Source organism: Rutilus rutilus (assembly GCF_951802725.1).
Source record: "Rutilus rutilus genome assembly, chromosome: 6".
NCBI classification, from domain to species: Eukaryota; Metazoa; Chordata; class Actinopteri; order Cypriniformes; family Leuciscidae; genus Rutilus; species Rutilus rutilus.
Genome location: NC_140214.1, coordinates 7,995,567 through 8,067,655, shown reverse-complemented (window position 1 = coordinate 8,067,655; position 72,089 = coordinate 7,995,567). Strand labels below are relative to the sequence as shown.

The following is a 72,089-nucleotide window of genomic DNA, read 5'->3' as shown; positions in this document are numbered from 1 at the left end:
GTTTGTTAGTCTCTACAGTAGCAAAAAGAGTGCATGTGTTGTTTATGTTTCTGTTTATAATATTTGAGAAGAAAGTCTGTCTAGCTTTCTAGTCTGTCTAGTCTTTATAGATGTTATAATGGACTACAGGTTTTGTCTTCTGCCACATGTGCTCAGCTTTTCAGCATTGTCTTTTCATATTTTGCACAGCTGTAGAGTTTCTCCAAGGTGCTTTTTGTCTACCACTCGTCTTCCTGACTTTCACAGGAGCAATATCATCTATTACACACTGTATTTTTGAGTTAAAGGACTCAAGGAGAGAATCAACAGAGTCCGCAGATATGCTTGGTGTTAAAGATATGGCCTTCATAACACTGGTGTTCTCATTTAAGCATCTCTTCTTGACAGACACAGATCTACCTTCAATAGTAGGAGAGATCAATATGTCAAAGAAAATATAGAAATGATCAGACAGTGCTACATCCTTAATAACAATCGATGAAATGTTTAGACCCTTAATGACAAGTAAATCTAGAGTGTGTCCACGATTGTGTGTGGGTCAGTGTACATGTTGAGTCAGATCAAAAGTTTTTAAAACAGTTATGATTTATTTTGCCATACTGGTTTCTGCATTATCTATGTGAATATTAAAATCCCCAGCAATAGCAAAACAGTCAAACTCTGAGGTAATTGTTGATAACAGCTCTGTAAAGTCCTCAGAAAAGGCTGGAGAGTTTTTTGGAGGCCTGTAAATAATGATAAGTAAAATGCGTGGAGCACCTTTTAACACAATACCCAGATATTCGAAAGATGGGTAATTCCCAAATGATACTTGCTTACATTGATAGACATCTTTAAATAGCACAGCTACATTTCCTACCCTACTTTGCTCTGAAGACACTCATAAAAGTAAAGGAGGGTGATTTAAAGGCATCAGAAGGTTCCGAGTGATTAATGATAAGATGTGTATCCCGTTATTTCTCGTCCAACTTGGTGTCTGGCCACACTAGCTGTCCAATTCAAGCTTTGAGTGCTGAATGTAAATTATTTTTTGCATGTGTGTAATAGCAAAGACTGATTTGGCTCTGTTGTGAAAGGATTTGAGTTTGTGAGACATTGTGAAGCTGCTAAGGAGGACTAGTCAGTTAATCGGTGTCGTGGAACGAGAGGGAGGGAGGTAGGGAGGGAGAGAGAGAGAGAGAGAGAGAGAGAGAGAGAGAGAGAGCACGATTTTGAAGCACGCTCATGTTAATGGAAGAAAGATTTCTCTTCCAATACAGACTTTTCAACACAGAGCTACTCCACATTCATCATTTATAGGAGCACTCATGCTGACTGCAGTTATGGATCTATTCCAGCTATCTGAAAGCTTACATTTCTCTTCTCTCTTCATCCTTTACAGATTGTTTACAGAGTGAACACTACCTATCTGTCTGTCTGTCTATCTATCTATCTATCTATCTATCTATCTATCTATCTATCTATCTATCTATCTATCTATCTATCTATCTATCTATCTATCTATCTATCTATCTATCTATCTATCTATCTATCTATCTATCTATCTATCTATCTATCTATCTATCTATCTATCTGTCTGTCTGTCTGTCTGTCTGTCTGTCTGTCTGTCTGTCTGTCTGTCTGTCTTTTCTGTATAGCCTCAAAGTGATTATATGATTTTGCCTGTTAAATGCTCCTAGAGCAGCAAAAGTCATCCTATTTTCAGTTTTACTCTCCACAGCAAGTCCCATGCAAAGCATGCTAGGAAATCTGAATCTTTTTGACCACTTATATTAAGAATGTAAGATGTGCTTTAAACTGCACAGACACTCTCTCTGCGCTGTTGTTATTTTGTTTTGTTCTCTCTCTTTCCTTTAGAGCTGACCCCTCATTACAGACTCATCTCTCAGGTGGAGCAGTCTAACTCATCTGCGTCTCATGGGCCCATTTCTGTCCGTCTAGCTATCTGACTCAACCGGCTTGCTATAATCAATAGCTTCTCCCATCATTTCTCATGAGATACAACCACTAGAGCAATGACCTTCCTCGCTCTCATTCTTTCTTTTGCCGGCCTCTCCTCCCTCATTAAATTCTAAGCTGTGAGGTCGACCCTAACGATTCCAGCATGAGAGGAAAGGATAAAAGTGAGAGACAAAATAGATGAGAACTATTTCTGGCCTGGATATCAAGGAATGACCCAAAGGCTTTAGTATGATTCCAGTCTGATGGAAAACGGGCCCTCTGTAGTCACTGCGGTCCCCTAATATGAAGACCATTGGACCAAAGAATTCATCACCCAACACAACGACGTATAGTTGAAGGACTCTCAGATGCCTCTTTGAATTTAAGAAAACAAAATGCAGGTAGACATGCTCATTTGATGGAGTATTCACTGAGGGGCAGTTGTAGCAAGTTTGAGATATGAACCCACCTACATCTAAACCAGACCGTGGAGAAATACCGCAGCTTAAGCTGCATCAGTTCAGAAGCTGATAGCAAGAATTTAGGCTTGATTTCCTGCTTTCATTCACAAACACTATCAACATTAGACACACTATGAGTGGGACCGAAAACTCAAAAATGCTGCCCTATCCATGAGGATTGAAAGCACCGGGGAACATCTGAAGCCAATGTTTCCTTAAAGGGTTAGTTCACCCAAAAATGAAAATGATGTCATTAATGATTCACCCTCATGTCGTTCCAAGCCGGTAAGACCTCCGTTCATCTTCGGAACACAGTTTAAGATATTTTAGATTTAGTCCGAGAGCTTTCTGTCCCTCCATTGGAAATGTATGTACGGTATACTGTCCATGTCCAGAAAAGGTAATACAGACATCATCAAAGTAGTCCAAGTGACTACAGTGGCTCAATCTTAAGTTTATCAAGCGACGAGAATACTTTTTGTGTGCAAAAACAAACAAAAATAACGACTTATTCCACTATTCATTTCCTTCTCTCTGGGCCTCGAGTTAGTTCACGTAGTATAACTGCGTAGCGCTTCTGGGTTGTACGTCACACGCATCACACACATGACCAGCGTCGGCCAATAGTGAGCCTACGTGTGACGTACAACGCAGATGCGCTACGCAGTTATACTAGTGAAAAGTATAACTGCGACATTATGGGTGTGCATTTCAATGACAGATCGAAAGAAAAAAGTGAAGAATGATGAGGTATTTCAAATAATTTTTCTTCAAATTATGATTCTGTTTCTATTGAGAAGGAAGCATTGTCAACATTGATGGCAACACAGTTTGCAGCTCATTTGCAAAAACATTTTTTTTTTATGGTTTCCAGTTTTTTTTTACTTGTTTTCCTGAAAAAATATCAAGAGAGAAAGAAAAAATGAAAAAGAAAAAACTCTGCTAAAGCAATATGACAAAATACACATATTAAAGGTACATTCACTGATGATTCTTGTTTTTAACAAAATATTAAGATTTTTAATAGGTAAATTAGATGATAAATGCCATTAAGAGTACATAATGTAATGGATTTCTGAGAAATCTGAGAAGGGAGAACTCATTGGGCACCACCTGTTTTATTAAATGTTGTCCTCTGCAGTGCCCTTTTCCTTTTAGCAAGGCTGGCAAAGTCCTGCCACTTCTTCCTGACCTCCTTCCCTGATCTTCTAATGCCACTAGTTGCAGTCAGTTTTCTAGCAAAATCCCAGATTTTCAGTTTTTGTTTATTTGTATGACTTCCCTTAAACCTGCTGAAAATAATGTTTGTATAGCTCTAAAATGACATTAATCTCCTCTTGTAAAAAAAAGAAGTATTTCTTTGATTTTTTTGGTTCAGCCATTTTGCTGGTGTAGGTTTGCTGGTAAACACTTGTAGGTTTGTGCTTTTGTAGATTACTGGACTCGTAGAAAATGCACATCAGTTGAAAACAATTAGGTTAAACATTTCAAAATACAAGCGTGTGCTACAATTACGAGCCATTCTACAAGGGGACATTTCAGCACTTGACAAATGGACTCTTAAGTAGCACGTAGAACGCGTTCTTGCGCGTTCATGTTAAGTGCATTCTTGGGAAACGCGCGTGGAATTGCGGCGAGCGTTCGTAACCTTGCACGTAGAGAGCGCTCTTAAGAGCTAAGATACATCGTTATCGAGAAACTCAGCCCTGGACTAGACAGTGACACTGTAGTAGCTTTTTGTTTCGGACACACCCTATAAAAACACAATCACCCTCATCACTGAGAAGCATCTGAAATGCTGAGCCTGCTGTTTTCATCATTAAATCATGCCTCCATTTGCTGCTGTTTTAGAGATTTAATATTTAATAGTGTATGTGTGTAACATGGGGTGTAAGGTTATCCTAATTAGGCTGTAACCTTCAGCTGGTGAAATCTGTTGAGTCAGCACATTGCATAGGAAGCGTTTAATTGGTCAGTAAAAGTTATGTTGCTCTCTCATCTTCTGACTCTCACACAGTGTACTAAGGTCTGACCTGATGGGAAAATGCTCACTCAGTATAAATACACACGCGCACTAATCAGCGGCTTAAAGAGGCAGAGGAAAGAGAATCATAATGCAACAACAGAAAGAGAGCGAGTCTGACATTTCTGGGCTATCTGTGCTTTAATTAAATGTTTGAGACTTTCTAAACACTTTAATTTTCACTTAACTGCATTTCTAATCATGAATCACTGCTTCACATTTAAACTGAACACATTAGATGCTGCCCGAAGAGAAAACCTAAAGGACAGACCAGATAGAGATGTATAGTTTATTCAGTTCAGCACTGTGGCTGAACATGTTTGGTTAACAGTGGGTGACGTACAAAAAAGCAGCATTTAAGCTAGTCAGAGAGTACTGCTGTAAAGTGTAGGTAGATGTGTCACACACTGAACAAAAGCTGTGTGCAGGATGCAATGGCTAGATAATTCCTACAGTACATGTTTAAAACATGGACAAGTTTACCTAGTCTTCAAATTTCGAAAATATTGCTCAGTGTGTAAACGAGGACCTATCATGTTTATTTTTTATTTTTATTTTACTTTCTTTAGTGTGTACTGTTGCTGTTCGAGCATGAAAAAGGTTGCAAATTTACAAAGCACAAAGTCACTCCAATGGGAGTTACCTCTATATCAGTAAGCACTTTTTCTGAACTCCCTGTAACACCCAACGCTATCTCACGACCAATTGGTACGAATTCATACGAGTGAGTAAAACGGGGATAATTCATACAAATTCGTATGACCTCACTCATACAAATAATACAGTCACCTCGTAAAATTTGTTTTGTTACATTTACGTAACATGCTTGAAGCGGTTGACCAATCACAACACAGGACCACCACACCAGGACCAATCAGAGAACATTGCGCTTTTTGGAAGGAGGGGCTTCAGACTGGAACTAAACAGGGCTGTGTTTCTCAAAAGTTGATCATAAAACAATTGCCACTAATGGTCTCTACGATCAGCTTAGGCTTACAATGCTTTTGGGAAACACAGCCCAGAGCGTTACTTACAGACTGGGAAGATAGGTGCAGCAACAATTAAAATATGTGCAAAAAAAATTGTGTGTTTCTGAAAATTTAAGCATGAAAACCTATTCTAGTAGGCCTCAACAACATAATCTAGACTTTGTAAAAGGGCATAATATGGCCTCTTTAAGGAATTTCCAAAATCGAATCCATATTCGTTCAGACATGCATTAAGACACCAAATACACTTTAAGTGGATCTTATGTATATTTGTCAATATTTATGATGAATATTAAACATTTTTGTATTTAATGGTGTCACACATACAGTATTGAGTGATATGCAAAGTAAAACACATTTTGCGAGAAAATATAAGCAGGTTTCACTCAAATATGAATCTCATATGCATCAAAATCATGTTTTGCCCCATGTCTCAAGCATCAAGTTTCAGATAAACTACAAAACTTTCTGCATTACACAAATATGTTTACATTCTCTGAGGCAAAGGCAAAGATAGGGGGAATTGAGTATAACTACTCAAAGTAAAAAAAGTGAGAATAATTGCAGGTTTTAGCTCTGTGAGTAGAAGCGAAATTATGATGGTACCTTAAAGCTCTTTTCCTTATTTTACTCAGCATATCCCAATAAATCATCTTTGGAGAGTGGAAATCTGTTAAGATGATAACTGGTGGCACAGGTGAGTTTAGTCGGCCACAGCGATCAAACTCCTGAGGGTCTCAAGGCATGTGAGTACTGACTCTTGACAGCTTATTATCAGTAAAGTGAGCTCTCTGAGCTGCTTCGTCACAGCTGCTTTACAAACCCGTCTGCTCAGAATATCTATTCCCTTTACATGCACCATAACACCGCCTCGCTCTCAGAGGAGAAAGACGCTCTACCCTTCATCCATATTCAACAGGAAAGAGTTTCTTCTGACTGTTCCCTTTATCTGACCTCTAACCTTTCTCTCTCAGTTTAGTTTAGTTTCAGTTTAATCTGAACAAAAATGCATTTTCAACAAAGAAGAATGCAGAAAAGTTTTGACTCTAAAATCTGATTGGATGAGCTGCGTTCAGAGCTGTGAGTACACCAATGCTGCATTGCTGTGTTGGAAGAATTAATTATTTAGATTGTTACTGATAAATCAAATTATTGAACATTGCTTATCTGTGAGTTTAGTGATCTCATTGTCATGTTCAAGAAACCAGTTTGAGATTTGTGTGTTATCCTGCTGGAAGTAGCCATCAGATGATGAGTACACTGTGGTCATAAAGGGATGGACATGGTCAGCAACAAATCCTCAGGTTAGCTGTGGCATTTAAACAATGCTCAAATTGGTACTAAGGGGCCCAAAGTGTACCAAGAAAATATGCCCTACACCAGCAACAGCCTGAACCGTTCATACAAGGCAGGATGGATCCATGCTTTCATGTTGTTTCAAGTTCTAACCCTATCATCTGAATGTTGAAGCAGAGATCAAGACTCATCAGACCAGGCAACTTTTTTTTTTTCAATCTTCTATTGTCCAATGTGGGTGAGCCTGTGTAAATTGTAGCCCCAGTTTCTTGTTCTTAGCTGACAGGAGTGGAACCGATGTGTCTTCTGCTGCTGCAGCACATCTGCGTCAAGGTTCGACATGGTTCTGCGTTAGGAGATGCTCTTTTGCAGACTTCGGTTGTAATGAGTGGTTATTTGAGTTACTGTTGCCTTTCTATCAACTTGAACCAGTCTGGCCATTGTCCTCTGACCTCTGGCATCAACAAAGCTTTTTCACCCATGAAACTGCCACTCACTGGATATTTTCCAATACTTTAAAACCAAGAGATGTGGATACAAATCCAAGCAGATCATCAGTTTCTGAAATACACAGACCGGCCTGTCTGGCACCAACAACCATGGCATGGTCAAATCCCTTAAATCACCTTTCTTCCCCATTCTGATGCTCAGTTTGAACTTCAGCAGATCGTCTTGTCTACATGCCTAAATGCATTGAGTTGCAGCCATGTGATTTGCTGATAAGATATTTGCGTTAACAAGCAGTTGAACACCTAATACAGTGGCCGGTGAGTGTATATAGTCAGCAAATCAAAACAGACTGATCTCGATACTGATGTTAGGACTTCTTCTCAGAAGTAGAAACTTAACTTCTACTCAGGTTAACTCCTGAGAGCCACTGATCTTCAGCCCCTCACACAATGTCTACCGACAAAACAAGAATGGTCTCAGTCTAGGTGTGGGCTGTGTGTCAGCCTGAAGGACCACCTTATTTGCACACACATCCGCACACCTTTCTCAGAGCAGAGCTGGCGTTTAACTCACACTCTGCAGTGTGAAGGCAAGCTGAGACTCCCATCCTGAGGGTGTAAGCGCGTGTGTGTGTGTGTGAGAAAGAGAGAGACTGAGACTGAGACACAGCAGGGTGTCAGCAGTCACCCAGAGGCTCCTCCATCATTAGTGCAGTCCTTCCTCTTCCTACTGTCACACAGAGAAGAATCTCACTGCCTAACTTCTGAATCCAACAATCCAAGCATCTGGCAGCCGTCTGTATCTCCTGAACAGAGCAGATTCAGTGTGGCCACCATGCAGAGCTCCTCCATTTATCTTCTCAACGGACTCGTATCGGCCTTTCAACAGCTCACTCTCTCAGTTCTCTCTTTTTTTGCCACATGTACTGTAAAACAACATGTACAAATGTTAGTAATTCTACATTATATAGCATGGTGCTGTTAAATGTTTCATTCTAATTACATCTAAGTCACTTTGAATAAAAGCATCTGCTAAATGCTTAAATGTAAATGAATCATCACATTAACTAAATATAGGAGTTCTAGTTCCAGGCATGCTTATACAAAAGCATCACTAATAGCCATAGCACATGTTAGCATGCAGAATATAACATCATTTTCTATAAACACTACCGTTTCAAAGTTTGGGGTTGGAAAGTTTTTTTAAGAGATGTTTTTAAGAGATTCTTAAGACTGCGACTTGAGTCAGAATTGTGAGATAAAAAGTCACAATTACCTTTTAAATGTTTTATTCTGTAGCAGAAACAAGTGTTTCTATAGTCTATTATGCTCAACAAGGCTGCATTTATTTGATAAAAATACAGTAAATTTTTTTTTTTTTTTTTATCTATTCTAAAATATTTTACAGTTTAATTTATTCCTGTGATGCAAAGCTTCAGCATCATTACTGCAGTCTCCAGTGTCACATTGTTCTTAAGAAATCATTCTAATATTTATTTGGTTAATTCAGCTTGTGGATTGTACTTTACACAGTGTAGAAACAGTAAATCCAACACATTTTTATTTTTTAAGTGAGGTTTTTCCACAAAAAGACTTGGAAATGTGCACAGTCAGTTGAGCCTTGGTGACTTAAGTCTCTGATACTCGGCAGCCCATGATATCCCATAAAACACTGCATTTTACTGCGACACAGAGTCATGCGGAACTATGATGGATTTAAAACCTCCCTAAATGAGTATGTCTCAGTATTTTTCAGAAACAATGGTTGTCTTTACAACAACCGTGAGCGGAATAATAAAAACAGAGCGCAATCTATGCTGGAGGAATTGCAGCCCGATCAGACGTCGGAGCACATCGGCTAATCGTCTGTGTGTGAGGATTACCCACAGGATCAGTCCCACCACAGTCTCTGCACCTTTTCAACAGCAGCTGCAGCAATTTTCCTCAAGATTTCACCCCAGAACAATCTTCTACAGAGAGCTGATAGAGGAGGCTAAAGGTTGTTCCCTGCAACCATTCTGTGACATGTTCAGGCTCGGTGTTTCTCAGCCTTATTTCTCAAGGACCTCCACAGCCTCATCAGTTAGGCTTATATTATCTATAATATAATATAATATTATCATTAATATTATTAAAATGGCCAACAATGTATTTTAAGTACGCAAAAAAGTATCATGAATCAACAACTCTTTATTTATTGGAAAGCACCATGTGCAACATATTCCATTCCCTCTCTGATAAGCAACAGCTTAAGAAATATAGCATTCCTGTGAAATAAATAATAACAACAATAATAAACAGGACAGTCTTTATCAACAGAAAGTAATCAAACGTAAAACCACTGCATAGTCGTCACTATAAATTAAATATAAATGAATCCTACTAAATCTTCTAAAGAGCAGTGAGTTTGCCTTTTGATTAACAATGAAACAGATGTCAGCAGGTTTATTAGGCTGCTGTTACTTTAAGACATAATGCACATATCCAATATCCACCTTATTGTCCTAACTGTAATTGTGTAAAGTGTCTGGCATCCGGTGTCATTCGCTTCCAGTTATTTTCAGTTATTATACTGCTTGATATTGCAGCACTGTAAAAAATTTCTAACCTCCCTAACTCAAAATTTTCTAGTGACTGATAACATCAAATTTTTTCAATTGGCCCAAGTGAAATTCTGTAAATTATAAAATTAAATTTACAGATTTTCACTTGGGCCAATTGAAAAATGTAGATGTTATCAGTCACTAGAAAATTTTGAGTTAGGGAGGTTAGAAATTTTTTACAGTGAGACTGCTATTTCATACCATATTATTCGAATGTAGTGTCTTAATTAAACACGCTGGTTTATAGCGCAAAAAGTTTTACAGTTTACTGCACTTTGATATATTTTTCTCGTTATTTCCCTATAGCGGCTAATAAACCGTAAGTCTTGCACATTCACAGAAAACACCTTACTTACATGTTGAAAAATGAAATACTGTTACACGAGCGATGCATTTCCCAACTGTTTATGCACTTTACAAAGACTGTTTATGTTCACAAAAATTAATAAAAATAGCAAAAGCACATAACAAAATTTCTAAACCTGAAACTAAACTAAAACTAAAAATATATTTAAAAAAATCTAAATATTAAAAATACTATTACAGTATATAAATAATATTAAATGATACTAATACACTTACACATATTCCTCTTTTCACATTTTCTTTTTACATTTATTTTCCTTTTCCTTTATCAGTGTTTTTGTTATTTAAAAAATAATTGTTTATAAGTCATATATTAAATTTTGCATTCAAAACTACATTTGCTTTGTGAAATGTTGGTGTTATAAAGAGTAAAAAAAAAAAGATTAATTTGAGCAACCAAATCCCTTTGAATGTTCCTATCAAAAGGAGTTTGAGATGTCCATCTGATGCATGTAAGTCTATGTATAGAATAAATAGCACATGCCAAAAGCAATGTGTCCCAACAGAAAACAATATACCGGATATATGTCACAGCTGGCATTTCGAAAGAAAAGTGTGTCTGTAACCAGCATTAGCAACATGTCTGCTACATCAGCTTATGTCAACAGGTTAAATCTGTGGCATTTCATTCAATTCTGCATCCTAGATCAACAGCAGACAGTAATTGTTGTGCAACCATGTGAACAAGTCACCGTACGAGGTTACCAAGGAAATAATACAGATTCTGGCATAGTGACAGATGTTCAGTGACATTCAGAGGACTGTCGCCAAGGACAGAGCATTTGACGAGCGAACCAGCAGCAAAGATCTATTATTGAGTTACCGCCACACAGACCTTGGAATGTGGCGATAAGGACAAAAATCGTTAGGTAAACAATGCTTGAATACGACGAGTGCGTTTGCATGCAATTCGAATTGAGATTCACAGGACCATCGGCTTGATCTCAACAAAGACACTGAGAACAAAAGTTCCGCAGCATCAGTTGTGTTGGGGTATTCGCTAGGCATTAAGACTGAACAAGACATTCAGAAGTCAAGTGCTTGGAGCAAAATCATATGTGATTCAAAAGTGTTCAAAGACAGAGAGAGAACATAAGTCATCCGTTTATTTGAAGGTAGGTCTCGTTGGGCAGTAGGAGCCCGATTGCCTCGAGCGAACAGCGCTCAAACTTATGAGGTCGTCATAGAAACATTACTTGCATGTCCTTTATGATTTCACATCGTGAACTGTAGTTTCAGTGCTGCTGCCAGTTTTACTGGTTTCAGTCCTGGATGAGAACCTGATTTGGTCTGAACTAATACATCTGACTCAACTAGGAATATCTGCTCAGGTTTGGAGTAAAATTAGCCTATTCTACCAGAAGCCTAAAAAGATTCAGTGTTTGGATCCAAACCCAGTTCACTGACCACAGCATTCCAACATTCACACATTTCTTTATTTTTAAGTCTTTGTAAGTGAGAAAGATACCTTGTACAGAGGAGAAAAATAATAAGCCGTTGTGTGTGTGGAAGTGTAAACGTTTAATGCATGCTCAGGAGGCTATTTCCAGCTATCACGAACAGGCAAATAAATAGATCTACAGTAGGAGAGTGAATTTAGAAGAAAAAAGAGGAGTGAGCCATGCTGATGATACTGATCAAACACAACATCCAACATCTCGAATTAACTTAATTTGCTGCACTGAAAATAGGAACAAGTATGAAAGAGAATGTGAGGAAATAACCAAGAAAAGCTTATTAGCTCTTTCCCCGCCATTGGCGAGTTTTTCCGACAATCCCTGTTTTCACTGTTATATAAGGGACGCTGTCATGCATCTTCTGAAACCGTACAGCATCTACGGATCCAAAAACAAGTGAAGAAGAAGACCTGCATAAATGCGGGCTGGATCCGAACTCGCATACTCTCTTGAGTACTGACATTGCGAGTGCTAAAAAAGTATGTTCTATACAGTACGAATATAGTATAGACGTAGATCTGCCATGTTGTCATTATCAGATATGACCTACCAGTGTCAGTTGCGTAGCTTAACTACCATTCATAAATCCCCTCCTGTGGCCTCATGGGACAGTAAAGTGTCCATCATATGTACACTTCAGAATCTCACCAGAAGTAGTAGGTCATCTGGGCAATTTTTGCCTACTCTTTTATGAGTACTGTGAATTCGGACATGCTACTTTTGCCACATTCTGTTTTTCGTCTACTAAAGGAAGTATGCAATTTCGGATGCAGACCAGGAGGAGAGGATAGAAGATTGCTTACAAGCTATCATCAAATATTCAACAGCATATAAATCAAAACTGCCTAAAGTTAGAGAGTGAAATGTCGAACCCAGAAAGAGGTATAGGACTGTGAAGCTTTGGGGTGTTGATGAACTCCATCTACTCCATCTATGTTTTGATCATCGTTCAGAATCTGATCCTGACAAAGTCTTTGACAAAAAGGCAATTTTCTCAGCTTTTTGTATGAAACTTACCCACGTTAATAAAAAAAAGAATGAATGAAGCACAGGCTCTGTTCTTTCCTTTTTATATATTGTATGTTCACATATTCATACAACAAAATATTCTAGGGGCCAAGACATTTTTTGAAAACGATCCAAAATGCTGGCGCTGACTGGCGACTTTTTAGAAAACACCAGCGGGGGAAAGAGTTAAAAAAAAATGGAAACGGAAAAAGTGAACTAGTAAAAATAATAATATTTATATCAGTTTAAATTTAGCACATACTTTTATCCCAAGCTAAAGGTGAACAACAAAACAATGCCAAAGAAAAAGAAAGTGAAACAAGAAAAGAAATGTAAACCCAAAAGTGCAAAAGAAAGCGTGAAAGAAATTGTGAAGGGAAAAGAGTGCAAAAGAAAGAAAATGCAAAAAAAGAAATATAAAAAAAATATAAAAAAAAAGAGTGTGAAAGCAAAAAGAAAGTGTGATATATTAAAGACAGAAAGTGCAAGACAAAATAAAAAAAATTAAGTATACAAGAAAGTCAGAAAGAGAAAAATAAAGAAAAGGCAAAGGCAAAGGAAAGAAAATAGAGTGGGGGGAAGTAAACATGAAAGAAAGATGAAATTACAAACATTGTTTTGCACTATGTTCATTCTTGAAACATTCTCGTAGGAAAGGAACCTTGTACACAACCCATTGTGATTGAGTTTCTCTGGATGTCCTCTAATTTACAATATCAAATTGTTGTCAGATCCAATATATATTTACTGTACAAAACCTTGTCAATAGCTCAACATGAATAATGACATTTTAATGTCTTTATTTACAACTCTGCTAAATGTGCTTTGACAGTTTTATTGTGATGATGGCAGGGAGCCCAACGTACATTATAATCAGCTATGAAAGGAATGCTCTGACATTGGAATGCTGCGGAGACTCCTTGACAGGGAATTATGCAGAGCACACGATTCCTGACAAAGCCCCGGATTCACACAAAACTAACTAGTTTTTAATTCCTGGTCAAGGACAGGTCGCATAATCACAGCTCAGTGATGGACATAATATAGTCTATTCATCTAAGAGCTTATAGAATCGGCAGAAAGCTTATAGAGTGGTCAAAGTAATCGGATGGCAAATTAACCCAATGAAAGACAACGTTCACTGATAACTGTGGACACAAAAGCACGCCCGGCTATAGCCGTGCGCCATCAGGCTGTGTTAATGTTATGTCATGTGCCCGTCAACGAGAAGACTTATTGATCTTGGCAGGACTTGAGAGGCAAAGGCAGATAGTATAGCGAACCCCGTCCTCATAAATATTCCCCGTGCTACAATAATATCTCTGCATACTGGCCCTCCGGGAGCGGACGGATGCAACGTTGCAATCGTGAACATGTACGACATATGTAATTATGTGTAGGATATACTTCATAAATGTTTAATGTGTGGAGCGAAGCAGTTTCTGGAGCAGTTTTCATCTTGTGGTGTATATGACAATGCTTTTGCATAGTTTGTGCTTGATGTTTAATAATTATTTGAAACTTAGCAAACTGGCAGCTCCAGTAGTAATGAAAAATGTATCTTGAACTCTGCCATGGACACTAGCATGTATAAACCTTAATTAAACAATTTAATAATCAAGTAAAAAGGAATTTATACCTGTATGATACTAGGCTGTACCCACATTGGGCCAGCGGTTTGGAAAATGGATGGATGGATGATTCGGCTGCGGGCGCCATATTCTGGTCAGATGCGGGAATTCATTCGTCTCGTGGCTCTCATTGAATTATGGGTATTATCTGGCTTTTGAGCATACATCGGTTGTACACTCGTTATTGCGGTGCATTGTGGGATTGAATGAGTGCCCTCGATAACGTCCACTATAATTTTGGACACCACTACAAATGGCTGTCCCCTCAAATAGTGCCCTATTTAAGGGTATAGGGGGAGATTTCGGACACAGCCTGTGAGTTTCCTTCCTTTCGATCTGATTTGTCGAGCAGCAGTCAAACTGCACTTGGACTTTTCATGGTTTGAATCACTCAGCTGTTTTCGCATTAAATTGTGTGTGTTTCGCAAAAATCTAAGTGGACATTCTAAGATTTTGCTAAACTTTGCATTACCAAGAAAAAACAGTTTTAAAAAATGTTTGACGTTTTGAACCTTTGAACATTCAGAAATAATGTTGCCTCAATCAGTGGGAATGTTATCAAAATGTTTTTAGAACATATTTTTGTCATACAGTAGATATGTATACGCTTATTTGACCGCTCCAGTCACATCGACGTGTCCGCCATCTTGGAACGGTCAACATTTCAGATGCTCAGATGTCATTCTAAGATGACACAACATTGCACAGCCTCTGGTTGTAATTATATTTTCATTAAAAGAGAATTTGCCTGTAGGGTTCTATGATTTATCAGAGCTTTGCATATGCAATTTTTCTTGTCAACTCACAATGACAGTAAACAAATTATTACATTACATGTGTCACGTTACATAGGCCTATTTTCAGTTCAAAATGGCGAAATTAGACAAAAGTTTATTCGTTTGCCTGATTATTTGGGTCATTCGTTTAACATTTATGACCTAAAAAAACTGTCAAATATGAAATGTTTAGTTTAGCTACTTACATCTTATCTCGCACTTGACCATAAACTGAAGCGTTGAGTCGCTCTGCTAAAATTCACGCTCAGCAGCTTCTGTGAACATAAAGCCCCCCTACTTTGATTTGATTGGTCATCTCAAATATTCTGACATTGACAAGCAGTGACAGACCATTGAGGCTCAGATGAACACACACACACACACACACACACACACACACACCTTGAGGGCGCCTACTCTAGCCTGTTGGTCCTCTAAAATGTTGAGGAATGCAACATTGAGGAAATACAGAAATGATTTAGAAACGCACAAAAAAAGTTATTTATTTTTTACCATCGCTTTGGCGCCCCCATGGTGCTGCGCCCCTATGCGCCGCATATGGCGCATACCCACTTTTTGCGCCACTGTTGAGGTTATAGACAGGGTTCGAATTACGGGGGAGCTAAGGGGAGCTCGGCTCCCCTGAAAAGGACCTGGGCTCCCCTGAAAGCCTACTTTGAGACATTTAGGGGGAGCTCTAAAACACTGTCCATTTTTTTGTGTCGCATATAGATTTTGATTTTCTGTACATTTTTTGTACATTCTGTACAAGGGAAAACTCCTTTTCTCGAGAATATTGAAGCCTTTATTTTAAAACGTATTGCAGCAGCACAGGCGAGAGCATCAGAGCTCGCGCGAGCGCGCTGATGGGCTGTGCTGAGGCAACTGCACAAACCAATGGCGAGAAAGCAGAAGCACGCGATCCAATAGGAGCGCTTGGCGACCTGCCAGACTCTGCGCGCCAAATAGAAGAGTATAAATACAGAGAAAACTCGCCATATGACAGATCTAATCGACTGAAGCGAAAACACCTGACGTGAGAGAAATAGCACGGCAAGGCAACGCAGTACTCGTTCCCTTATCTCCGAGGTAAGGGAACCGAGGTTACGTAAGTAACCAAGTACGTTCTGTACTGTTTCCCAGATAGCAATGAGTCGGCGGACCACCGTCGGCGCTCCGGCGGCAGTAGAAGCGGCAGAATGGCGACATCGCAAACACGTTGGACGGCGCACCGCCGGCGGCAGCCGCTTTTTAAAAGCGGCAGCCGCCTTCCTACCGCCTTCGTTCCGCGGCCGGCCCGCCGGCCAACCGCCGTCCCGCCGCCGTTATATTTAAGGCGGCCCTTCCGCGGCCCGCTGGAGGCAAGCGCTATTTTCGAGCGACCTGCCGCCGCTTATTCTGGCTATATATTTATATATAATATTTAATATTTATAGCATGCAGTTTATCAAGAATAATGATTGCTCAAACCAGACAAATATCCATTTGGCATTTTTATTCCACATTTCAAAGTACATTAACTGTCATTTAAACAAGATGTGTCAGATCACTGAAACATAACAGAAAAATAAATAAATCAATATACTAACATGCAGGTTTCTTATTAAATTTTGGTAAAAAAAACAAACAAACGAAAAACAGCCTTACAAGCAAATTACAACTCTTACAATAATTGTTCATATAAAGAGGACAGCTCTAGGGTGAAAAAAATTACCTGTAAACATTATGACAAGTAAAGAGAATACTTGATACGAAATAATGTGCAGGATACCAAATAAATCAAAGTATGACATCACATTTACAAGCCATTTCTAACAATAGGTTAAGTGGTAGTAATTTATAGTAAAGCTCTGGAGTAGAATAGACCATTATAGCTGCAATGCTGACCTGTGGCACAAGGACTTACAAGCATTATTTAAAAAAAAAAAAAAAAAAAGTAATTTCCACAGTTAGTGAGTATAGTGTGACACTTCTGACTTCTTTAGGGGTCTTGATGTTACTGACTGCAAGATAAAGAAAGGATTCCAGTTGTCAGTGATTCTAGGGTGTCAGTAGTCAGCCTAAGTGGTCGGCTGTGGGTCCCTCTCAGCTGTGCGGTGCCTTTTTCTGCCTTTACGGTCAGATGCTCCTTTCAGGTAACGCGAAACATTAACCTAGACCGCTTCATCAGTGGCATCCTGGGTTGCCAGGTTCTTCCGGATGGCTAATTTAGAAAATACAGATCTGTCATTTCATTTGAATTGCATGACGCCATACACATCTACTTAAATATAATTAAAAAAATATCCAACTTACTTTGAACAATGGTCTAAAGGAACATGTCTCTAAAACTTGCTTTATCCCCTACACCAAGCTGAAAATCCAAAAAAGTGTTACAAATTACATTTCTCTGAAGCTTGTGAAAGGCTAAGGATTCAGACTGTAATATATGCAGTATACAATCTTAAATTTTACTTTTTAGATATGGCGTTATAATCAGCAAACTTACAAATTGTTCCTGGAGCTTTTTATCCTGCTTCAAACTGTTGTCAAGACACGGCAAATCTTCCTGGGTGTGTAGGGGAGTAACAGATCCCCTGACAGGGATAACTCCAACAGACACAACATCGCCAAACTCTGCAAGACGTCACAGCATAAGGGTCTGATCTGCACCTACAGGGTTTCCCAGAATAAAATAGTCAGTCCTGGTCCCTCAACTACTAAACTATGACATTTATATCTAGGTCTACTACATGTACAGGTAGCCCCAGTGGGAATTAAACCAACAACCACAGGTGCTGTTTGCAAGTTGTACCTGATTGCCCAGTGCAAGCAAACGTCTTCAACATTGTTTGTTGAACTTGCTTCACCTGCTCTTGAAGTAAGCCGCTGTCATCCGAAGCTACAAAATGAAAGGCATATGGTAATTTTGGACTTACATCACACACAAAGAAGTACAATTTAAGAAACAGTGCAAGTTCTCACCTGCTCGTGCATTGCTTTCCCTCAGGGCTTGGTTCTACATTTAAAAAATAAAATAAAACAAACAACTAAAGGCACTATTTGCAATACTGTTAAAACACTGGACATTAAGACATAGGGCTAGAATATACCTTCACAGCTGAAAACTCCTATTGATAATCATTGACATGTAAAAATATGTTTGAAGTTATTGCATACATTTCATTAATTGGACTTAAATGTAACACTTAGTTAAGCGCAACGTATTACATACCTCCAGAGTTTTCACCCATATGCTGCCAGGGTAAATTTGCTGCCGGGGGAGTAAAGCTTAGTACTTGATGAGCTGGGGGAGCAAACATAACAGCTTTCATTTCAATGCAGAGTATTGCATATTCAGTAATGAAACAATAATTGAACTGTGCAAAGCTAATGGAATGTACAACACACCTCAACACCTTTCATCCAGAAACTGCTGCAGCGAATTCCATCAAGTGTCCTAGTGAAAAACAGATTATGATTAAAGGATTCATCATCTTAAAGTCAGCATGAAATCAAATGTTACAATTTGTATTTTTATATGTAATATTGTAGTGTTTATGTAAATGATTCATCTGTGCACTTCTTTTTTTATTTTTTTATTCATGTACCCTTATAATATTTAATCAAATACATTACCCTTCCCTCCCCCCTCGAAACGACTTATCTTCCGGTCATGTGCAATGGCGTGGCAACTCCCCTCAAACCATTAGTCTGCTATAAGCAGAGATGGAGAGGAGGAGCGCTAGAGTAAAACCCTGCTCCTCTATTCAATATTCCCTTTCACTTGGAAATACGTCACAACATTGGAGAAAAGTCGTTTGTAACTTCCAGTTCATGCCAACTTTAAATAGAAGCAATAGTTTCCAAGACAAAAAAACTTCACAAATAACATCACTTACTTGTACTCAAACTCTTGGCGGATTCTGGATTACTGGGGAGAAACCTGGTTCTAAGAAAGGGGAAACAGAAATTTGATGATGATAATAATAATAAATATAGCTGCGAGCAGCGATTACGGGCCCAAGCTGGTGGCACCGCAACCCCGGTGCCTTTAGTTACCTAAAGGCACCGGGGTGGCGGTACCGCCGGCTTTGGCCCTCCATCGCTGCTCGCAGCTATATTTATATATATATATATATATATATATATATATATATATATATATATATATATTATACAATTTTTTTTTTAGGAGAAGTCTCTTCTGCTCACCAAGGCTGCATTTATTTGATTAAAAATACAAACAAAAACAGTAATATTGTGAAATATTATTCCAATTTAAAACAGCTGTTTTCTATTTTAAAATATTTTACACTGTAATTAATTTATGTGATCAAAGCTGAGTTTTCAGCATCATTACTCCCGTCTTCAGTGTCACATGATCCTTCAGAAACCATTCTAATATGATGATTGATGGTCAATAAATATTAATTATTATTTTCAATGTTGAAAACAGTTGTGTACAGATTTTTTTTCAAAATGCGTTGATGAATGTAAAGTTCAAAAGAACAGCATTTATTTCAAATATAATTTTTTTTAACATGATAAATGTCTGTACTGTAACTTTTTATCAGTTTAACTCATTCTCGATGAATAAAAGTATTGATTTATTTATTTATTTCCCCCAAAAATAAAATTAAAATTATTACTGACCCCAAACTTCTGAACGGTAGTGTTTAATGTTACAAAAGCTTTAGATTTCAGATAAATGCTGTTCTTTTGAACTTTCTATTCATCAAAGACTGTACATAACTGTTTTCAACATTTAAAATAATAATGAATGTTTCTTGAGCATCAATCATCATATTAGAATAATTTCTGAAGGATCATGTGACAGTGACGACTGGAATAATGATGCTGAAAACTCAGCTTTGATCACAGGAATAAATAACAGTTTAAAATATATTAAAATAGAAAGCAGCTGTTTTAAATTGGAATACTATTTTACAATATTACTGTTTTTGTTTGTATTTTTAATCAAATAAATGCAGCCTTGGTGAGCAGAAGAAACTTAGCTTAAAAATCTTACTGACGCCAAATTTTTGAACAGAAGTGTATTATATATTTATATAATTATATAAAAATGTAAGGGATAAGACAGATCATTTTACTTGCCTGACCTGATTAGAACAATGAAAAAAACTTAAATGAAAAAATAACTTGGGAATCACTAAAACGAGGGCGCGATTGAACAGTGGACACATAAAAACATACTCTGTCATTTTGTTCAGAACATCATTCAAACTGCAAAGTGTTAACTTATATTTTTGTACAGTAGCAATAAAACACAACATTGTGCTTTTTTAAAATACATTCAAGCAATCCGCCCCGAAAATGAAACTAAAATGCTCACGGCTGCACAGGCATTCATAATGGTGCGCGTCCTCAGCGAGGAACGAGCAGAACAGAGTCAAAGTTTCTTAGGTCATTCCTCCTTCCATAGGAATTTATTGAAAACGCTCGCTCTGCTCCGCACCATTATCAATGTCCGTGCGGACGAACATATTTTACTTTCGTTTTTAAGTTAGCGATTAAAAAGCCCCCAGCAGTGTCACACGTCAGTTAACCGGTGGTAAAATATTCTCACCGTCACATCCCTAGTATATTTTTATGTAGATATAATAGGCCTACCTGATTTTGAACACAAGAGGGCAGTATAGCACTATGTTTGACTTTATTTATTTATTGTTTAGACTAAACAACCATTCTGGCAGTTTTTAAACTTAAACTTCATTCTTAAATTGAAAAAAAAAGAATAAAATGAGTTAAGTTCTGATATTTGTATACTTTTATGTAGTAATAAATGGTGTATAATTACATTTTTAGAATATATGAGCCTTTTAGTGTTTACTTTTTTGACATTACTTTAATCCCTCGCCATAGCAAAACCGTTTGAGATATTTATTATCCGTTCACAATTTAGCATCATTAATATATTTTTATCATGTTGAAAAAGTTTGGTGGGAATAAAATAACCACTTAGATAAAGGTGGCTAAAAATCCAGAGGCTGATTTTGCAAAAAAATCCACATTCAGACCAAAATATCTGACTTCCTGATGGTCAGAGCTAATGACTTTAAATTAGAAAGTTGTCCGGGTCGATGAGATCAATATATGAACTGAGTTTTTTTTACTGGAGTTAAAACTAACCCCCCCACTTTTGTCAAAAGCATGTTGAAAGTGACACACTTCCTGCTGCCAGTTGGTGGCGCTATAACTTTGAATCACAATAGTTACATCCATCTGATCGGCCTCTTACCACGAACACACTGCTGAAGTTTCATCAAGATCAGTTAATGTATGCAGAAGTTATTCCACTTCGTGTTTCTCTTTTCTCGCCATAAATTCGATTCCTCGCCACGGCCAAACCGTTCGAGATATCAAAAATCCGTCCGCAATTTAGCATCCTCAAAGTCTTGACTACATGCACACCGAGTTTGGAGGGGACACGGTGAATTTTCTAGGAGGAGTACTTCGCATTCCACAGGAAGCGTTTTCCAAACAACCAATAATAGCCGACTTCCTGTTGGGCTGGCGTAAAACTTGACCGGGGGAAAGTTGTTCGGCCCGATGAGATCTATATGTGTACCGAGTTTCATATTAATTCATGCAAGCGTGTTTGATCTATGGACCAAGTTTTGGGACCCCGTTCAAGGGGGCGCTGTTGAGCCCCCCTGCCACGCCCGGGTACCAGCTTCAGCCTGTCCCTGATGGCAGGGGGTTCTGACTTGTGTGCAAAGTTTCAAGAGTTTTTGAGCACGTTAAGGACCCCAAAAGCCCCTGAAACCTTGATTAACAATATAAAAGCAATAGTCAAATTCCCCCCTCCCCTCTCACACACAGAGACACAGAGAGAGGGAGAGAAAATTCTTCAGAAAATCCACATTCAAACCAAAATATCTCTCTTCCTGTTGGTCGGAGGTAGTTAATGTCAATTAGAAAGTTGTCCGTCTTGATGAGAACAATACACATACCAAGTTTTGTTGCTGTTGATAAAACTAACCCCCCCCACTTATGACTAAAGGTGGCGCTACTGAGCCCCTCACCACGCCCGTTTCTGAAACTTTGCACATGTCTACTGGCTAATAAATGTGATGTGTCTGTCGAGTTTCATCCAATTTCAAGTATGTTAAGAGTTTCAAAAGCATCAAAAAAGAATATTAAAGTTTGAAGCGTTGCCACGGCAACAGTATTAAAGATATCAAAAATCCTTTCACAGGTCTACATCTGCCGTGTGTTTACATTATACACATAAAGTTTGAAGCAAATCGGGTAAAAATAAGAGGGTGATTTCAAAGCATTTTGAAAGTGACATATTCCTGCTGCCAGTTGGTGGCGCTATAACTTTGACTCACAATAGTCACATCCATGTGATCGGCCTCTTACCACGAACACACTGCTGAAGTTTCATCAAGATCAGTTAATGTATGCAGAAGTTATAACACACTTCCTGTTTCCATTATTCGCCATAAATTCGTTTCCTCGCCACGGCCAAACCGTTTGAGATATCAAAAATCCGTCCGCAATTTAGCATCCTCAATGTCTTGACTTCATTCCCACCGAGTTTAGTGGCGATCGGGTGAATTCCCTAGGAGAAGTGTTTCAAATACCAGACCATGCGTTTCCAAACAACCCATAATAGCCGACTTCCTGTTGGGCTGGCGTAAAACTTAGAGCACGAAAGTTGTTCGGCCCGATGAGATCTACATGTGTACCGAGTTTCATATTATTACATGCAAGCGTGTTTGATTTATGGACACGTGTTCGGATCCCGTTCCAGGGGGCGCTGTCGAGCCCCCCTGCCACGCCCGGGTACCAGCTTCAGCCCGGCCCTGATGGCCGCGGGTTCTGACCTCTGTGCAAAGTTTCAAGAGTTTTCGAGCATGTTAAGGGCCCCAAAAGTGCCCGAAAGGTTGACAAAATAATAATAATAATTAAAGCTGCAAGCAGCGATGAAAGGGCCCTCGCACCCGTGCCATCAACACTCGGTGGCTTTAGGAAGACAGAGCATGGTTGGGAAATGTACATTTAAGGAGGTATATATAGTAAGAGTATGTCAAAGTTAGTAACAAAATGTTTTGTATAATGGTGATAATAGCATGCTTCATGACTCAGCTAAGTGTTGCTAGCATGTTTAGTCTGTTTCTAGCATGCTTAGTACACAATAATTATGTGGTTAGTACCGCATTACTGTGTTAACCATGTCAGTTTCTGTTGCCAATAGGTGGCGTTATGACTATTGCTGAATATGAGCATGGATGTGTGTTCAGGACAGAACTCTTATCAAACGTGTGAAGTTTGGTGCAAATTGGAAATTGCCTTCTTGAGTAACAAAAAAGTCATGTTTCATTGAATTAGCATTCTTTAGCACTTAGCTAAGCATTGTTAGCATGTTTTAACATGTTTGTAGCATGTTTAGAACTCAATGGCATTTTTAACATGTTGCTAGAACGGCATCAACGTGTTAAACATGTCACTTCCTGTTGCCAGTAGGTGGCGCTATTACTAAAAATGAACATTCTCATGTAGATGTATTCAGGCCATGACTCTTATCAAAAGTGTGAAGTTTGGGGCAGATTGGACATTCCATGCCTGAGTTACAGCAAATTCCTATTTAATTGCAATAATAGCATGCTTTAGCACTTAGCTAAGAGTTTGCTAGCATGTTTTAGCATGTTTCTAGTATGTTGTTAGCATGTTTAACACTTGCTGGCACTTTTTTATATGTTATTAGGAGTCCATAACAGTGTTAAACATGTCACTTCCTGTTGCCAGCAGGTGGCGCTATGACTGTAACTGAATATAAGCATGGTCATGTGTTCAGGACAGAACGCTTATCAAAAGTGTGAAGTTTGGGGCAGATTGGACATTCCATGCCTGAGTTACAGCAAATTCATATTTAATTGCAGTAATATCATTCTTTAGCACTTAGCTAAGTGTTTGCTAGTATGTTTTAACATGTCTCTAGTATGTTGGTAGGATGTTTAGCACCTACTGGCATTTTTTTTATATGTTATTAGGAGTCAAGAACAGTGTTAAACGTCACTTCCTGTTGCCAGCAGGTGGCGCTATGACTATAACTAAATATGAGCATGGACATGTGTTCAAGAGATAACTCTTATCAAACGTGTGAAGTTTGGGGTAGATTGTACATTGCCTTCTTGAGTAACAACAAAGTCCTGTTTCATTGAATTAGCATGCTTTAGCACTTAGCTAAGTATTGCTAGCATGTTTTAATATGTTTCTAGCATGTTTAGAACTCAATGGCATTTTTAACATGTTGCTAGAACGGCATCAACGTGTTAAACATGTCACTTCCTGTTGCCAGTAGGTGGCGCTATTACTATAACTGAATTTGAGCATAGACATGTGTTCAGGCCGTGATTCTTATCAAACGTGTGAAGTTTGGGGCAGATTGGACATTCCATGCCTGTGTTACAGCAAATTCCTATTTAATTGCAGCAATAGCATGCTTTAGCACTTAGCTAAGTGTTTGCTAACATGTTTTAGCATTTTTCTAGTATGTTGTTAGCATGTTTAGCACTTGCTGGCACTTTTTTTATGTTTTTATGTCCACAACAGTGTTTAACATGTCACTTCCTGTTGCCAGCAGGTGGCACTATGACTGTAACTGAATATGAGCATGGTCAAGTGTTCAGGACAGAACGTTTATTAAAAGTGTGAAGTTTGGCGCAGATTGGACATTGCCTTCTTGAGTAACAACAACATCCTGTTTCATTGAATTAGCATGCTTTAGCACTTAGCTAAGTATTGCTAGCATGTTTTAACATGTTTCTAGCATGTTTAGAAGTCAATGGCATTTTTAACATGTTGCTAGAATGGCATCAACGTGTTAAACATGACACTTCCTGTTACCAGTAGGTGGCGCTATTACTATAACTGAATGTTCTCATGTAGATGTGTTCAGGACAGAACGCTTATCAAAAGTGTGAAGTTTGGGGCAGATTGGACATTCCATGCCTGAGTTACAGTAAATTCTTATTTAATTGCAATAATAGCATGCTTTAGCACTTAGCTAAGAGTTTGCTAGCATGTTTTAGCATGCTTCTAGTATGTTGTTAGCATGTTTAGCACTTGCTGGCACTTTTTTATATGTTATTAGGAGTCCATAACAGTGTTAAACATGTCACTTCCTGTTGCCAGCAGGTGGCGCTATGACTGTAACTGAATATGAGCATGGTCATGTGTTCAGGACAGAACGCTTATCAAAAGTGTGAAGTTTGGGGCAGATTGGACATTCCATGCCTGAGTTACAGCAACTTCCTGTTTCATGGCGAAACATCGAAATTTGTTAGGCCGCCGTGGACCCGCCCTTTGACGAAAACTCAAGATCTTCGCAATTTAACGTCGCAAAGGCCTTAAGATTACACTCACCAAATTTGAAGATGATCAGATTAAAACTGTAGGAGGAGTTCGTTAAAGTACGAGGCCTGAAAATGGCAAAAACTGCACAAAAATCTGAGAGGAAGTTCAAAATGGCTGACTTCCTGTTGTGTTTAGGGCTATGCTCCAAGAGACTTTTTTGTAGGTATTAGGTCATTACACGTATGTACCGAATTTCGTGCACGTACGTGGAACGTTGCGGGAGGCGCACTCCGTTGAACTTTTATAGGTGGCGCTATCGAGCCGTTTTGCCCCGTCCAATTCTGAAACCTATATCAGATGTAAATTTTCGCCAGTTCTGACGCGTGTGCAAAGTTTCGTGAGTTTTCGAGCATGTTTAGGCCCTCAAAAATGCAATTCAATGCGGAGAAGAATAATAATAATAATAATAATAATAATAATAATAATAATAAACAGAGCAATTCCAAGAGGGTCCTCACACCATCGGTGCTCGGGCCCTAATAATAATAATAATAATAATAATCCTACCGAAAACAATAGGGCCTTCGCCCTTTCAGGGCTTGGGCCCTAATGAATGAAAGATTCCGTTATCCACAATAAACAGACAAATAAATTACACAGATGAAATAAAGGAAAATCAAATGTACAAGTCAGACCCATTTACCTGCTCCCTTCATGAACTTAAAATGATGTTTCTCCCAGGTGCTGTGTGGAGGTGTGCAGCGGATGGCTAAATTGTTCCTTTGTCTTTTTTGCCAATGGCACATGCCCTTCGCTGAGCCACTCTTGCTGAACCACTGCAAATGGCAGATCCTCCTTGTTGATAAACTGAACAATGTGAAGCATCTAAAATAGAAGACACATTAGCATAAAGTATACTTTTTGATTATTTTTTTTCAGGCAAAATCAACAACATTAAAATGCTCACCCCTTCGAAAAAGCAGTAATTTTCACAAGTGGATCAACAGAAAACCATGTTCAGACAAACAAAATCATATAAACAACCTACATCGTTATTTTTGTAAGAAAACACCAAAAGTTAAACTAGTCTTTCTAGATGTAAAGTTTGGCTACCTACTGTGGCTAGATACATTTAACATGTAACGTTAGAACATGCTTGAACTCAGTGTAAAAAAGGTGAAACAGCATGTGGTAGCGAACACTAATCTAGACTAGCAGCATAATTATGTTTAGTTAGAAAACAACACAAGTTATACTGATCAGTCTTTCTTGTCGTGAAGATTTTGCTAACGTTACCATTCCCACGTAGGCGGCAGAATAATTGTCCGTAGTTCAGGAACTGTAACGTTAGTTAATTCGACTGACCAATACTATCTTAAACCACATGTACTCATACTTGTATAAACATACATAACAGTTAAACATACTTAGAAGAAGAAAAAAAACTCAACGCCAGGAAGAAACGAAGTAACGTTAGCCTAGCTATGGCGGAAACTTTGCAAACAAGGCTAACTTACTTTAGCTTGACTAGTTAGGCAAGAACAGATCTTAAGAAGAAGAACTAAAAACAATGTCAAAAATGAACATAGTAATATTGCGTTACACAAAAAGGAAAAATTTACTTACTTAAAAGATCGTATATTTCCTCTCTCCAAATACTGAAACCGTGTGACGAGACGAGTAAATCTGCTTCAGTTTTTTAGGTGCTGCCCCTCTCGACCGGTGGAGGTACTTCTCTGTTTGTGCTTTAACACTTTCTTAAACATTTGTACAGGTCGCAAAACTCGCAATTGCAAACTGCAAAGTAATCCCTTATACATGTAAAAGGTAAAATAAATTAAAAATTGAGCTTGTAAAACAATGAAAGACATAACCACAATTTCCTGGAGTGACAGAGAGACAAAATATTTATAAATATTTCACTTTATCCTTCAGGTCAAAACAGGGATTTTCATGTTTCTCATAGACATTACCATGGTTGCAAATTAATAAAAAAAATATAAAGCAAACCCAAGATTTTGGCCAAGTTGCAGATGTCTTTCACTGTTCACTGATTTCAAGCATTGGTGAAAAATCTAACTTCATCCATGTATTCTGCTAAATTGTTCATACCATGAATGAAATATTTATTTTAAAAACGAATCAGAATCAGAAAGATATTTATTGCCAAGTAAGTTTTACAAAAGGAATTCTGTTTGGTCTATTGGTGCATCTCAAATTGTGCATAAATCAAAGAAATGTAAAGAATTGTCACCTTAAGTGAATAAAATAATTCTATATATTTTACATATTATCGCTTCAGAGTTTCAAAGTAATTTAAATGTAATTTCCTAAACCTTATCATGGAATCAGAGTCAAATCTGTTATAACCCCTAATGGCTTTGGAGCAACAACAAAAATTGATATAATTCACATAATAATTATAATCGCTTTAAATGTGAAAAGTAGATGCTGTCAGTTTCACTCATGGCTGGTCGATTTCAAAGCGGCTTGCCGCCAGCCGGCCGCGGTTCATTTAGACGGCGGCAACCGCCAGAGAGAATGAAGTCGGCGGCCCGGCGGCTGTTCGCCGGCGGCATCTCGCAAGAAATGGGAGTGACGTATTCGGCGGCAAACGCTTCATCGCCGCCAGCGGGGCGCACCTATAGCCGACAGCTTGGGGCCAGCGGCAAAAAGAAGCCGTGCCGATATTTTTTGCTATCTGGGTTACTGTAAAACTATTGTTTTAAATGCCCGAACATGCACCAAAAGCGTTAAAATCAGTCAGGGAGGATCGGAAAATAGGGCTCCCCCGAAAGCCACTTTGTAATTCGAACCCTGGTTATAGATATGCATTCTTGCTCATAACGCAGACAATGCCGGTCCGTGAACACTTGAGAGCAAGTTCACTGTGCGTCTGCGTTATAAGCAAGAATGCATATCTTGCTTATATTTTTGTTAGCTGGGCAGATAGACTATCACGTAGGCTGGGAATTGATTTAATCATTGTGGTTTGTTATTGGTCGATCTCATGTGAGTGACAGGTTGTCCCGCCCTCAGTAAACATAATCAGAGAACAGATGTCACTGCAAGAGGGAGGGAAGTTATTTTGATTAAAGATTATAAGGGCACATAAAGATGTAAAAAAAAAAAAAAAAGATGTGCACGAAAAAATCATTTAAAATAAATACTGAAATATTCCATAAAAAAATAAGAATATTATAAGAATAATGACTATAAGAATGTAGTATATTTTAAATGATACTTATAAATGACACCTGTGTTGTGTCAGTTGATGATTTTTTTTTTTTATAGCTATTCTCTCCATTACTCTCGTTCATTAGGCTACAAAAAGCGGCTAATTATCAGCAAATAAATTCTGTATTGGTGCATCCTTAATTTACTTGTTCAGTATGTCTAATAAGCAGGATAATGCAGAGTCGCATGGTCATTATTGCAAAAAAAATAAATAAATGAAGCAGACAAAAATACATAAAGGCTTTGTAGCTGGCACTGGGTACTTCAAGACAATGTTGCTCTCTACACTATGTATTTGTATGAACCACAGGTTTCTTGAAAAGCAGCTTGTGGCTAAAGTGGGAATAAAGGTGTCATTTCAGATCGCAGGGGGTGTGGGTAATACAATGCAAAATTGCAGACGAGAGAAAGTTTAAAAGAGACAGAAGAGGTCGGGGAGAGAGAGAGAGGGGGGGGGGGGGGTTCGGTTAAAAATAAAAGAAATTAGAAATTAGAGAAAGAGGAAGCTGTGACAGGCTGGTTGGTATATGAAAACACAGGCAACAGTGTGAAACGACTGGACAAAGAGGAGAAACAGTGCCCTCTTCTGACGCCTCACACATCTGGCTGTGTCGATATGAGGAAGATTTAACCTCTTACAAAATATTATATTGCTGTTCTATAAAGTTGCAGCTGCAATCTTCCTGCTGCAAAACATATGGTTGCAATGTTTAAATGGTTTAGGGATGAGGACACAGTAAAACAAAACTGAACTAATTTAGTCAATGGTTTTAAAGTAGCAGTTGAAAAAAATGTCCCGGCAGTTAACAGAATTTATTAGCATAGACCTGATTTGGTTTCAAAAGGTTCACTGGCCTATTTGTAATCTCACCTGGATTGATCATGCTTGGGCTCACCCATTGGCATTGGTTCATTTACCCATAATTCAGTTTGAATATAGTGCGCTAGACTTCGAGGCTGCATACGGTATCGCATACTTCCCTAGTAGGCGAAAAACATGTATGTAACAGAGTAATAAAATAGTAGACGAGACTACTACTACTACTACTACTACTACTACTACTTCCAGCGAGATTCTGAAGCGTGCATACGATGGACACTTCACTATCCCATGAAGCCATGGGAGAGGATTTGTGAATGGAGAGAAGCAAAGCAACTGTCTCTGGTAGGTCACATGATAATGACAACATGGCGAATGTAGTATAACCAGATTATATTCATACTACACACATTTATACTACATAAAATGTACCTTTTTATCAGTTGCAAAGTAATTATTATTCAAAATAAGTACCTAGAAAAGGTGAGCTGTGTGAACTGAAACCACTCCTTTTCCTCAAAAGTAAAATACATGCAACCTATTACACAGGCTCAGGACTTCTGCCGAGGTCACCTTCAGTCTACGTGAGGGATTCAGAAATAACCGCTTACGACTGAAATTGTTCACAAATACAGCGAGAGAGAGAGATGAATCTGGAATGGTCTGTCTAAGGTTGGGCTTATACGGCAAAATGATTGTTTTATTGCTGTGTTAAAGTAAGTGTTGCAGTGTTTAGAGAAAGTAAATAAAAGATGACTCAAGCAATATTCGAAGACACAGCTTGTACTTTCATCCTTTAAAGCCTTTACTGCTCTTTAAAAGCAGCCGCCAAATATATGATAAAGCAGGGTACTAAAATAGCCCAACTTTGCCAGATTCACCTAAGTAGGCATTACAAATAAATAGTGCAGTCTTTTTGTTAAACCTTGCATTATGTTAAACCATAATTATATTATATATTAATGATAATTAGTTGTGATCCTATTTGGTCGATTGACTCGATACAGCATTTAAGTAGTAGTGCAAAAGACCTTATTCACAGCAGCGACATCTTTGATTTTTTAATAGGAATGAAAGTGAGGCTGAGGGATAAGCATACATCTCTTCAGTGGGTTGAAATGCTATTTAATGTGTTTTTGGATTGTTCTGCTGACGAAACACAGCAAAAATATCTTTCCATAAAATTTCGGTCGACAAAAACTCCCAATAATTAGAGCTGTCGAAAATTGTAAGTGATCTAGGAGCTTTATACAGCTTTTTACAGCGGATGCCATTAAAAACACAGTAAGTCTATCCCTCACAGCCTCACTTACGTATCTGTTATGGCGCTGCTTTGGCGCAATTTGAACTGAGGGGGGATTATGATTCATTTAAAAACAACTAAATATAAGTCTAGCCATAACTCTTAATGCATGTTCTGACATTAAATCCAAGTCCATATTAAATACCGTATACTATCCATACTATATACAGATTGTAACTGTACAAACAAATATGAGTGTAAGGTCTGAATCCTGAACTATCTGGTAAGTACATTTTGTAAACTTGGCAGTTTTTTGTTGCTAAATCATTCAGTATCTTTACACATACACTGACACACGCACAAAAAGCATCACCTGAAAGTGTCTATGCACCAGATTTGATGGGTAAGCAAGGTTCGTCTTCATGATGTGATGCATTTGTTCAGAGGGGGATTTTTGTTCTTTTTGGGGCAGCCATACACACATGAACCCCATAATAACAGTGTTTACTGTCCACTCCATCTGCACCTCTTAAAATGTTTCACTGCATTTCCTTTGAATGCACCTTAAATACTGTAATTTGACAGCTCTCCAACACACACAGCGTCTCTGACAGGTGACCTGTAATGTCCAGTGAAAGACAGAAAGAGAACTGATATCCTGCAGTGCTAAAAGGCACATTCAGACTGAGAGAGAGCGAGAAAGTGTCCACACGGCTCTTTACAGTTGTCCTGCACCTGCGGTCAGAGAACAGATATTCAGAAATAAACATCGCCAGAGTTAGTTGTCAGGTACAGAAGGCTGCTTTCATGCACTACAATCATTCACACTGTGTTCCCGCCACTCTCGTTGAGTTAAATGTACACCTGAAGTGTTATATCTGGCTGATATCATTCAGACATTACCATTCAGTGGGTTCAGTATGAAGGTAATATGATGTCATAAAGAATCGCATGCGCAGGGTAAGATTTGTGAAAGTGTACATAAGATTGCGAGCGTAAATTTGCATGCGCAAGAGAAGATTTGTAAAGGTGTAAATCACCTTTCAAGTGTAAGAAAAAAATATTTGCAGCATTTTACTGTATTCGTAAGTGTAATTCATGTATTTTGAAACTGCAGCTTCGTGCTAACGCAAAATAAATAGGATCTGTATTCCTCTGTCTTCTATTTTTCCACGCTTACACTTTTGTCACGTTTTTTTCGCACAAATACGGCCAAAAGCACTGCAAGCCTGTGAACAGCAATTTGCAACCGAAACCAACAGAGTCAGGAACTGCAAAACAGATTAATTGCGTAAAATCAAACTTTGTGTAAAAAATAAACTGTTGCAAATGTTTAAATGACTTGTTGTGTGCATGGGGCAAAAAAGTTCCCGAAATAACCCGATTTGTACAGTTGCGGCTTTCTTTCATCTGCGCTTCCAGTTTTGGCACGATTCTCTCACTCGTTGAGTTTTGCAAGCGCGAAGAGAAGGGCGGGGCCACCTTCTTCATGTAGCCAATCAAATGAGCTTCTCGCTGACTTTCGCTTTTCTCTTATCTGATGGGTTCAATTAACACTCAGAAAGTTCTCATTGCCGAAATGGTACTTTTAGTTATCACCAAAACTCGCTCTATTTTGCTGTAGATCATTAAACCGTTACGCTGCCTTAGAAGTCTGTCCAAAATCCGTTTTGAGATACTTTCATGCGCAAACGCTGCCTACAAAGTCAGCTGCCAACGTTTTCAGACACAGCCTATGTCGCAATACCAAAGTAAGGTCAGTCACAACTTCCGGTTCACACCAACAGCCTTGCTCCGCTTCACACCACATATATAAAATATATCACCGGTATGTATAAAATACATTTTCTGAATATTTCTATATGTCAATTTATATTACAGCCAATTAAAGCTCCATTGATGTTGTGTATGATCTTCATCTACATCTTGGCGTATCTGCTTGTTATTTCGTGACATACGGTTTCTGTTTGTCTCTACTTCATTTAAAGTGAGAATACAATCTCAACAGCTCTTTATGAGCACAATCCATTTATAGAACACCTTTAAGCTAAGCTTTTAAAAATGCATGATGTACACGATGATGTATGTCTTCCAGGTGTCCCGACAACAATATTTTAACGATTCATAAAAATGAATCACTATCTGGCCAACTGAGATTGTGCTATGGACACAAAGGTTAGGATCATTATTTTTCAGTAGTACAGCACAGCCCGAGTGTATTGCATCAGTTGTTGTTTGCTTTTAAGATCTAAAGGAGAGTTTGGAAATGTCTTTTTAAGATGAAATATATGTGTAAAAGATACATTTCACATCACATCACATTTTGTTCCTCTAAATCTTGAGATACTTTTTATTTAAAAAATGAACAAATGCGTTATTATAAAAATAATACAGCATGCATAGAATATATTTTATGAATATTTCAAAATGTTTATTTATATTATAGCCAATTAAAGCACCATTGATGCTGTATAATGCCAATCTCGCTGAGTTTGGCACACGTTTTTTGACCCTATAACAGTTCATATTTGCAGCTGAACTTAACTGATGTTATCCTTATCAACTTATGCTCACACAATTCAGTGTGGTTCAGACTACTAGTTAGATTGGAATTAGTGCTACCACAACCACAGTTTGTTTATTTAGGGGCGAGTAAAGTAGAAATTGATGATGTCACCAATAATAAAATCAAAAAAAAAAAAAAAACGGCTGTGCAGATTACTTGACCCTAGCAATCCCAAGGTCATGAGTTTGATTCCCAGGAAGTGCATGAACTGATACAAATTTTATACTTTCAATGCAGTGCAAGTTGCTTTGGATAAAAGCGTCTGTCAAACGCATAAATGTTCACTAAAAAAGCAGGATGCCAAAAGTACTTGCCACAAACCTCAAAAACGTTCCCAAATCTAGTGATTAATTCAAGTTCAAATCTGTGCATTTTAGCCATCTGAGAGAAGTCAGTGCATCCAGACTCCTTGAAGTTACAACTACCAGTTCTTCCCAAGCTTGTATGCATTATGAACTAGAATGTCAGTGAACAGACTGGATGTTGTGTGAGTGAGATTTCTGGGGTTACCTGGGGTTAAAAGCCTTGCTTAATCTCACAATGGGGGGTCACTCCTTGATGGGCTCCAAGCAGCAACCTTCTGGTTACCAGCCTTGAGCTTTAACCACCACACCACACCAAGCTCCTCAAAGGGTCTTGAATCAGCATCCTACAAACATTATTTCTAGAACAGCATCTTAATCATGATGTTCATGAACGCACAATGGAAGAAACTATTTCTAAGTTGCATTTGGCTCAGCCGCAGGGTCCTAAAGCCCTGTGGGTTCACAGAAAGAGAATTGAGGGGCACACGTTCCGCCTGCGTTCTCCAAATGTCCTGTAGGTGCCTGTGTTAGAAGTGTGTGTGGCAGATGGGAATAGGTTTGTTGGGGAGAGTAGGGCCAGAGTTTCTGCCAGCACATACTGGCAGCACGTAGATTTAATTACAATCACAGTATGGCAAACACTAAACGGCCACAGGCTATATACACTCTGTTTCATCAACACTTTCTCTCCTTCTTTTCTTTTTCTCCCACAGATGGAGACACCCTCTCTTGGCACTTTCCACTAATAGGGTACAAAACAAGGACTAGAACTCTTAAAGGGATAGTTCATCCCAAAACAAAAATTATGTCATCATTTACTCACCCTCAAGTCCCTTTAAGAAATGTAGTCTTCCTTTTCAAAAAATGGCCAGTGAAAAGAAAATGCTTAACCTTCAGAAAATATTGATTGTCACCATCAGGAGGTAAAACTAAATATCACATGAGCTATTTTGTGTTATTTTATGTTACGTTTTCTTGCTCTCTGCCTACCTCTCCTCTTCCTGACATCCTGCAGAGATATATGGGTGACAAATGATCTGGAACATATAATATCCAGTTCCTGTTCTGCATAATTAAGAAAAAGTGTTTTCAAACCTCTAGAAATGCCAGGTAAAAATAAGTTGAGATCCTCTCAGCATGAGTGGAGGTAAATGTCTAAGGCTGGTGAGACTTTTACATGTAAATCATTATTGTTTGGAGCCACTGCTTCAGTCTGTGTTTGTGCCACACAGAGTCCCGAAATAATCTTTCAGATGGCTACAATTAAAACTGTGAAAACCCTGTGTGAAAAAGCTTCTACTACTTGATTCTTCTAGGCTGCCAGTGTTACAATACAAAAATGTAAATTGTGGTCATATTATTTTATTCAGTCATGGTTTTGATGTACTATGGTAGTGTAAAATGATATGATACTAAAAAAATGCTCTAAAGGACAGACAGAAAGACAGACAGATAGATAGATCTGATAGCTAGATAGATAGCTACATCTTTATCGCTTCAGCTAATCCTCGATCGTCTGTAGCAACCTCCCAGGAACATCAGACAAGATATAAAAATGCCATCTAATTCTGGCCAAACAACCGTGCTGTGAAATGGCTGGCATTGTGTCACCATCTCTGTTCTGTCTATGCCCCTAATTTGCAACTGCTCCGGTATTTTAGCTGCCTAGCATCAGCACAAGAACTCATTATACAGGCTGGGCCTGGCTGGAGGCTTGAAAACCCGACTGATTGGCCTTTTTTCTGCTCTTAAGTAAGCCGGAATAATACAGACACACTGCAGCCAACGACAGCAAGCGCACCTGTCGCTCTCGTCATGCCAACATGAACCTTTTAGACGCTAACAAGCTAGCGTTTGGCAACGTTTACATTACTTTAACTTTCCCCACTGCAAGCTAGGATATATAATTAGGGGAGGCATGAAGGTGCCACACTTGAACATATCACAGGTGACAGCACTAGAAACTAAAACGCTGGTGTTTCAGCACAAAAATTAGATGTGATTGGATCTAATTTGAGGTGCGACAGAAAAAACTGAATGAGAGAGGCTCAAAGAGACACAGTTTTGTGTATGCTGGAAAAGAAAGTGTTAGTGTCTTAGTATACTAAGGCTAAGCTGGTTCACCAACTCACTTGACTATTATATTTCTGGGTTTAAAACTATAATGATATTTGTTTTGGACATTTAGTGAGTACAAATGCAAGGTATTAACTAACTGAACTACATTATTAAGCAGTTTACAGTTTCAAACCTGTATCTTGTATTTCCAGAAACATGCTACTTAAATTTTGCTTTGAATTTCAATTCATTTTAGTTAAATGGTTCCTTCAGACAATTCACCAAATAGTTACTTTATGTAGTTAAACTACTTTAAATACGATTGTAATTTTGGGAAGCCTCCGTTTCGAAGCAGCTTCCCCAACACAGCCTGCGAGAACAACAATGGTAACCAGATAACAGACCAAAACTGCATATATAACCACAAGTTTTAACCTGGTCTAAGCTTTCTTTGCAGCGGGTGAGCAAAAATAACAAACACCTCCGTCACATACATAGCAACCTAAATACAGCAACATTTTGCATTTATTTTACACTTACATTTATTCATTTAGCAGATGATTTTATCTAAAGTGACGTGCAAATGAGGAATAATACAACACAAGCGATTTATACTGAATTGATTGTTATATAAGGCATGTCAAGTCTTCTCAGTAGAAATAAAGTCTATTCATCAAGATTCACTAGAGATAAAGAAACATTACTATTATTGATGTGATGGTTTGGAAGAAGCACTCCTGAGAGCCACATAAACACTTTATGCCAAAATTCAGTTGCTAATGTGAGAAAGAAACAATTCAAATTCAAGACAGGGACACAAACATAATTTATATTCACTTTTCTTGAACAAGGAAGAGAGCCAGAAGGGGCTCTAATAAAGGATTATACAACAGAAAGTTTTAAACATTGTACTATATCTATAGGTAACTTTGCAACTACATGTCAACTCTAATCAGAGTATTAGCAGACTGTTAGTAGACTGTTAGGTAGAGTATGTGTTAGAAGTATGCGTAATTTTTTCGAAGTGGCTATTTCATATTTTAATAAATGTAATTGTTTTTTTTTTATATATATATATAAAAGCAATAAAATGTCATGCATTTGACCAGTTTCACAAAGGCTAAAGGGTGTCACATATACATCAGCTGTTTTACAGTGGTTTCATCTGTTTTAATATACCAATCCTAAAGTACAATATTTAGTTTTTTATGCTATCATTATCTTTCAGTGCTATTCCTGGAGGTCAATAAAGTGTGCTCTACATCCTGTCTATTTATAAAAAATATATTAAAATGAAGTGTCATAAAAAATAACTGACCAACGTATCAAAGGCAAGTCAACATCCTTTCATATCTACTTTGTGAAGATGTGAAGATGAGTTATTGATCCAAAGGTGTCATAAAGCACACAGCGGTGTGTGTGTGTGTGTGTGTGTGTGTGTGTCATGTGATGCAGTCTGAACCGTCACCTCTTGATCTGCCCTCCTCTTCCTCAAACAACACACATCAGTGTCCATCTTTCATTTCCTTCCCTCCTGATTTTTTTTTCTTTTTTATTAGATTGTTCATGACAGAAGAGATAGAAAATTAAAGAGAAAAAGAGTAAACTTTCTCAAACTTCTACAAACTACTCTTAAGTGGCTACACAACAACTGGGAAACAACTAAGAGCAGAAGCTATTTAATTGGGCAAATAACATACAGTGTATATATATATATATATATATATATATATATATATATATATATATCATCGCTGTCCGATGAAAACCGCGTATGTCCATTTTGCCGATTTTGAGATTTTTCGACGGATAGAATGTCCAGGTTAATTTCCGTATACAGTATGCTTCACATATCTAAATGACCAATGAAAAGTTGTGAAATCATGTCATCTGATTTTCACGTATATCCATTTGGTGTCAAAGCTGTCAATCACGGCGCGTATCTCTCACCCTGTGGAGGCATCTCGCCGGTCTCGTGAAGTTTCATCTTAAGCGTCTCTGGAAGCTCAGCATTGGATAGCCGAATAACACTGTGAGGTAAAGTATCAGCAAACGTTTGTTTTTGACAACTGTTCTCAAGTTTAAACAAAGACTGTGCAAACAAAGTATCTGTCTAGCATTGCCATGTCATTGTATTGATTCATTGTCCCTTCATAGTTTGCAAGAGACATTTAATAAACTGAGCGTATTTAATAAACTGAGACGTAGGCTATTTAATAAACTGAGCGTAGCCTATTCGTCTGTCAATATGAAACACGACTTGGCCATTCTAATTAATGATCGGAAGAACGCGTATCGACCACCGTTACTGTAAAATATGCACGCATGTCCATTTAAACTCGATTTTGGTCAAATGTGGATTATATCATTACACTGGCAAGAATATGGTTACATTTAAAGATGCCGTACCAAGTATGACAATGCTACATTCAACTGCTTTTGAAATTACAGTGTTTTTTTCACTTCCTGAAAAGTAACCGTTTTGGACATACGTGAGTTTCATCGGGCAGCGACGATATATAGGGCCTAAAAATGAGCTGGGTCTCACAGCTGGGTCTCAGACAGTGCGTGAATACTGAATTGAGCTCTCTTTTATGTCTTCTTGCGCTTGAATGGACACTTCAAGCCAGCCTTTATCCTAGTAAACATAGTTGGTTATGGCTTAAGTGAGTGTAAGAGAAAGACAACGCATGTGTGTTGTGAATTTGGCCCTTTTCTTTCATTTTTCTTCTTTTTTCCCCCCCATATATATATGTACTACATATCCCACAATTCCAAGCAAACTACACTACTAAATCTAGTACACTACATTACCCATACACCCCCTGGTTAAGGTCTATAAGTAGGCCTCACTTCCTTCCTTTGTTTCTTTTGTATTGGTGAGGTGTGGGTGTTTGAATGGACACCCAACCATGTCCTTTGAGTCCTTTCCTTAGGATGCGTTAATGACTTAAGACCATCTTGTACATCCTGTTCATCCTGTCCATCCATTAACTCCTGTCCATTTACATCGCGTGAATCTACTTAATGTGAATCCATGAACTTCAAGTCATGTGAATTACCCAAGATTTTAATCATCCTGAACTTAAATAAAAGAGCAAAGGACTGGTATTTGTCATGTGTTTTAATCAGACACGCCATCAAGTTTCTGCAACTCCAACGAACTTGGGATATAATTTAACAGCTGAAATCCAACAATGTGTACAGTATCAGTATATTGGATCCGTGCATTATGTCTTAAAGTGACAGCAGCCTAATATTCCTGTATGTTGTCTGTGTTTTAATGCTAATCAAACAACAAAAAACAAAGAAAAATCTCTCACTGTTCTTGACTGAATAACTGTTGTAACTTTATTAAAGATTAATCTATATTTAATGTATACAATGAAGACTATGCATTGTTATTTTACATTTGATTACTTTATTCAATTTCTGTTACCTACCTGAAAAACCTGAAAATCACTGTTTATTTTATTATTTTGTTCTATTGTATTTATTTGTCCTAAAGCTTGTAATTTGATTATTTGTTCTTTTTTTCTGACTGTTTACTTGTCTTTAATAAGGTTTTACATTGATATTATTTAGGCTAGTTTTAGCTGTTATATTGATATTAGAGTAGAGAATTGTGAATTTTTTACTGAGAATCCAGCTTTGCCATCACAGGTACTTGAAAAGTTCTTCATTTGTATAACAGTGTTCTATAACTGTCTAATTTGCTGGGTTATGATTAAAACTGATACATCTTTGGACGCACCACACACACACACTTGTCATATTTTAAGGTTGATGCTGTTGTTAAAGCATTTTGGTTGTTTTCTCTCTGCTATCGCTATACCTTTGCATGCATTTCAATTTGTCAACTGGCTTCAAAATGTATAGATGTGATTGTTGCGATGGTTGAGGATTGCTGCATGCAGCATGTATAGGGTCAGGAATAAAAAAAGTGGGACTGTTACGTTGAATGAGTAAGATTTGAGTTTGCCATACCTTGGCTTTTGGTGAATTGATGCCACAACTCAGACAGAAATTTCAACTGTAAAATCACATAACTTGCCTCACCACTGACTAAAAATAATCCAATATTCATATGCACAATTTAATCCTTCTTCATGTTTACAGTTTTTGACAAATTGCTTAGTCTCTCTCTCTCTCTTAACTGCTTGCTTTGTCTTGTCGTCTTCTGTCATGGCCTTAACCCCCATTTTCTTCCCTGAATAACAATATTTCTGCTTCAAGAGAAAATATGGACCTGTGTGTATGAAGGTGACTGCACCCTGGGTCTAAGGGATGTGATTCTGCTCTCTCTCTCACTCTCTCTGAGTATGAATGTGTGACTGTGTGTGCGTGAGAGAGAGCCAGAGTCAGAGACCGAACGAAAAAGAGAAAGTGTAAATTCCCCACTTGCAGAATACAGCTTAAACCTTCATGAATAAAATGGCGAAAGTTTATGTTCTAATATGTTGTAATATTGTATCAGAATTTTGCTAGCCTTGAGTTTTACCCAGAGGATCAGCACACCAGAATGAAAGCGGCGAATGTAACATCAATATTTCTATTACTGAACGTGTTCGTAAAACCTCACCATTATTGTCCTCGAGTCCCAAGGGTGATCTGGAAATACAATATCCTGAAGCAGCTCTTTGGATCTCTGTAATTTTGCTCCGAGCTCTAGGGATTATAGAAAAAATAATAATAATTACATTGGCAGTATTATGAGAGACAGAGAATACACTTACTGTGTTACAGCCAAACTATACTTGAAGATCCACCTTCCTTCCGGTGTTAATTTTACCCACTTACTTAGACTGAAACGACAATGATCTAAATATGTACAATAATAAAATGCATTATTTTGTTCTTATAGTTTTTATCAATATTTTAGTGTTTATGTATATTCTACTATAGTAATTATTAATATTTTGAATTAGCTTTGATTTTTCCATTAAAATTGTGTTTGTAAATTGAAATAAAGCTGAAATAAAATATAAAAATGAGATGAAAACAAAAAGTAGAAATGTTGTCTTAGCAACTAACTTAAAATAAGTTTAAGGACTAAAATGACTTAAACTAAGCTAAATATATATAAGCTAATAAACATTATGAAAGCACATTTAATTGCTAAAACCTAAACTAACATTAAAATAAAAAAGTGTTTGTTTACAAAAGCAATTTATATAAATCAATATATTTATATAATCAAATAATAATAATTTAAATTTTAGTTCATGATAATCTGCAAGTCATTTTGCAACATTTGTGGATGTAATGGAAGCTGGTAATAAAAGGAAAACCACAATAATGGGATCCTGCTGCTATAACAACTTGTCAGCTCTTCCATAAATCACAATATTGGAGAGCTGGTTTCCACCGTGTGTGAACGAAGTGTCCTCGAGATCCATGTAAACTCCACTAATAACCACCTGGCCTTCAACCTCTAGGCCTATCACGATCTGATCTTCTCTGACCCTGAACAACACCATGCCACATTTTGTTTCGACCCCACTGGACTTTCACTAGACCTTCCTAGATACTTAATTTCAGTTCATCGACAAAATAAAAGCATCTTACAGGAATGACTCCACGCTATTGGCTCCACTGTAAAGGAATATTTCACCAAAACAGTTCAGAACAATTCTATTATCTTTTTAGTGAACTGATTCAAAAGAGTCAATGAGACGAATCAAAATTCATCATGGAAGTACCACAACTAGCAACAAATAAGTGAAGAAATCTAAATTGATGTTTTCGTGAACTGATTCAAAAGAGTCACTGGGATGAATCATATACCGTTCAAAATGTTGGGAGTCGGTAAGATTTTAAAACATTTATTTTTAAGTCTCTTATGCTCACCAAGGCCACATTCATTTGATTAAAAATACAGTAAAAATAGAAAAATAAAATAGCTATTTTCTTTTTCTAATATTTTAAAACATAATTTATTCATGTGAAGTCTTCACCATCACTTTTGATCAATTTAATGCATCCTTGCTGAATAAAAATCTTACTGATCGCAAACTTTCGAAAGTGAATGTAAGCAGTAACAAATCAGTGAACAAACCTAAACAAAATATTTTGGTAAACTGATTCAAAAGAGTCACTGAGATGAATCAAAATCCAGTTTTACATTATTTCTTTTACTTTACACCCAAAGGAAAAAAAATCTAAAATGTTTGCGTTCATTTCACCTCAGAAAACCTATCGTGCTGAAATTGCAGCAGTGCAGGTCATCTATCCATATCACCTGGTTTCTTCTTGTAATATATAAACAAAGCTATATGTTTCTCAGTTATCTTCTTGATGTGGTTGCTGATAGATGTCCTTTATTACAGTACACATATGTCGGTCTTGCAGCTAAACAAACCTAGCATGTGTCTGCAGGGGAGAAATCACACATTAGGTCAGCATTATTTATTTGCCCATAGCTTACACGTCTAAGGTGCAATATATATTATACATGACACAATCGCTTCGGCCTAATGTCAATAAAGCAGCTTATGGAAAGAGATTGCAGTGGAACGACCCAAAGGCATTGAACAAGCACATGGCGATTTATGTACACATGCTATGTTTACATTATGTGATTTGATAGAGATTCCTCACGTTGTTTCAGAGGAAAAAGTATGATATGTGGTAATTTGATTTTTATAAACAGACAAGAAGAAAGAGGAATATTGCACAGTTCAGTCTCAAAAGAGACGCAAAGGACATGATCACGTTTGACATGTAAAGTGATCGCTGTGTACTCTGCATAGTAGCTTTCTAAACTACAAACTTTTTATAACTTAAAGTTAAATCACAAAAGGTATTAAGGTAGCAAACTACTGCAATAGTTAACTAAATCAATAAGATAGCAATATCATCTTTTCTCATGATTTTAATGTTTGTTTTTCCCCACAAAAAAAGTGGTATGCTGGAATTTTCAGCATATGATTATTATCAATGTTGACAACTGTTGAGCTGCTTAATATTTTTTGTGGAATCTGTGATCAATTTTTTCATGATTCTTTGATGTTAAAAAGAACATTATTTAAAATAGAAGTTTGTCACTTTTGATCAATTTAAACTGATTGAGTTTATTACAAAATATTAAAATACAAAGCAATTTGAGAGTGTAGGGAGACTGACTATTCTAGTCAATTACTTCACTGGGAATTACACAGTTAGATACAATGACGGTGAAATCACAATGGCTTGTAGTGTCTGCAGGCTCATATATCATCACTAAATCTCTCCCTTAAAAGGTTTACACTTTATTGCTAAAAGCAGTTTGCCTATGGAGAAATTATATATTTTTTTTACCTTGTTTCTGACCGTGGTTTGTTACATCCTCATGTGCATGGACGTTTTACAAGCTTGTATTATCCTGTAGTGATTCACTGCCTAAAAATAGCCTTTCTGTTATATTTTAACACTGATGGAAAATTGGAGCTTGCGTAGGGATAGAAAATTAATCTCCCTGTTCGGCGGGCCACGTTCCAAACTAAATGGAAAGAAGAGAAGAACTCCGTCAATAAAGAGGTCTACTTCCACTTTCAGTTACAGTAATACTTAACCAGCTGACAGAGTGAAGAAGAGCTATTAAGCTTTACAGTATTTGAAAATGACTAAACTGGAACAGAACCTGTCCCGCCTAAAAAAAGGTCTGTGTAATTTATGGGCCCTTGGAGCATTTACCTGTCTGGTTTAATTTACCAAGCAGGTTTGAATTTTGACTGAGGGCTCATGGTTTTTTACTACCCAATATATCTCCGTCCAACTCACTCCCCTGTTAGTGAGGAGAGCTGATTACCGTTGATGTATCGGAGCCAAGCTGGCAAAAGGGAAGCAACGGAGAGAGAAAATCAGTTTGCGCACACCTGTGAATACACGTATTCATACAGGCATGTTTAACCAGGCTAGACAGCAATTACAAGTAATAAATGACAAGAGGGGAAAGTATCTATGACTTTAAAACTACGCCGACCAGCCCAGAACCCACCTCCAGCCTCCCACTCCTGTCGGCTAGCTGACGAAGATGTAGAGGCCTGCAAATGAGACCGAGTTACTAACGCTGACTTCATTTCTGCCTCATCCATCTTGCTGAGGTTATCAGAGCTCATAGCTGGATCCTCAGAGCAGCGGATGAAGGGAAAACCAATCAGAAACGAGGACACACGTCTCAGTACGGCTTGATTTGATTGATGGGATTGGAGAGGTAGGTACGTGTTTTGTTTCTTTATTTAAATAGATTATTATTTAAAAAAATACATATTTTTAAAATAACCCAGTCTGTAAGCCAATTATTTCTACAGTATGCATTTAGTTAACATTTACATAATTACAATTTTTTGTAATATTGCTGTTTGAGCATGAAAAAGGTCTGCAAAGATTCAAAACACAAAGTCCACTTGAAAGGGAGTTATTCTCTATATCACTAAGCACTGTTTCTGGACTCCATGACTCCTCGAATGTTCTGCCGGGAACGAACACGTCACACTATTCCTCATTTAAATAATTCCCGCCCAAAGGCAAACACAAAAAAAAGGGGGCAGAGGCCTGGTTGAGTTGCGTTAGTAGTGAGGCGTGACATTTCTGAAACACACATGAAGCAGAGGACCAATCACAACACACTGGTCAAGCCGACCAATCAGAACACATTGCACTTTTCGGAGGGAGGGGCTTCATAGAGACAGAAACTAAACAGAGTGTTACTGGTAGACTGGGAAGAGAGGTGTTGCAATAATGTAAAATGTGAAAACAAACAAAATGTTTTTTTGTTTTTTTGAACATTCAAGCATGAAAAAGTATTCTAGAAGACCTTAAAACACCTAGTAAAAGGTTAAAATATGGCCTCTAAAAGAAAATAAACACACAAATTTAATTGTGTACATTCCTAGTCAACATTCTTCTTCAAATGGATCAAACACTAAAGAGACAGTTCACAGAAAGAAAAAAATTATAATTATTATTTACGGCATTATTATTTAAATGTATGAAAATCTTGTAAGATTATGAATGGTGATGCTAAGCAAATATTGTCCTTAAAACAAAAGGACATAATGAGCAGTAGGGCCGTTTGATTCCAGATTCTCAGAATTGATTCGACTCCAGACTAGTTTTCTCAATTCTTAAAAAGAGGCTGTGAAGTAAGCAACAAAACGTTTGTGTTCATCATAAAGTTACAAATGTCAAGATCATGTTTAGTTGCTATCATTTCTTTAGATTTACATTTATTCATTTAGCAGATGCTTTTATACGAATCGACTTACAAATGAGGAATACAACAAGCGATTCATTTAAAGTATGCAATAACACGAGAAGCAATACAAAGTTTCAAACATCGTTCAGGGGTGCGTTTCCCAAATCCAACTATGGTCGCAAGTTCCGTCGCTACCAATAGAGTTTAATGGAAATTGCGATCATAGTTGGCCAACAATGATTTTGGGAAACGCACCCCAGAATAGTACAAACTAGAACAGAGGATTAAGAAACAGTGAAAGCAACAGTGAAACAATTTTGAGTTGTGTTCATTTATCATAGCTTTAAAATGTGTATTTAAAATTTGTGCTGCCATGGTGCTTAAAAAAAAATAAATAAAAAAAAATAAAAGCTTAAAGGGATAGTTCGGCCAAAAATGATATTTAACCCATGATTTACTCACCCTCAAGCCGTTCGAGATGCATATGTCAATCTTTTTTCAGACGAACACATTTTCAGTTATTTTAGAAAATGTCTTAGATCTTTCAGTGGTTATAGTGTGAAGCTATGGGGTCCACCTCCTCCAAGTCCCAAAATGTGCATGCATCCTTCACAAAAGTAATCCATCCGGCTCCAGGGGGATAAACGAAGGCCTTCTGAGGGTAATCCGTGTGGTTTTGTCATAAAAATATACATATTTAAAACTTTATAAATGAAAATAACTGGCTTCCGGTAGCGGTCGACGCACGTTCACGGAGATGGATGCTGGCGTATGACATAGGACGTAGCGTAGGAAGCGTCATGGCGTAGAACGAACGTAGAGTTTTGTTTTGCTCTGCTCTCTGGCTGCGCTATCACGTTCGTTCTACGTCACGACGCTTCCTACACTACGTCCTAAGTCATACGCCAGCATCCTTGTGAAGGATGCATGCATATTTTGGGACTTGGAGGAGGTGGACCCCATAGCTTCACACTATAACCACTGAAAGATCTAAGACATTTTCTAAAATAACTGAAAATGTGTTCGTCTGAAAAAAGATTGACATATGCATCTCGAACGGCTTGAGGGTGAGTAAATCATGGGTTAAATATCATTTTTGGCCGAACTATCCCTTTAATTGGTGGTATAATGAAGTAACCAATTGAATCAGTCAACAAATCTGAGTCTGTGCAGGAGATGTAGTAAGTTAGCATACATCATAGCTACGATCTATAAACAAACACACACAATAAGTGTTGAATATGGTACATTTCTCCACATTTAAACCAAAACACCCTCCCCCACATACTAACATACTATGCTAAATATATATGTGGAATTCTGGTATACAGTACTTTCCACTGTCAGCTTTGTACCTGTCATCTTGACTTTCGTCACACCTGACACAAACTGATGTTGACAGAGCGTTATTACACACGCTTTACGACGAGCTGTGTGGGTCACTAATGAACCCCAGCATGAAATTAACACATAAGGAAAAAAATGCATTTACCCACACAGAATGGATTTGTGTAGGAGTTACTGCATATTAAGCACTGAGACATGTAAATGAGTCACTTGCTGGTTTCTTGTTAATTCTTCTAGTGTCTAGGAATAATAGTGTAAATCAATTTTCTACATTCTTTTTTACATTATGGAATGGAGTGATTATGGAACACTCAAATCGGGAACTGGTTCTGGAACAGCGCTTGCCAAATTGCATTAAAAGACCTAAACAAACTGTTCTATAATATGTAAATATTAATAAAAAAAGATGTATTATCATTTCCATGCATTATTTCATTCTGTTTTCTTATTGGCCCACTTAAAATGATAGACTGCAGTGTTTCCATTTTGAGTTAGGCATTATATTAGCAGTCCTGACATACATTCCCTAGTACTCTGACAACGAGAATGGCACAAGTGTCCATAATAACTATCTTCAGAGAGGAATATTAGATCCAAATACTTCAAAGAGTCCTCTCGGAAAGAGCAGAAGGGAGAGTTTCATCTCTGTCCTGTGATTCAACTGTTCCCATTGTCTTTCAAATACTTCATGAAAAGCCTTAAAGACAGAGTCTGTGTTGGCTGCTAATTGCCCGCATATCTGTGAAGCGTGACAGTCTCATTTGCAATACAAAAATTTAACACTGCAGTCAGCCAGAGTGCGAAAAGGCAAAAAGAGACAAGTCCAAGATGAAAGGATTTTAGCTGGCGGGGAGAGAAAGAAAGAGACGCAGAGAGAGAAATGCAGCAGTGCTAGGGGAGACTGTTTGGAAAGAACATATTGGATTAAAAGGCAAGGTCATGGTAAACTCTATCACCGCAGCTCTAGTGCAACAGCTTTGCATAAGACAATTTATGTAAGTCACATTAGATCAGAAAGATGAAATGCTAATTTAGATAACAAGGGAGAGTAATGCACAGGTAAGTGCAACGAACATTGATCCAGCAAATTCACTAAACAGCTTCAACACTTTTTGTGATATTCCAGTCACAATCCAGGCATTACATGTACTGCAATGAGTATTATGTATGGTATAATCCACGGCTAGCTGTGCATTAAACTATTTTAATGCACGAAGTGGAGGCAAAGAACCGTCCGACGCGAAGTGCATTCAAATCGTTTAATGCACAGCAAGCCGTGGATGATCCCACTTATACTGTGGTCATTTGCCAGCATTGACGACTTTAAAGCGGTTATTGATGTTTCCAGTACAATATTTGACAGAAAGAGTTATTTTCGTCAGATACGGCTCGTTAGATCTAGCCTTCTGCCCGCTTTGAATCAGAGATAAAGTAGTGCATAAGATTACATTTGTTTGAATTAAATAATTTTTTTCATTAATTATCGGAGAGATACGGAGATAAACAGTTGCCAAATGTATTAGACAGAACTGTTAAATAAAGACAGTAAACTAATGAAAACAGAGAATGGGAGCTCCTGACTTTTTTTCGGTATATCAGTCGACCACTATTTTCAAGTCATTACGAAAGACAACAAACTCAGGCAGAAATGTGTGTCTCCTTGCTAGGAGATGCATGTAAAATGAAAACAATGTATTCTACAATCAACTCAAAACTCTGATTGGATGCAATTATAATCTGAAGCTAAAAAAACTGAGTCTGTACCCATCATACATTATTTTCTGTGTAATCTGTCAACTCAAATCTGCAGACTGACTCATGCTTTCGGTAACTAGGGCTGACTTGTCCAGACTGTAAATTGTGGCAAAAGTCGTGAAGAATACTCCATCTTTACCATGCACTAAAACCCCCTTGGGTCTAGAACATTTTTCCTAATGTTCCATTAAGTTATGAAAACATTATTCCTGAAAGATCTCTTACATATCAAAACTACCTCAGAAAGTTTATTCCTGGTTATATGAACATTCTGAACAACGTTAGCAGAATATTAGCCATTATAATCAGGCAAGTTTATGCTGTGACCTGGTTTGCGTCAGGGTTTTAGACAACCATCTTCATCAGAAAGACCATGCTGGTTTACTAGCGTCACAAAGTATTGCTGGGGAAAAGCCTGACTGTGTTGGTCCACCACATAAATGAGGTTAGGACCAGCATGGAAATTCAAGATTCATGTCCTAACCTGGTGGTTTCAGCAGGGACTCTTTTGCTTATCATCTTCCCATGGTGTTTCCGGACTCTCATTACAGCACAACGTAACACAGCAACATGGCCGGCACAGCAGTTTACAGTTCTGCAGAACAGCAGTAGTTGCAGAGTGTCCAGCAAATCCATCACACTAAACGGATCCAACACACCATCTGAAAAAGACCCTTCAAATGAGCTGATGGATCAGAGGTTTGATAGGAGGTTCATCACTGATTCTGCTCAGGCAACATTCAACAGAGCAGGTAAAAACATACTGAACGAAATATCACTGGGAATGCCAGTGAAACATCAATGTTCTACAAGATTCTATTCTGGTTTTCTATGTTATAAAGACAAGAAAACACCTGGAAAAATTATAAGCAAAGCCCACTGCAGTGATACATACAATCAGATAATTAGTCCTAATTAATACTTCAGTGGTTTGATGAGTTTACTTGATTCAGCAAAGCAAGTTAAGGACAATTCAGACAGCAAAAAAACAAACCTGGTGATGTTTCCCTGACTTCAACATTATTGATGAAGGAGTCTAGAACTCATTGCATGTTTTTCTGCAACACAGGCTCATTGGAAAAATGTGCCTGTGGCGACATTTCTGCAAAATGATATTACATTGCTTCTTGCCTGTTTCAAGACACTTTCAAAGCCATACATACGGAGCTGGACAAGTAATAAAAATGTTGAAATGCATTAGTTTACAAATCATGTACTTTCACATGTAGGAACCGCCTGGAAATAAGTCTTCATCGATTAATAATCTGTCCCTGTGTGTGTGTGATTCAGGTGTCTCCACAAGGATATAATACCTGAATTTTTGGATCTTGTGGGGACATTTTTTGGTCCCCATGAGGAAAACAGTTTAAAAATCATACTAAATTATGTTTGTTTGTTGTCTTTAAATGTAAAAAGATAATATTTTCTGTGATTGTTGTTGTTTAGTGGTAGGAGATAGAACCAGTTTGTACAGCATAAAAATCATTATGTCTATGGAAAACCGCTTATAAATCATACTAAGTGATGTTTTTGAAAATGTAAAAATGCAGAAAGATTTCTGTGATGGGTAGGTTTAGGGGACAGAATATACAGTTGTAGAATATCAGAAATCATTATGTCTATGGAAAGTCCCATAAATCATGGAAAACCAAGATTCCAAACTTCTTTATAGTCTTTACAGTTCTTGTTTTGCCCTAAAGCACCTGGGAGATGGACACACATCACTATGACAACAGCACGCACACACAAACACTCATCAAAGGTTTATGACCTAGAGGATGACACCATAAACAGAATCATATCATGAGTTTGTTCCTCCAGTGTTTGAATTTAATTGGTAAACAGGATGCAGAATTGCATTACAATTTTAAATTTAAAGCAGTAGAGTTATAATGAATTAAAAACTATTCATAACTATAAAGTAGACAAGCTAAGACTTTTGAGACTAATTTTAATTGTTGATTTGAGAAAGCCTTGATACGTTTAAAAACTCCTTATACAGGCCTTACACACAGACTTTATTCAACTTGTTTCATTAGATTTTATAAGTTTACTCTTATTTAAAGTTGCACTGTGTAATTTTTAGCGGCATCTAGTGGTGAGGTTGCGAATTGCAACCAACAGAAGTTACGGTGGCCGACAGGAAAAGACGTCGTCTGAGACAGCAGAGAGTGGCCAGTTAAGCAATGAGGTTTCTTTACAAAGACAAATTAAGAAATTCGGTTTACTTGATTATTCAGTAAAACAATATGTTATTGCGAATATTATTGTCACTTGTTGTGTCAGTGTTTTATTCGCTGACTTAAGCTAGCTTCTTTGCACAATGAACAACATAGTGTCAAAACACGTTTGTCCGCTACTGTAGAAACATGTAGGCGCAAAATTACTATTTTAATGTAAGCGGACCCATGGTGTATGTAGATAGAATTGGTAAAAAAAACATCATCATCATCATCATCATCGGGCGGGCTTTTTAGGCACGACGATATTTCTCCACAGTCCTCTTTCTTTTGACATGCTGGTCAGCTCTTCGTGCAGTCGTTCCTTATTTAGGTCTAGATGTTCGTAGTACCGATAAACGTAGTCCCTGTATGATATTCTTGGTCTACCCCGCCGGTTCGATGCGACTTCCGACTTGTAAAGAACATATATCTGCGCTGGTTCATTGTTTCCCATGCGAAGGCAGTGTCCGATGAACTGGTGCTGCCTTCTCCTGATGGTATCACTAATTGGCTGTTGACCTGTTGTACTGTATAGTTGTTCATTTGTCATGTGAGATTCTGCTTGGTTGATTCCCAACATGATTCGGTAGCACTTTCTAGCAAAGATGTTTAGCTTTTCTTCAAGGGATTGAGTGAGCGCCCATGATTCGCATCCGTAAAGAAGCACTGATATGCACGATGCATTGAATAGGCGTATCTTGAACATTCCATGCGGCTTGGGTGATCTCAAGATGGTCTTGAGTTTCGTAAATGCGACCCAAGCTAAAGCTATACGGTTGTTGACATCTTTTTTTGTCGACACTATGTATGATCCCAAGCACTTAAACTCGTCCGCGATTGCAATCGGCTTTCCATCAATTGACAGATTGGTCTTTATTTGGGATTTATCATTTAATTGGACTTGAATGGTTTTTTCAATGTTTATCTCAAGGCCGACGGTAGAGGCATTTTGCTGCATTACTGTTAGCTGCTGTTGTGCTCGTGTTGGATCGTTCTCGAGAAGTGCTATGTCGTCTGCAAATGCGAGGTCGTTGAGTTTTCGTTCGGTTGTTATCTCTTTTCTCTTTTTGGCACAAGATCGTTGTGGCCGTGCGTTTTCCGATCGTGCTGGGGTACCCTTGTGTGTTAGGTAACGGTTCATTATGTAAGGTCTTTATATACCACTGAAAACATAGTTCTGTATATGATATTGGATTTCTGTCAACAGATCCTCCTAAATATTACACAATGCACCTTTAATGGACCAGCATGTAAGAACAGTTTATTTCCCGGAATGCATGATCTATGTTGAATTTCTTTCAGTTGCAATTCCATTTCTTGACACTCCAAATGAAATTCCAATTCAACATCCAGTTTGATGTGGTCAGTTCAATTCAAATTCAATCACATGAGTTCAAAGGGAAACAGGTCTTCAATTCAGAACTTTGCCCTAACCTTGACTTATAGAGAACTTATTACATAAATTATATAATAATATAATTTCTATATTTTAAATTTTATTTTGTGCATTAAGTTGCATTTGCCAAAAAGTTATATTTTTCATCCTCTTGGCTTCTTTAATTTCTAATAGCACCCATCCACTCTCTGTTTATATTATTTGTTCCAAATGTGTTAGCGAGCTGGCAGCAGAATTAATACCAGACATGCTGAGGTTGAGAGAAGAGAATAAAGCACTGGTAATGTGTTTTGTAATGCATTGGTTATACTTCACAGTCATATAAAAAATAGATACAAAAAAAGAGAGACATTCACCATTTTCAGCCACCAGACTCTATACACATCTCCTCAAATTGGATTTTTTTTTTTTTTTTTTTTTTTTTTTTTTGCTGACAGCATTCGTTATGCTTTCCACCTCCATCCTGTTCATCATTTATTTATTTTGGCAAACAATGAGCCTTTCGGAGAGTTCTACAATGTGCACACACACCTGGAAAGATTGAGTGTGACAGGACGGAAAGATGTACAGACAGACAGATGGACACAAACAAACAGATGAAGAGTGTTCGGCACAGGGACTCTATGATTTAAATAAATTGAATGCCACGAGCTGAAAGAAAGACAGCAGAGAGGAGGAGAAGGAGAAAAGGATTGTCAGGGTAAGAGTCTGAGCAATTCATACATCTGTTAAGGTAAAACCCCAATTTTCCTTCTTTGTGTCCCCTTTCAGGAGCGATTAGTGGAGCAGAGAACATCAAACCGACAGGAAAAAGATGTCTGTGTTCCAACTGCTGTCAGCTAATGAAAAGGTGTCATTGATGGAGAGTGAAAGTGCTTGATGCTGCGGCTTTTCCCTTTCTTTTCACATGGAGATGACCATCGATCATTCTGAGAAAGTCAGAGAGAAAGAACGAAGAATCTATCCAGTTCAGTGATTTGGTGGGTCATGTGCAGCCTGAGCTGGTGAGACATTAGCATGTTGCTCCATGTGAGGAACTGCAGTCTGTGATGTGGAAAGGTGTTTTATCATTACTTAGCTATGACTGACAGCATGTGCTAAAGGTTTACACATCTAAAGCCTGACTGGAAATACTCTGTTCCTTTACAATCAAGAAAGAAGGAAAAAATGGGGGCAGAAACAAACTGATTCAGAACAGGGATTTCCAGCCTTTTATCTCTTCTGAACCTCTCACCTAAATTGGTGGATCTCAACTGGTTTTGCTCCAGAACCCAGATTTTAAACATATTAATATTACCATAAATGGAATAGACAATGCATACAATATGCGAAACATAGGCTGCACAGAAAACTGACCATTTTGTAAATGATTAAGCAACAATTGACCTGTCTAATACAGGGAACTTAAGCCAAATGTTGTACTAGCATTCAGTGCTAGTTAACTTGTAATGTGTTACTTTTAAATTTACCACAAAATATCTGAGTTACTTTTTCAAATAAGTAACAGAAAGTGCAGAGTTGTTGTGTTATACAAAACTATAATAATTAAATACGTTAAATAACACAAATATACTTTATGTATTTAATCTCACTATTAATCAATGTATTTGCTGCTGACCTTCGACGATCCAATTCAACCATATGCAAAAATGACTTTGAATATTTTTACATTTTTGTATTTTTTTTTGTTTGTTTTGCTGAAGTAAGAGTTCGCAAGTTTTTTTATTTTTTATTAAATAAGTCTCTTATGCTCACTAAGACTGCATTTATTTGATCAGTTAAACACCGATATTAAAAAATATATATTATTACAATTTAAAATGACTTGATTTTAAAATATTTTAAAATGTAATTTATTCATGTGATGCATAGCTGAATTGTCACCATCATTACCCTAGTCTTCAGTGTCACATGATCCTTCAGAAATCATTCTAATATGCTGATTTGTTGTTGTTATCATACATTCAGTTGTGCATGCATGCAAAAAGTACATAGAATCTACATTTCAAATGTCCTTTCTTTCAACAACTGTTTCTTTTTAAAAAAAGGAAAAAGAAACATGCTTCACAGTCTTCACAATGATACTTGTTTCTACTTGGCCAAAAAAATGGTATCAGTACAACCATTCTTGTCAAGAAGGTACAACCATACTGTATCTCAAAGCAACCCAACACAAATCTCACAGGTTAATAGAGTTGTGAAAGACACGGTCAGACTTTTTAGGGCAAAACTATTCAAGACCAGCTTTTATTCTTGTGCAATGCATCCTTTCATTCTTATGATTCTTGTTATTTATTGAAGAATGACCCTATGCAAGAGTGCAGAGAGTCCATAGACCGGCTGCACTTTCAGGTTTCACCCCCTGTTGACTTGACTCTCAATATCCAAAACCAGTGGTTAATATTTCATGGGTGTGAATGCATGCCTTTGGCATATGGACTTCAGACACCTCAATGTTCCCTCTCTGCCCCTCTTCCTCCTTTCACTCTGTTTCTACTTTCCCCTCCCCTCTGCTCTTCTCTTACCCATCAGCAGGTTGTCCGCTCCCCGGCTCCAATCGAACAGTGACTTCTCTGTCATTAAGACAAGTCTTTTATGTCTGCAACTGCAACATCATTATGGCTTTGGCTACTGTTGAGGCTTCACCCTCCCGCCTCAATCTTTTCCACATCATGTTTACTCACATTGATCTCTAATCGTCATGACCACACACAGGTGGATTATGGGAGCTAGAGAGGACTATACAAATGTGTTAGAGCTGGACAACAGGATCTATGAAGAAGAGCCTTATAATATACCAGGCCACTTGCCTCACGTAATAATAATTGACTTTTAACACGTCAGAATCTTACTTTAACATTCTGATTAGACTATAGACATCTAGGAGACTTGCAATATTGCTGGCACCATGCTCTATTTGAGCTACAGGAATTATAATTCTATATTGGATCAGAGAGATATAAATATATTTTTGGAATTAATTATTTTAAATTGTATTAATCTCATTAAATGTATCAAAAGCTATAGTAAATGCATTTATAATGTTACAAATGATTATTTTGAATATTCTGAAATCCTAATTTATATCAGAGTTTCCACAAAAATATTAAGCAAGTAATGAGCATATTAGAATGATTTCTGAAGGATCATGTGACACTGTAGACTGGAGTAATGATGCTGAAAATACAGCTTTGCATCACAGAAATAAATTACATTTAAAAAAATATTAAAATAGAAAACAGTTATTTTAAATTGTAATAGTATTTCACTATTGCTGATTTTACTGTATTTTTGATTAAATAAATGCAGCCTACTGGTGACCACAATAGTCTTCTTTCAATACTCTTACCGTACAATCTTACCAACCTCAAACCTTTGAACAGTAGTGTAGTTCATTTCCATTTATCTGTATAGTTCTGCTAATTGTCACTTTTGTAATACATGCTTAGATTTTAGCTAATTTTGGTCATTCACATGCATGTAATGCTTGTGATGGAGCGATCTTGAAAATACAAAGAAATGCTCCACACTCCAGGCAAAATCCCACTTCGACTTTGATAAAAATCCAGATATTTTTATAAGGCCAGCCAATCAGCCAATCAGAGCCAATGTCAGACGATCTATAATTGGGAGGATGAATGACTTACAGAACTGTTAAGGAGACTAAAAACAAGCACATGGTGGCAGCATGTGGAAAAGATCAATAGTACATGTGTCTAACTGGCATTCAGGGACAGGCATTAAGGTGGTTTAGATCGGACCTTTACCATTTTGTCTATTTAAACGGGGAAAAATCTAAAATAACATCAGTAAATTATAAAGTGCCACAAGGATCTGTGTTAGGCCCTCAATATATATGCTGGCACTTGGTAATTTCATAAGAAAACTAGGAATTAATTCATGTTATGCCGATGATACTCAGTTATATATTTCATCACGACCAGATGAAATCTCAAAATTATCCAAGTGTGTTAAAGATGTAAAACATTGGATGACCTGTCATTTTCTTCTATTAAATTCAGATAAGACCGAGGTATTACTTATTGGACCAAAAACCTGTACATAGAATCTCATAGAATACAATTTGCATTTAGAAGGGTTTTAGAAGGATCTTCCAATTTTTAAGGTCACGAAACTCTGGACTTTTGGTAGTACCTATCTAAGTTCACTAAAGAAGGAAGAGCGTTAACTCTGGAAAAGCCTTCCTGATGATGTTTAAAGCTCAGAGACACTATCCCAGTTTAGATTAAAGACGCATCTCTTTAGCCAAGCATTCACATAATACATCTCATAACCATCTCATTATGTTTACAACATGTTATAATTACTTTAATGAGCTCATTGTTTCTTCCTTAAATTAATACGTGATGTTGGCTAACTGCGTGATTTGTTTTATCTTAGAACTGTACATTTCTGAAATATGGACATTACTTGGACACAGCCACCTCTGATAACATTCATTCTTTATTTCAGACCTTTAGATCCATATTACAGAGTAAAAGAAAAAGAAAGAAAAGAAGAACATACAACAGTTCACTCTAAACTGTAATGTAGACAAACATTAGACTTCTGTAAAGCTGCAACAAAGCTGCTTTGAAACAATATGTATTGTGAAAGCGCTATACAAATAAATGTGAATTGAATGACTGGCAGTCATTTCTAATTGTTCTGTACCTGGAGCGAGGAGTGTTTTGATTGATGACTACAGTGTGTGGTAAATGTGAGATACCGGAGTGGGTCACCGGCCCGACGCCAGCGGGCAGATCAGGTGGACTGGCCACAGTCTGTTGTCTGCTGTGAATCAGTAACGGGTTCAAGCGGGGGCACGGCTTGTTAGTAAACCACCTGTCAAGCGAGTGATGGAGCAACCTTAAGGAAAGAAGAAGAGGACTAGAATACAATAAAGAGCTGTTTTCTTTTGTTTTCTCCTCACCTAACATTCCAAAAACGTTGGCTTTATATATGGTTGTGTATAAGATAGGAACATATGGCCTCTGCAGGGGCTTTCCTATTCAGGTTAATTCATTTAAAGTCCCTGTAAAGTCAAAATTAAGTATGTGTTCTGAGTTTGTCATACCACCGAAAAATGTGTTATTAGACACCCAGCCCAATTTCAATGATTAAAAAAGCCGCCAAGTAAATAAAATAAGCTATCAAAATCTCGAAAAAATGAGCAGTAGTCTCAGCTCTCAAACGCTGGGGGCGTGTCCGCTGGCTGCGCTGAAACCACGCCCACTCGCGGGAAATATGACCAGTGTTGCCAACTTAGCGCCTTTGTCGCTATTTTTAGCGACTTTTCAGACCCCTTCAGCGACAATTTTTCAAAAAAGCGACTAGCGACTAATCTAGCTACTTTTTGAACAAACCTCAGTAACCTCCAAATGTTGCCAGCATGAGTCCTGCGAGCGCGAGGTTTGCTTTCTCCTTGCCGTCACACACCTCTCTCTGCGTCTACCCTGTTCTGTGAATGGCTGAGGGCAGCAGCACGGCAGCTAACAGACGTGAATGAGCAGTGTTGTTTCCACGGATGGACTTATCACTTATCTTTTGTTTATATTTAAAGTATTTAGTTTGAACATTTTATTTTCCTTTCTTTTCTTGTGCTTATTACTTGTAATACTCACTATCACAGTGCTTTAGTTCAGTTCCCGAACTCTCTCAGTTCAGATAATTTTACACATATAAAAAATAGTCATTCAATAGCTACTCGTTCTATTGTCTGACAAAAAAATATAGTAAATGAGAACAGCTTTATTGGACATTCGGCTATATAGCCTATATTATATTATATTATATTATATTATTTTATATTATATTATATTATATTATAATATTATATTAAAATATAGTATATAGGCATGATTTTAATGAGAAAAAACATTAGGCAGGCAGAACGAAAGTACGCCGCGATGACGTCATGAATATGCTAATTGACGTATGACGTCATCTAGCGACATTTAGCTACTTTTAGGGGAGGCGTTAGCTACTTTCCTTTGAAAATAGTTGGCAACACTGAATATGACTCGCGCACAGCTCGTGCATGTCGGCGCGACGGGAGGATGAAGGCCGAAGCGGACAGCGGGAGATAGTCGGTTCGGCCCCATTCACCAGTAACAGCGGATTATCAGTGAATTCCAGTTGTCTCCAATGAAAGTAAACTATCCTGATCTCTACAGAGGCGGGTGTGGTGGTGATCATCAGCTCTCCATCAAGGTAACGCGTTAGCTCTTCACAAGATAAATCCACCTCTTCTTGATATGATCATTTTTCTGAAATTTAAATAAGGACACCGATCTGTTTTCTAAGTGATTGCATCCAGGGAATACGCATTTACATGACGAAGGCATAGCCAGAGCCGTGGGCATAGTAGCTAGCAAACTGTAGGCTGTCTGATAGTAACTCGCGATTGAGCGATAGGCTTAGTGACTCCGTGCGTCATCAAGTAGGGGCCCAATCAAGCTCAGGGGGTCGCAGTGCGTCATCGAGCCCCCGTTTTAGCCCCGCCCAAAAAATCCGGCTCACAGCAAGGGTGAAAAACTGTTAAACGGTCTAACTCCACAATTTAGTACTTCACAGTTCTCAGTCTTTGTAACATGTTTTAGCAATACATTTCTAGCACTTATAATGTGTTTAGAATTTTTTTGTAGAATTGCCTTTACAGGGACTTTAATTTTCAGAAGGGGAGATGTCCAAACTTGCATTAATGTGATAATTCACCCCAAAATGAAAATTCTGCCATCAATTACTTACCCTTATGTTGTTTCAAAACCTAAATGAGTTTCTTTCTTCTGCTGAACACAAAAGAAGGCATTTTGAAGAATGTTGGTAATCAGATAGTTGACAATAGCCACTGACTTCCATAGTATATATTTTTTTCCTACTAAGAAAGTCAATGGCTACCGTCAACTGTTTGATTACCAACATTCTCCAAAATATCTTCTTTTTAGTTCAACAGAAGAAAGAATCTCATAGAGATTTGGAACATCTTGAAGGTGAGTAAAAGAATGACAGAATTTTCATTTTCGGGTGAACTATCCCTTTAAGGTCTTGCTTTAATCTGGTTTCACACTTCTCCCGATCTAACTGAAATTGAAACTAAAGCTATTAAAAAATGTTTTGATAATTGAAATAAAGCTTAAATAAGACATAAATTCAATTAAAATCTTATTAAAAATTAGAAATGTTGTCTTGGCAACTAACTGAAATTAAATATGTTTAAGTTGAATAAACTATATAAACTATATATATAAAGCAGTTTTATGTTGACTTAAACATCTTAAAAGAATGCTGATGGAACAATCTTGTAATGTTAGTATTAGTATGTTTTCTTACATGTGGAGAAACATTAGTGCAAAACTTCTGTAAGTGGTTTCAAGCTGAGAGTAAGTTCCTCATTGTTCTACAGTGCATTTGTGTAGAGTTTCCACAATAATTATTGTTTATGTTATAAATCAAATATATTAAATGTGGACAGTATAAAATATATTTTACATATTCAAAAACACACTAACTAAACACTGTAACATTATAAATGTATGTTCCTTAAAGTTGTACAATAAAGCCGCAGTCCGTAGTTTTTCCTCTTTGTCGCCATCTCTGTTCGAAATCTGCAATTGCAGTTATTCGCGGAATTATCAACTTTACGTGGGTTGTGCCTCGGCACGGCACAGCGTGGATGAATCCAATGTTTCTTTTTTCTTGTTTTCGCATGTTGCAGTCTCTTTTTTTTTTCTCCAAAGTCCGAAGTCTTTCGCGTTTTACAACGGGTGAATCTCCAGTTGTCACTGGTGATTGTCGTTTGAACATTTCTGGATCCGCCATCAAATTGATACGTTTAATTATATCAAGTGCTGTGAGAAAAGGCTATAAATCTCCACCTCCAACATCCTCACACGCAATATAGCCTACTACTGTAGCAGAGACTCCTTCTTTATGTGTACAGATGTGCCGTAATGACGCAAAGACATGCTCGAATTTCCCGCTGAAATTTCCCGCCAGTACCACTGGAATTAAAGGTCCTGTTCTTCGGGATCCCATTTTTCAAACTTTAGTTAGTGTGTAATGTTGCTGTAAGAGCATAAATAATACCTGTAAAATTATAAAGCTCAAAGTTCAATGCCAAGCGAGATATTTTATTTAACAGAAGTCCCCTTTCAAATCATACAGCGAACGGCCGGTTTGGACTACATCCCTCTACTTCCTGCTTTAATGACGTCACTAGAACAGTTTTTTGACTAACCTCCGCCCACAGGAATACACAAAAAAAGGGGGCGTGGTCTTGTTGCGCTCCCACGGAGAAGAGGAAGAGTTGCGTTTGTAGAGTGTGTTTGTCGCCATGTCGTCGAGACGCTGTTATTTTCACCCCGGAGTCAAATCACCTTTGTTTGGCCTTCCCAGGGACGCTGTACTTTATGGTAAGAGGCGTGACCTTTCCGGGCAACGTGCGCTAAGCTGCTGTCAAATCACAGGAACCGCTGGCACAATCAGAACTCTTACGTATTTCTGAAGGAGGGACTTCATAGATCAAGGAAGTCATCAGCCCGTTTTTAGGACAGTGAAAACAGCGGTATACAGATAAGTAAATTGTGTGGAAAATACTGTGTTTTTTTACACGCGAAACATGAACACATGTTATATTGCACACTGTAAACACAATCAAAGCTTCAAAAACACAGGAAAAACGGGACCTTTAAAAACATTATTACAAGCTTACCATTTTGAATCGAGCTACGGCAAGTAGCTAGTTTTGAACACTGGCTGGTTACTTGCTCAAAAATTTATTTTGGATCATTTTAAACCCCAAAAAGCTATGGACTGCAGCTTTAAGTATGTAAATATATTTTTTTTTTTCAGGAATGATACTACCATTAGGAAAACCAAAACAGAATGTTTAAAGTGTTTTGGAACATAAGTGTACGATTTGGGTTAATTGGAAACCTCGGTTTCTCCTTCCTTTCTCTCTCGTCTTCCTCTTGGATGTGATCTAACTCCCTGTTCCTCTCCACACTGCAGGGGCTGGCCATTTTTAGTCAATGCGTGTGTGTCAGAGCATGAGGACCCAGGCTGTTATGAAACCCTCCAGGGCTCTTCTGTTGGTTCCAGGATCCAGTGCCCATTTCTGGCCCCGTCCGCACCTGTACCTGGTGGTGCCCAGGAGCGTGTAAGGAACATATGCCCGTGAGGGCAGTGGGAGGGTGTGTGGGCAGACAGAGAGGGACGGGGCACTTTGGCACTGAAGGATAGAAGCACAATAAAAGAAGACGGATTGGTTTCCTCTCTGCAGGTTTTTAATTGGTTAGTGAAAGTACACCTGAGCCCCGTGGAGGCTGAGTGCACATAATGCCCAAAATATGCCACATGCAGAGATCCAGCCTCAGGGTACGTCAACACATTGCCCACGCGCGAATACACACAAAAACAAATCCCAAGCTCTCTCAAATAAAAGCAAATTAACAATGAAAGCAGACGCTTTTATGCAATTACTCTGACCTTGCTAAAACAACAAACACCGGAAAGAACAAGATATTTCTGATGACACAGAGAGCAAACAAAGTAGATGAGTTTAGAAAACTAAAAACTAACATTAAATTAAATTAATTGTTAGGAGCCATGGCATAAACCGATTCTGAATGCACTGTTTATATGCTCCATAAACACTCCAGTGTGATTAAAATATCCACTGTTTCTTCAACTACAGCCACTTTTATTTTCCAGGGGTTGATTTTTATTTGATTATCTCTCTTTTTTGTTATATGAAAGTCACATTTAAACTGCTTCGGAAAGTTTTCAACATACCTTCATCATTTATTTTTTTATACTTTTCAAATGCGTTTTATATATAAATATTTTTGCTTTACCCAAACTATGAAAAGCCAATTAAATATTTGAAAAATAAAAAAACTATATTAATAATTTTGTTCAGCAAGGATGCATTAAAATGATAAGAAAGCAACAGTAAAGACATTTATAATGTTACAAAAACTATATATTTAAAATAAATTCGGTTCTTTTAGAATTATGAAAGGAAATGCATCACAGTTTCCACAAAAATTTTAAGAAGCACAACTGTTTTCAACATTTTACAATATATTCAACTAGAACACAGTTACTTTCAATGAAGCTCTTTCAGATTCTGATTTACTGTATTTGTGATCAAATTAGCAGCCTTGGTGAGCAGTAAGAGACAAAAACATCTTGCAGACCCCAAACTTCAGAAAAATCAAGGTAAATGTTAATTGGGGATAAAAATGTTATTCAATTTTATTTAGGATATACAAAATGCTAACTATAAAAATTGCCTTAGAAAAAAAAAGTAGTTGGCTATTTTATAGAAAATAAATGTTTGTGATTTTCATCAAAGTCATGAAATGTTTCAGGTAAACTCACTGTTGGACAATTAAACGAATGAGAGGGTGAACAGAACAGCTAAAGAATCAAGCCTCATTCATGCACTGCATGTTTTCTGCACAAAAGTTGTGAGCATGCTAAGAGAAGCATTTAGTGTCAGCGTTCTCAAAGCAGCCTGTCAGAGAAAGACAGCAAGGCAGCTAACGAAAGAATTCTGACGACTCAGCGTGCCAAACCAGTGTGTAATTGCCATATTTGCCTTGCTATCATAGCTAAAAAAAAAAGTATGCAAGAAAAGCTTCCTTCTCATGTTTCAAACTGTACTTTACGAAGGAAATGAGAATTATAGCATCCCACATTCTATCACGTATAAAGATATTAGTCTCATTCGACTACATAGCAACAAGCAATTTCTTTATATTTTCAAGTAAACAAATTCACGTGCTTAGAAAAAGAAAAACTACTTTGCATAAGGTACAAAAAATAGATTTAATTTGAAACATATTCTCTGAAAATTCCCTTATTTTCTTATGCAGTTTGAAAGTAAATTTATCTTGCTTAAAAGATGTTAAGTCTTAAAATATCCAGAAAATATTATAGCTAATGAGTGGCTATAAAAGTACATTTCTCTCTAACCCTGTGTTTTAAGTGATTCATCTCTAGTTTTCTAAACCCAGATATTTAATGCATGAGCGCAGGCATACCGGGGTCAGAAGGACAGGATGTAAAGAGAGGCTGAAATAGGGATCCCTGCTTGTTAAAATTCAGGCAGTTTCAATAAGCTGAGGCAGCGCATTCATAGTCTCTATTCATACTAGCGCTGCTGATGCCTTCAGCATTTGAGGCAGATGACTTTGAAGTCGTCAGGGAATTGTGGTCTGTTGACAGTCGCGCCGATATCAACCAATACCCTCAAAGGGCAGCGGCAGGCATGTTAGAGACACCACAATACAGCATGACCTCTGCCTCATCTCCCTCTCTTTCTCTACCTCCTTAGTTCCTCAGAACACATACTTTCTTTTGGCGTCTTTTCTTCCAGAACTAGCCACACACAAAAACACAACTCATAATTCATTCATTCAATCAGGACGGCAGAGTGGGCTGGTTAGCGCGGTAAGGTTTGCCCCTGTTGGTAGACGGTATTACACACCTTGCATTCAACACCTGAAGAAGATTCACAGATGTTTATATCTGGCTGCCATGTGTGGATTCACTGACTGCTGTTTGTTTTGACAGGAAGATGATAATCTCAATGGTCTGTCTCAATTTTCAGCAATCTCTACAGTAGAAGGAATATGTCTCAGATAGATAGATAGATAGATAGATAGATAGATAGACAGACAGACAGACAGACAGTGTTTCCCTTTCAGACAACATTTATCGGAAAAGTGTGCAGCACGTGATCTACTGACGATGCGCAAATTAAAGAAAACGGACGCAGCCAGATCATTTCCATAATGACCAACGCAATCTACCAAGAGCAGTGCAAATAGTACAGTAAATAATGGTGCAAATACCAGGTAAATTGACAAGCGCAAACCATAGTAAATCACCTTGCCTGCACTTATTGCATTCATGTGCAATAAGGTCAGCCGCAAAAAGTCCACGCCTTTTCAGAGCTCATTTTTCACTGCGCGTCTTTAGTAAATCCTGACAGTAGTTTGTTATTGCCAAAAGAGGGTTTGCGCTGGCATAAGCTGTTAGTAAATCTGACCCTTGGTGAGTAAAAAATGCCAAGAATGGAAAAGACAAAAATACTGATTAAGAAAATTATTTTTTACACCAGGAAAGACACATGAAATGTTTTCTTAGATTGAATCCGAAATATGGTATGTATGTTATATGGTTCAGAAAGCAGGTCTATGATGCAAACAAACTCTATCTAGGTGGTCAGCTCACTAGGGTTTGGACCAGAGCCATGTTGCTCCAAACATGCAGCGATGTTCATGGTTTTCACACGGCACAGACTGTAACAGGCTAAGCATCCATTAGCTGTGCTTCCTTCCCTTTCTCTCCTGTGGAAAATGACTTCAGGCCAGTCTACTGTAGGAGCATCGACAGTGACAGATCACACACTCTCCCACTGTTACTCTGTGTGTGTCTGTCCCGTACAGCATTATCTCTGAATGAGATAGGAAAGACACATAGCGGATCCCTGTTTAAAGGGCGAACAGAGGAGAGAGAGAGCTTGAGAGAGAGACCGAACGAGAGGAGAGAGAACATTTACAATCAGAGTCTGCCAGACCGCAGCTCTCTCGGTGTGTTCAATGCAGACCTGATAACAACACCTGCTCTCAAACCTCCTCCTTATATTTCTTTCCCCCATCACTTTAAGGAGGCCGAAAGGAGTATGTAAGGGATAATGTACAGACAGACAATCATTATCGCAAAAAAAAAGAAGTTCCTATCCCACTGTGGAGCAGATTAGCAAAAAACGAATACATATGACATAAACATAAAATAGATTTTCTTACCTTGCTAATAGCTTATATCGCTTCCACTATGAGAAAACTAGTGTGACTCGTCGATCTAGAGGTAATGTTTTCACTTTAAATATCTGAAGTTATGTTTTTTTGAATTCTCTACAGATAGCAAGTCACAGAAAAGTAAAAGATTGGAGTGCGCAACAAATATTGCCACTGTCACTTTCTGGTAACCATAACCAAAGCAAGCACTAAGCAAAACATTAAAAATCACAAATTGATTAAAATAACAAAATGAAAATTCCTGTTCAAGAACTGTATCAGACATATCTCTGCCACAAGTAATTTCATAGTGGAGACAAAACAACTAGATGCAGCACATTTCTGCTGCTGTTACACTGATTTTTTGTATTTTTTTATGTTAAAAGATCTGAAAATCCTAAAAACGCTTGTTTTCAGAAATTGCATCTTTACTGCAAGTATATTCTGTATTTTAAACAAGTAAAAAAATGGGGGAAAAACTGGTAAGAAAAATACACTAAACGTATATTCAGTATACTAAAGTCATAGTATCTTATGCAGTGTTGCTTCTCAAATAAATTTATGTTGGTTTATGATTTTTTTTTTAAATATACTTTTAGTGGAAAATAAGACAAAACAGGCTATACTTAAACTCATAGAACTTCAAAAACAAATAAAATTGTAAAAAAACTACAAAAATGGCGGATGTGCGAGTCCGACGTTAAGTAGAGGTTTAGATGAAGGGGTTTGAATGATTAATAATCAATATATAACCTGAAGAAATTATGTTTATTCAATGTTACCCACATTATATTTCATCTGCAACAGCATTGTGAACTTTTATAAAGATGAGTTTTGTGTTGAGGAGCATGAGGAGTGCTCTCTGCATTATTGATATCTTAATTTAATTCACAAAAACAATTTTTAATAGTTTAAGTCAACAGTTAAGTTGTGTGCAAAAACGACTCAAACTGTTCCTCAAACTTGGATTCGTTTCTGCAGTGGGAAAGCAGTGATGCTTTATAGTCCCACAATCGCTAGTTTCTTAAGGGTTCATTGCACTTAACAGTTAGCACAAAACGGATAAGAAAGGAGGCAGACTGAAAAAGTAAGAGACAAAAAGGTAAAACAGAGTACAGAAAGAAGCAAAAGGTGAAGAAAAAAGCTTGGAAAGGGCTCGGAATGTAAGGATGTGAAGTGAACAGAGAGAGACAGAAAATGAGAATCCCTGTGATGAGATGTAGTTTGTCTCCCCTGAGAGGTTGTTTCCCAGGTTGTTAGGAAGAGGAAATAGGCCAGGCAAGATGAAGAGCACACACACACACAACATTTTTCCCCCCAAACACAACATTTTATTCAAACACTCCTGAGCCACCTTCAGACAGATGTGTTTTGGTTGCACTGTTGCAATCTGACGTTAAAACACATACACACATTTGAATATATGACAGAATCTCACAGCGAATGCCCGAGAGGAAGAAGAAAAGAAGGCACTCCATCACACATACACACACGCACCAGGGCTCAACACAGGCATCACATCTTCTCTTCACCGAGATGTCATGGTTGTCTTTGACAGAAGGAGACTGAACACGGCAGGAAGCATCTGGAGTACGTGAGCGTTTTTCAGCATGTGTGTTTGGATAGTTTTTCGGGTCTTTGACAGCAGGGGGGCCGGCGGTGCCATGTTATAATGTCTAAATAATGAGCTTGCTGACATTATTCTAACGAGATGAAGTCATCAGAGTGTGTGTGTGTGTGTGTGTGTGTGTGCGCGAGTCTATGTTCATCTCTGCACTTCCTGTTGTTCATCTTCTAAAGCAAGAGTTCTGCGTTAGATACGGCAACTTTGAAGTGATTCTGGTCTCCCTCCGTCTCCAGTTAAGTAGGCCTGCAACATTCCTTTATCTCCTGCCCTCAAGACACCGTATGGAAATGGATTCATGCAGAGTAGACTCATAAATAGCTCCGGAGTGGAGACGGGGTTTGCAGAAGTTTGACAGGGTGCGTAGACTATAGCTGAGGGTCTGAATAAAGCATGATTTCTGCAGCCTCGGCTCGTTATTTTATCAGTGAAGACACATCAGCATCAGCTCTCAGTGTCAGGCGAGAGGCTTCTGGTGCGCTTCAGTCTGCCTCATCAGCTCGCTGGCTGCAAGGCGTGCCGTTTGGAGAAACTGTGCAAAGCGATAATGGATTTCAGTCGCTCTGTTGCTGTTGTTGACCTATTCAGTTATTCGGTCATGTGGCAAATGCGAGAGCTTTTGCGAAAGACAGGGAAACAACAAAAAAAAGCTAGTGGAGAGAGAATAATGGAGAGAATACTGAATGATTGAGTGTCTGAAAGGCTGCTACACACGTACCTGTAAAGGAGAATATGTTACTGGGGAATTCTGGGATTGTTTTGAGGTGCCGTTGTACAATAAATAACTTTTACTTCCTGCTGAGATTCTAATAATGAATCCTGCTTTAACTATTAAACACACAGATAGAACGACAGATAGAATGATAGATAGAACGTTAGATAGATAGAACATTAGAACAATAAAATGTTCGATAGATAGAACGATAGAATGACAGACAGATAGATAGATAGATAGATAGATAGATAGATAGATAGATAGATAGATAGATAGATAGATAGATAGAACAACGCATGGATGGATGGATGGATGGATGGATGGATGGATGGATGGATGGATGGATGGATGGATGGATGGATGGATGGATGGATGGATGGATGGATGGATGGAAATTCCATTTGAACTTCCAGTTGGGAGTGGCAAACTACATTAAAATTCACACCTGAAAGAGAAAGTTCTTCAATTCAGAATAAACCAGCTTCACCAGCTGCACCACTATACTGGACCAACATGGAAATTCAAGCTAGTCTTTTCAAATAACTAAAGGACAAATAAATGATCTAAACAATTAGAAGTCAAACACAGCACACATACCAATATGAGCAAACCAGCAGGCACAGTGCTACTCCCAGAGGACAGCGGGTTTGGCTGGATTACTTTGAGCCAAGGCCGCCAGGTTTAAATTTCACAGTGAGAGACAAGCTGGAGTCCTAACCTCCAGCAGAACATGTTTCAAATACAAAACAGTGTGCAAATCCTCTCCTGGACCAAAGTCAGGCCAGAACCACCCAAGGCAGCCTAGGCACCCAGCATGAAGCCAGGAATACTGCCACAATCCATGGCACCCATCTCTCATTTGCTCTCCCTGAAGACGTGTGTTAGAACGGTGGCTGGCATGACGAATTTATGCTATGCTACAAAGACAAGTGTGCAGCTCTCTGAGATTGATCCTCCAGCCTTGTTGCTAACAGCTCAGATCCTCAAAAACAAGACCACAACCTTGCTCTGCACTGCTTAGCTAACACTCTAATTAGATGACCTGCCAAATAATGTACTTGCTAGTTTGAGGCAACAACAGCTTTGAACATAATACGGATGAAAACAACCCATAAAAAAAAAAAAAAAAAACCTGCTGATGACAACAAAATGATATTATGTTGGTTTCAAAGTGAAATATCCAATGAGTGGCGATAAAAGAGCATTCAGTTTTGTCTGAAACAGATGAATGTGAATCTAGCAACGTTTTAAGTTGGTTGTTGTACGTATCATAATAGTTTCGAAATGAAATGTTCTGTGCTCTATCGCATTTGAAAATAGCATACCACCTACAGTACATAAATAATGTTAACAAATGCAAGCGTGAGATAAAAAATGCATTTGCTGAAGCAACCGTGCTAATTTAGCTGGCTTCTAGTTTTTAAGCTCTTTTATCGTGACTTGTGTTACACAGGACTCGAATGCTCCACATCGCAAGCACAGGAGTATCTATTTCTTCATTTATGTTTTATGCTAAAATAAGACCAGTTGGACCAAATTTCAATATGGTGTTAACTGGTTTTTGATGCAATCCTAGCACAAGCTTAAACTGTTTAATGCTGCAGGCAAGGTTTATTTTTTGAACACTGGTAGGGACAAACCATGACTTCCCCTACTTTTTGGTTATTGATTCCTCTTACCAATTGATTGTACTGTTACAATCAATCAGTTTAGAAAGGGTTTTTAAGTGTCCATTTAGCTATCCACTTCTTTCCTTACACTGCATACAACCATTTAAAAATACGATAAAGATGATTTTATTGAGAAACATTTTTTTTGAGGTGCGCAAATGGTATGGTTTGTTGGTAAATGTGTAAAGAATAGACAACCCTGCTAAAAAAAATATTTAAAAAATAATAATAATCCTTAAACCACCCAAATCTGGTTTATGCTTGTCTTCAGATGGTCTAGTTGATCTTCCAGTCAAGTCAAACTGGTGTTTAGCTGGACAGCTAGCTGGTCTCCCAGCCTCACCAACTAAAAAAAGCGACCAAAACCCCTCTAAAACCAGCTAACAGACCAGCCTGAGACACCAGCTAAGACCAGCCTCCATGGATGAATGCATGGATGGATACTTATATTATGTGAAATCATAAATTTCAATTAAGTCTCTTAACTTTGGTCAGTGTGATTATGCTGTTAATCACGTTAGCGAGTCTGCAGTGGTATTTTCAGTAGAGCTGAATGAACATTTATCTCTCAGGCACACTTGTTGCTGTCACTTCACAGCAACACAGGCCATGCAAAACTGTTCAAAGATGCCCAATCGCAATCGATGACCTCCAGTCACTCAAAGGAACAAGGTCATGCTGGGAATAAAAAGAGCATTAGACAGTGAGATAGAGACCAGGAGACAGAGAGCCAAGGGTGATCTCTCTCCCAGCAAGGTCGAGCAGCCCCTGTCATTTCATTGCCGTCCACGCCTGATCTCTGTGCTCGCTCTCTCTGCACCTCGTCTACGCTGAGAAAAAGTGTGTGTGTGCTGGGGGGGGGGGGCTGTGTGTGTGTGTGCTGTGATTAATCTCAGTCAGGGGTAAATGAGAACCTTTAATAAGCCATCTTAGTCTCCTCAGAAAGAGCTGCCACTCACTGTGGACACGCTGTCATTTGCATAGCTTCAATCAGGACCTCTCACATTGTCTCACCTGCTCCTGTGCTAGAATTTTAATTTGAGGTCTACATGCCCGTCTGAGATTTTCATTTTAACAAGTGGCTGTCTTTCAACTGGAATGACCGCCCCTGAGGACAAAACAGCAGAGAGCAAAGTCATTTTAGCAAAGTCACCATCGCTCTTTCACTGACTGGACTTGTGGTCATCATGAATGTATTGTACTTGTTCCATATGTGACCCTGGATCACAAAACCAGTCATAAAGTCGAACAGGTATATTTGTGGCAATAGCCAACAATACATTTTGTGGGTTAAAATTATAGATTTTTCTTTTATGCCAAAAATCATTAGGATATTAAGTAAAGATCATGTTCCATGAAGATATTTTGTAAATTTCCTACCGTAAATATATAAAGCATTTATTTCTGTGAGTGAATGCAGCACAATCGCGAACATAAATGGACAACTTTAAAGGCGATTTTCTCAATGTTTTGATTTTTTGCACCCTCAGATTCCAGATTTTCAAATAGTTGTATCTCGACCAAATATTCTATCCTAACAAACAATACATCAATGGAAAGCTTATTTATTCAGCTTTCAGATGATGTATAAATCTCAATTTCAAAAAAGTTTTGTGGTCCAGGGTCACATAAGTACTTACAAATAAAGGTTCTTTAATGGAAGTGAGGGTTCCATGAAGAGCCTTTAACATCCATGGAACCTTTCCATTAGACAAAGGTTCACACTTAAGGTTCTTCTAAGAACTGTTGACTGGAAGGTTCTTTGGGGAACCAAAAATGGTTCTTCTATGGCACTTCTGGGAAAAAATAAACCTTTGGAACCTTTATTTCTAAGCGTGTACAATGACTGTTTGTGTGAACCGCAGATTGTCAAACTCTGAAATAGACAAAATGCATAGTCTTTACAACTTACGCAGCACATTCCGGTCCTCGGAGGTATAGCCAAATCATTCATGCAACTCAATATGGAGCTTAAGTCTGAATAATGACTTAAATTTTCGCCTGTTCATCACACACAAAGCTATCAAATGACTTCAGAAGACGTGGAATTTTGTGCACACGTTATATGGGCTTCTTCTATGATGCTTTTAGAGTGCTTTTCCATAGCTTGCTAGACTCTGGGCTGGGTTTCCCGAAACCTCCTTAACGCTACGTCGTTCTTAAGTTCCACCTTAAGCTGTACCTTATCGATAATACGTGTTTCCTGAAACGTTCTTAGTAAAGTATACCTTCTGTAAGTCATACGTTCTTAGCTTTACCTTATCACTGTTGACCGTCTATACGAATATAATTCTGAAGTTTTAATACACCCAGACAGTGTTCAATTAGGCTAATTCAAGTGTTTTCATGCAAAGAATAAAATTGTCATTACACTGATTGTTGTTAGATTTTTAATTATATTATTATACAATATTATTCATTTAATTAAAGAGCCCTTTTAAAGGCCAGTGAAAGCATAGGCTACTGTCAGAAGTCCTATTAGGACGCTAATATTGTTTCTCATGGGCTCGTACGGTATTTTAAACATTTACAGGGGCAAGTCGGTGATTTTAGTGCCGTCTGAATCCATAATATCAGTGTTTTTTTCTCACCCAACCCGCGTAAAAATCCCTGGCCAAATTAGTACTGTTTTTTGACAAACAGGTCGTGTGGTAATTTAATTTGTGGCCATCTGAATCCACATCTCTGAGTTTACAAGAAGAGATTCAAAATCCACTGTTTAAATCCTTTTTGATCACTGCCGAGCACCGTACGTTAGATGTACACTTTTATTACTGAAATGCTGGAAAGTATTTACAAGAACAATATTTCATCGCAGCTCCACCTCAGCGAACAAAAATGGGAAAGAGAAGAAAGCACGTAAAAATTTGAAATGGTTATTATGGCAGCAATAAATACAATTTAAAAATATGTAGGCTAGGCTATTATAATTTGGATATTTTTTTTATAATATCCCATTAGTCCTAATAAATGCAATTTCAACTATTTCTGAAGTGCTTCTTTAATAAAGAACACCGCTTTCTCACATAAACAGCCCCTGCACGAGAGAATAATTGATTCTCGAGCCGTCGACATCAACCAATTCAGCACCATCGCCACGGACAGCACCGGGTAACGTCGCACGTAAGAAGGTATATCTTAAGCAGCTTCCTAAGGTATAGTTCGGGGAACCCGCCTAGAAATGGTATACCTTTAGTTAAGTTATACCTTAAGAGTCTTCGTAGCGCGCTAAGAGACAATGTTATCGGGAAACCCAGCCCAGGTCACTAAAAACCGTGAATCTCATTTTGTGCTGCACAAAGAAAATAACAACCAGTTTGGAATGACTCATGATGGGTAAAAATGTTTCTGAATAAACTTATTCTAGGTCACTGATATTTGAGCATATTTGTGATACTGACCATGTTGGACAAAAGGTCAGATGTTCTTGTTTCCACTGAAGCACGAGATCTCTTTAGATCATTCTCAAATCATGCTGAATCACATGATCATCAGGTTTTACACAAGCTTGTAGAGGTTCGTGCAGCTCAAGTGATTCTGTTATTAAAGTAAAGGAGAACAAACTAAACACTAAAACATTATGCAATTCATGCAAATTATTCAAATTGTCCTACTAATAATATAATTTGCAATGAAGGAAAATGTAAATGTATTTTCACTAGTGGACTTTTGACACTAAAATGAATAATTCACTCAAAATATTAATAGTTTGTATAAACAAGTATAAATAAGTCTGTATTTACAGTACTCATCCATATTTTTCCAAATTAGCTAAAAGTTTTCCATTTAACCTTTTAATAAAGTTGTTCTACTGATAATATTATTTTTAATGG

General features: G+C 37.9%; 1 long non-coding RNA gene across 1 annotated transcript; it reads right to left on the bottom strand.

Moving 5' to 3' along the window:
* Positions 1 to 16,480: 16,480 nt before the first annotated feature.
* LOC311292239 lies at positions 16,481 to 26,714 on the bottom strand. The gene is made up of 10 exons (XR_014627692.1): positions 26,605 to 26,714; positions 26,012 to 26,193; positions 18,882 to 18,931; positions 18,391 to 18,439; positions 18,215 to 18,286; positions 17,965 to 17,998; positions 17,795 to 17,881; positions 17,489 to 17,652; positions 17,296 to 17,353; positions 16,481 to 17,203 (listed from the first exon to the last, which is right to left on the bottom strand). It is a non-coding gene; the product is annotated as an uncharacterized lncRNA (long non-coding RNA).
* Between the last annotated feature and the right edge of the window lie 45,375 nt (positions 26,715 to 72,089).